This window comes from Euprymna scolopes, chromosome 24, assembly GCF_053919585.1.
Source record: "Euprymna scolopes isolate OS-2025 chromosome 24, ASM5391958v1, whole genome shotgun sequence".
NCBI classification, from domain to species: Eukaryota; Metazoa; Mollusca; class Cephalopoda; order Sepiida; family Sepiolidae; genus Euprymna; species Euprymna scolopes.
In genome coordinates, this window is record NC_136505.1 from 100825776 (window position 1) to 100888254 (window position 62479).

Genomic DNA, 62479 nt, shown 5'->3' on the forward strand with positions numbered 1-62479 from the left:
TTTACGTCGGTTTGTCAATAATACGTGCTAAACACCCTTTTTGTCAGTTTTAACTTACAAATAGCAGTTTTGTTGGTCTGTCAGTTTCACATAATAATTTCATTAATTTGTCTGGCTTATGTTTTAAAAATATATTTTCGTCCGTTAATAAATTGCAAATATTATTTTGTTTTTAAGATCATGTTTGAATTAATAGTTTCATTTATTTCTCACGTTGAAGCTCGAATTAGCGTTTTGGTAAGTCTATCAGTCTTGTGCTCAAAATATCGTTTTTGTGCGTTTTTTTTTTTTTGTTTACATTTGAAATAGTATTTTCGCTATCCTAAAAATTAATTCGTTTTACTCGGCCATTGTCTGCCGACTTACATCATAACTTAAACATTTAATTCGTTTTATGTTCATAATTTTTTAGATGAGGATTAATTATTCGTATTATTTTTCTCAATGTTCTGGGTGCTATTTTCATAACGTTACAGTCGATGTAAACACTCAGATCTTTTTTTATGTATATCCGTCGAGCTCGTGAATTTGCACAGAATTTTGAACAGAACCCTTGAGTTAATCCATGCATGTTCTTGTTTCGTCAGCCATGACTGGATAGGAGCCCTAAGTAATTCACAGTTGTATTTTAGTGTCCTCCGCACTGAGGATTGAGTCTTCAACCTCCATAAATGTGTATCTTACAAGTGAATTTACCAAGTACTTTATTAAAATCGAAGAAAAGCTTAACAAGTTCGATAAGAAGGTTAGGGGTTACATTGAGTGAAACCTTGTGAAAATTGTCCGAATAATCCAGATAATACGAATAATAACTACTTATTTGACGTTTCGGCCGACTATTGATCCGGCCTTCATCAGGTGGTTAACCACGACGGAATAGGAAAGCTGAATCTCTTAACCGTATTCTTATTAATTACTGCCTTCCATTGCTGTTGTTGTCTCACCACGTTTTGGCCAACTAATCCTCTGACTGACTTTGGGTAGAATTGAAATCGATATCTTCAGATAATGCTCATCTGGAACGGTAGAGATTCAACATCTCTATCCAATGCGGCACGTGCGCCGAAGAGCTATCAAGGTTGGATTTTTTTTTTTTTTGTCTTATTAAACCAAGCTTTTCGTTGTTTTCCTTTTATCTGGTCTTCCATCGTCGGGTCCGTAACGAATTATTTATTTTGATTTTTACATGGAAGTTACCACTTATCAAGGCCCGGAGGCCACTTGGGGATAAGGGTTATTGCGTGTACAGTAATCAATAGGACAATATCGTAGTAATCAGAATTATATATGTATAACTATTAAATGGCCGCAATTACTGAAGATAAAGTTAAGAGACTTAGCATTTCCATCTCGTCACGGTTAACTACCTGATGAAGGCCAGAGGAATAGTTGGCCGAAACATGGTAAAATAACAACAACAACAACAACAACAACAACAACAACAAAAACTATAAAGATGAAGATAACAGTCCGCAAATAAATAAATAACTATACAAATTATTCGTTTCAAAAGATTCCAATAATAAAATATCTACTTATATATAAAAGTCACTTTGTGTGTGTGTTTGAGCGTGTGAATACGTTCCCTATGGACTCCAAAACAGCCGAGACGAAATTACACACAAATACACTATATGTGCCTGGAATTATTCTTAGATAGGCTTCGTAACAAAATGGCACCGATAAATATCGAAAATCGCTAATAAAAAAAGTCCGATTAAAAAAGGAACACTCTGATTTTGACTAAGTGATGTAATGGAATAACCTAACATCCCTTCATATATGAAATGAACTATAGATATATTGACCCTCTCACGTGACTGAGAGAGAAGGTAAAAAGACAAGAAGAGAATAAGAGAAGAGGTCGAGTAACTCTTACTTCACGTGTATTCCCTTGTAAATAAACCCCTTGTGTCTCACGCATAACCCCTGTCTGTTACGGTCCTACTGAAAAAAAGAGAAATTGACATTTTACGAACATTGAAAAGCACAATTTTTTAAAGTTTCCCATTTCAAATTTCTTTTATTTCATAAGAAGAAAAAAATACGGCGAAAAAGAAGGCTTGCATGCTGTTGGTTCAGTGTCAATTTCGTGTGTGTTGCAAAAGCCTTGTCTAAAAAGAATGATTGTTTGTGGTTTAAAAAAACTATTCAGTGAATTTATTTAATGCTTTGTGCAGCTGCTGTTAACCTTTTGTTTTATTACTGTGTTGAAAAAATATTCTTCAACATGGAACAATTAGCTGAGTTTACAAAAACGATACAATTAGCACTGGCAACTCAACAAAGCCAGATTGAATTTTTACAAAACGAACAGTTAACACAAAATGAAGTATTAAAAACAATATTAATGAAACAAGAAGAAAAAAAGGATTGTCGGTTCACTCCGGTAGGAATTACAAATTGGCTGACAGAATTTGTATATGAACCAACTAATGGGTTAACGTTTCCAGCATATTATCGTAGATACGAAAATATTTTTTCCAAACGATGTCAGGCCTGGTCGGATGAAGAAAAAAATATTTTACTGTTGCAAAAACTGGGTTCCCATGAAAATACCAAGTATACCAATTTTATATTCCCAAGAAAAACCGAAGATATTTCTTTTAAAGAGACTATAGAAATTTTATCGAACATTTTAAGGGAACGGGATAGCTTATTTTATACTCGTTATAGGTGTTTTAATATTTTGGAACGAGATGATGAACACTTTATCGCCTATGCTGGGAGAGTAAATGTCCAATGCGAGTTATTTCAGTTGAAATACCTAAAAGAGGACATGTTTAAATGCTTGATATTTGTGCGAGGGTTTACATCCTCGAAGGATAAAGAGATGCGTTCTAGGATATTATCCATTATGAACCAAGACATAGAAATAACCTTGCAGAAAGTTACTGAGGAATGCCATAAACTGTTAAATTTAAAACATGATAATACTAGTATCGAAGAGAAAAATGTTGACAATATACAAAGGGTATACAAATACTGTAAGACGTGTGGAAGAAAGAACCACTTCACAAAAGAGTACTATTTCAAAAGCAAAATATGCTATAAGTGCGGGCGTAAAGGACACAAGTCAACAGTATGCAAAAATGAGAAATACTGTAAGCCTGAAATAAAGATAATTAATTCTAAAAAAAAAAGAGTCCATGTATGGTAAAAAAAGAAAAGAAATATATTGAAGTTAGATTGAATGGCCGGAAAGTAAATTGTCTTTTGGATACTGGAAGTGACATATCCTTAATTGATGAAACAACATGGAAGAAAATTGTTTTTCCAAAGCTGCAAAACACAAAGAAAATTGCCAGAGGAATGTCTGGAAATAGATTAAAATTCAAGGGTGAATTTTATACTAATGTGACCCTGAATGAAAAGACGTTAAAAACTAAAATGTATATCATACCTGGAAAAAATTCTAATCTATTCGGTATAGATTTGATGATATTTTTCAATTTATGAGAAAAACCAATAAACGCATTTAGCAAAAGAGTAAATGTGACAGGATTTGAAAGTCCCAAACCGCCAGGAAGATTTGTTGAGGATTTGATTTATTTTATTAGAAACAATCGAGAAAGAATTAAATAGACTCGAAGAAATCGGAGTAATAAAAAAGTGGACTAATCTAGATGGACATCACCCACAGTTTATGTGAAAAAGAAAAAAAATCAGGGTATGTGGAGATTTTTCGACGGGACTGAATGATTCCTTAAAGGATCATAACTATCCACTCCCTACCCCTTAGAAAATATTTTCTAAGTTAAATGGAGGAACAATTTTCTACAAAAATTGACTTGTCAGAAGCATATTTGCAGGTCAAAGTAAACGGAGATTGTTCTAAATACCTAACAATGAATACTCATAAAGGATTGTTTTCCCTAAAACGATTGCTGTTTGGGTTGAAAGTAGAACCAACTTTATTCCAACAAATTATGGATGCCATGCTAGAAGGCTTGGGTTTTGCGATGGCTTATTTTGATGAAATTTTGATAAGAAGCAAAAATGCTGAAGAACATAAAAACCATATTCGGAAGGTATTCGAGAAAATAGAAGACTACGGATTTAAAGCGACTCTCGAAAAATGTAATTTTGGTATGGACAAGAGTGAATATTTTGGACAAATAATTGACCCTAACCCTTACCCTAACCCAAATAGGACAGAAGCAATTAGAGACATGACTAGACGAGACAATGTTATGAAGTTACAGTCATTCTTGGGTGTAGCAAACTACTATAATTCTTATATCCCAAATATGCACGAACCAACAGCACCATTAAATGAATTATTGAAGAAAAAGAAAAAAATGGCTCTGGACAAAAGAATCTGAGGAAGCATTCCCAAAAATTAAAAGATGTTTGTTATCGGATCTAACGTTAGCACATTACGATCCGAAAAAGGATTAAATTGTACCGGCAGATGTGAGTGAATACGGTTTAGGAGCGGTGTTTCTACACAGAATGGAAGATGCATCTACTAAACCAATTTCTTACGCCCCGATGGTTTTATTACCCGCTGAAAGAAAGGACAGTCGGATCGAAAAAGAGGGTCTGGCGATTGTTCTGCTAATTCTTCTGTTGTATTTACAATTGCAGTCTTCAGGTTTAGCTCAGCCTCTTACTGATCTATGTTTGGATTTGTTATTGTAGGCTTATTTGAAGTTAATTCATAAAACAAACTTGAAAGATATAGTTTCACTTTCACTTTGATCCTAAGCTTAAAGAAGTGTATCCTGAATCTGCTTTATTATTATTGGCAGAAAGTAGAAGTAGAATCCAATTCTTAATAGATTTATTCATGGAAGATCTTTCATCTTGGAAACGGACCATAAACCATTACTTTTTGGTTCGAAAAAAGGGATTCTTACTCATACGGCAAATAGATTACAGAGATGGAATATTATTTTGCTCAATTACGATTTCAAAATGAAACACCTGGCATCTAGTAAAATTGCACACGCAGATGGTTTGTCGATATTGATTCCCAGTAAAACTGAATTTGAAGAAACTATTATAGCAGCACTAAAAGACGAAAATGAACTAACAGATATATTAATAAATACTGTTAGGAAACTTCCTATTACACTTGAGGAAATAAAGAAAGCAGCGAAAACAGATAAATATATTAATAAGATAAAAAAAACAAGTGGGACAAGACGAAAAGAATAGAAAAGGATTAAAAGTGTTTCCATTTTCTATGTGTGATGAAACTCTGATGTACACAGACAGAGTGGTAATACCGCAAGTATTACAAAAGAAAATCAAAAAGGAATTCCACAAGGGACATCCTAGAATCTTCAGAATGAAGGCCCTAATGAGAGAATTCCCATACTGGCGTGGAATAGATCATGACATTGAGAAAATGGTGAAATTATGTAAAGGTTGCCAACTAGCTGCAAGATCCCCCCCATACGGACGCAACCTTGACCTAAAACAGATGTACCCTGGACACGCATCCATATCGATTACGCGGGATCTTAGGTAGTATGTCAAAATGGCCAGAAATTTATAAATACAAACACCCTACAGCAGCAAACACAATAAAAGCGCTGGACGAGGTATTTAGTCGATTCGGAGTTCCAAAAATAATTGTTAGTGATTATGGCACTATGTTCACGGGTCAAGAATTCAAGCACTATTGTGAGGCACTGGCCATTGTGCACGTTACAACACCAACTTTTAACCCTCGATCAAGCCGACAAGCGGAAAGATTTGTTGATACTTTTAAACGAGCTTTAAAAAAGAACAATAACATCGACACGGAAGAAAAAAGCATTCAAAAATTCTTAGCAATATATAGTATAATACCAAATCCAAAAACAAATGCTAAATTATTCCCAGCTGAAATTATGTTTGCCAGGAAGGTACGTTCGGTGTTCGACCGGTTAATCCCAAGAGAAAAAGAAAGAAAAAAGTATCAAGGATAATGTAAGGTACAAGACTTACAATGACAGGGATAAAGTTTTCTTCAAAAATTATCGGGCAGGGAAGAGTTTTTGGGAAGAAGGCATAATCTCAAGAAGAATTGGGAGAATGGTTTACATTATAAAAGAGCAGACTTTTTTCCCCAAAAATATATTAACCAACTGAGACCCCGATACATAGAAACAGTCAGAAACCAAAGTGCGAATTTTTTGGACAAAGTCTAAAAAGGAAAAAATGGTAGAAGCAAAATTCTATGGAAGAATTTAGTTTGGGAGGAAGGTGATGTAATGGAATAACCTAACATCGCTTCATAGATGAAATGAACTATGGATATATTGACCCTCTCACATGACGGAGAGAGAAGGTAAAAAGACAGGAAGAGAATAAGAAAAGAGGTCGAGTAACTCTTATGTCACATGTATTCCCTTGTAAATAAACTCCTTTGTCTTTCACCCATGACTCCTTGTTTCTTATTTAAATTAAGGATATAACACTAAGATATCACAAGTGAATTTGACAAGTTTTATCTACGCACTAGCAACAAGCAAACAACGTATAAAATCAACAGTGCGTTCTTTGACAAAACAGGGGCACGTTTGAAATAAATGTTTCCATTTTAAAGCACAATTAAACCGTGATACTTGAATTTTGCATTTGAAACTTTAACTGAAGCCACCATAAAAATATTTTAAAAGGCAACAGTAGTTTCTCCACAGTACAATGTAGACTGAAATGTGGATTAAATAACCGCCGGGAGACATGCCGAACTTCTTCCCGGAGTACGCGATGGGTCCTCGACTAAAGCAGGCAGTCAATCAATTTGATTGGAAAATGTGTGATATCCCCGATTTTGATGACAATAAAAGTATTGGGATTTTGGAACATTCGTTGATCCTCATTCAATCCCGGGCAACACCGGGTCTCCTAGTTAGCTAGTTCTAATTCCTCATTGTCTGCTGACTTACATCATAACTATGCACTAATAGATATTACATAATACAATAAAGTTTATTAATTGTATTAATTAGCGTCGGAAATTATGATATGGTAGATTGGCAAGATTTGACAATAAATATTAACAAATATCTGTTTCGATCATATAAAACTGTCATTGGATTTTTTCGATTATCGATACTTATGGAAGACATTTCGATGCAAAATCTATATAAAAACACTGCCAAACACATAAAATATATTTGTGTTTATTTTTTAAAAAATCAGCCAAGTCGTTTTGGAGTTCATAGGAAACTCACTCACACACACACACACACTCACACAAATTTTCTTTTATGTAAAAGTAGAAATGCTAAAAAATCTGACGCGCTGGGTCACGAATTGAGTTTGGGGTAGATTGTATCTCGGGGTGTGCAAATGACCAATCCGTGGCACGAGGTAACGTCATAGCAGAAGAAGAGGAAGAAAAAACGAGATGGAAAAAAAGACCGTGTCGACTCGAGAGGAGAAAACGGCACGAGAGTAAAAAAAAAAAGACATGTGGCCGAGAAAAATCTTTTAAGCACGTATCGACAATGACAGAGTTTTTTCATCACGTGGCGGGAGGACGGGAGCTTTTTAACAAAAATCCAAACGTTTGATAAGTTTTTTCGGACGACTATAGGGTCGCTAGCTTTGAAAATACATGTAAGACGGCTTGGTGTGGAAACGACCGGAAATAAATGCTTTTACTTTCAATTAAAAAAACTTGTGTCGAATTTCTTTCCTTTGTTTCCTTGCAAGACTTACATGCACAAGGCTACATAATGGGTTACATCCATCTTTTACCTTATAGTTAATTATATTAACTTTGATAATAAACAGAAAACGAGGCAACATTTCGGTCTATCTGTATTATTTGGATTATTCGGACTACTGTTATCATCGTCAGTACTATTTTCACAACGTTTCTGTCGATCTAACCTTCGATCTTCTTTAGATGTATATCGTCGAACTCAGAAATCTTTCTATCGAACGACGGAATCTGCACGGTATTTCGAAGGGAATCCTTTATTTAATTCATGGGACCAGCATGCTCTTGTTTCATCAGCCATGATTGGATAGAAGTCCTAAGTAATTCGCTATTGGATTCTCCTTGACTGTGGCCTGCACTGCGGATTGAACCTAAAACTTTCGGAAGAGTCTAACTTACAACTGATTTTTAGCATGTAATTTTCCACTACGCCAAGGATACTCGTGAATCTTTTTGAAACTTCGCGCACATTCTCGAGTTCGATACGATCCACCTGAAAAAAGTCAGAGGTTACCTCAACCGAAATGCTGCGCGGTTAACGATTAAGATAAGAACAATCGTTCAGAATAATCAAAATGTTATGAATTAAGAATCCTCATCTAATAAATTCAATTTGCACCATTAGTGATGACTACACAACAACCTTACATTCATTAACCCTTATCCTCGAGTGGGCTTCGAGCCTTGATAAGTGGTGACTTCCAAGTAAAAAACAAAAAAAAACATAACGTTTCGGTTGATGAGTAATTTTTTTAGTCAATTCCTGTCGAACTTGAAAACCTTTATGTAAAATCTCCCTTTCTTTCCATCCCTCTCTCTCTCTCTCTCTCTCTCTCATATATATATATATATATATATATATATATATATATATATATACTAGCGTGGGGGGGCCGTCTTTGCCTGTGCATAAATTACGCTTAAATATGATATTTTAATTGGTCCAGATTTCGTATATATTATATATCGTGATTTCCAAAGTAAAAAGAAGTATTTGGTTGCCATCAGCTAGAATCGAAACCGAAACTGTAGCATTTAAAGCTGGTGACGTTGCTACTGTATCAACGTGACACGCATATGAACTTATCAAAAATAAAAAAAATAACTGGAGACACACGCACACACACACACACATATATATATATTTATTTATTTATTTAAATGTACAGAAGGTCAGAAAAAATTGGTACCGTCGGTAAGTAAATAAATATTAAGCTCTTATATCGAAAAAGGGGGTTTTCTTTGTAATCGAGCACTTTGTTGGAATTCTTTCCCAAAAAATGGTAAACAAATATATATATATATATATATATATATATATATATATATATATATACTAGATGGTCGAAGGATCAATTCTCGGACTTGGGATAGTTGCTAGTCTAGCCGCACTGAAAATATGTGCTGCAACGAAGCAGTCGTTCTGTGGATGACTATATCAGTCCCTCTTTTTTATATATATATTACTTTCGTTAAATTATATTGCCTGCTACTTAGCGTAAAGCGAAGCTCTTTGTTTGTAAATAAACACATGGGACACTTTTAAAGTGATGATCAAAGTCTATAAAATGACATGGAGATATGATTAACAAGCACCGATCCCGTGGCTTAAAACTTCCGAGTATCAACTAGATGGGTGTAGATTTGATACTTGTCTTGGGATGGGTGCTAGCTGAAGAGTTGTGATATAGCCAATAGTATGCCAAGAAAGAGGGTAGCAATTACAGTCATTTGCTTTTTAGAGTTCGGAGGAATCACTTCGCGATAAAGTCGCACCAGACATCCTAACCTTTTGTTTTTTCAGAGATGTACACTTTTACTGACACTAACCCAACCCTAACCTAACACTTTTACTAACCCTAACCCTAACCCTGACACTTTTACTAACCCCAACCCTAACCCTAACCCGAACTTTTATTTCCAGATTAAGGTTGCTCTAATGTAGGAATCGGCGTCTCATTTCTATATGAAAAAAGAATCTCATGGAAACAAACGTTGCTTAAGTCATGTATACTAATTAACAATTAATCTGTATATTAATACCGTAGTGCCTTTAACGTACGTACGTACGTACGTACGTGTGTCACGATTTCCAGATTTAAAATTATTTGATCGGGAGATCCTATTTATTAAAATGGAGGATAGAAGGTGATAACATTGTACAAACATTAAATTAATATATAGATACACTAATTTAATGTTCGTAGTATGTTATCAACTTCTACCCTTCTTTTTAATAAATAGGATCTCCCGATCACCGAAGACGAAACGTAAAAACAATAAATAAACAAATAAATAAATAGTGTCGTTTTCGTGCCGTACGTGTAAATAAATTATACCTGCTTGATCTAGGATCCAAGGGTAGTAACTGTTCTGTCTAAAGATGGTGTAATGATATCGTGGGGGTTCTGTTCGCACCGGGTGTCCATACAATGGAAACATGTCACAGACTCCTATGAATAGATTGGAGATAAACCATAATAACCAAATATATTCTGACACTACATTAACCAGATTACTTAGATAAATACTTTTATAGTTTTAACAAAAGGGCTACAATAATATCACGTGGTCTCCCTTCACACTAAACATCCATAGAATGTCCAGTAGCAATATATTGCACCTGAAAGATGCTGTTGTGGAATCTCCACGGGTCCAGACACTAATAGTGATCAAATCATGATATAATAATAGTTTGAGCTGAGATTAGCTTGGATCAGCTATTTCTATATTAAGACATGTTTTCTAACTCTGAGTCATCGGTTGACGTTGAACTCTCTCAGCCAATCAGATTTGCACATACAAATAAGCTTAACATTTTCCAACCGGTAACACGTTCTGTTGCTTCCTGCACATTTTAAAAATCAATTTTTTCTGATAATTGGTTGTGTGTGTTTGTTGATGCCAACGGTGACGTTCTTTTTTATTGTTTTTTTTTTCTTTTCTGTTGATTTTGTTGCTGATCTTCGGAATTTGACCTTTCTAATTAGTTGTCAGCATCGGACACGAATAACAATCAGCCCACAACCGCCCACAACATTCCAATTTCGATTTTCAATTTTGTAATTCGCACGAGACTTCCGCCATTATCTCCTTCCTCTTCCATATGTCAAGACACTCCCACCCAATCATATACGAAAAATTCTGTCTAATTTAAATAGTCGTACTATTTGAATTTTTAAAAAATGCTTCGTTCTGCTTGCTATCCCCCTCTTTCTACAAGTAAAATAATATTACTACATGTAGTGATATTCCCTTTTGTTTATAAAAAAACTATTACAATTCGTATTATTTAGTATCTTTGGACTATTGCTCACATCTTGGGTGTCATTTTCACAACGTTTCCGTCGATGTAACCTCCGAGGTGTATATTGTCGAATTTGGGAATTTTTCTATCGAACTTGGAAATTTAGACTTCTTTATTTAGCTCACGGGGGTTGCATGCTCTCGTTCCATCAGCGATGATTGGATCGAGGTTCTAAGTAATTCGCAATTGGATTTTTCAGACACTCACACTGAGAATTTACCCTTTAACCTTCAGGAAAATACCACTTTTACAATTGTTGTTTTTTCAAGTATTCTAACAACTGCGCCACGGGTTGTTTCAGACAAGTTCAGACAAGATACACCTAAAAAGGGTCGGAGGTTACATCGACTGAAACGTTGTGAAAGTTATACTTAAGATGAGAACGATAGTCCGAAGATATTAAATAATACGAACAACTAATCCTCATCTCAAAAATTCAGAAACATGATTTTAATATTGTATTATTATTTCGTTCTGTCCTTTTTTCAAGGTCGGGTTTTTAAATGTGGGGAAAACACATCTTCCCAAGCTGGTTTGGATTGGAACAAAAATAAAAGTTGTCTCAATCTAGGATTTCTCCTTCACTGAAGGAGGACAGAATATATTAAGTTGAACATCATAACATATACTACACTTTCTTCCAAGCAAAAAAAAAAAAAAGATTGAATTTTTGCTTTGCTTTCTCAAATATTTGTCGGGATTACTTAGCTTATGCGCATATGTTAGGGAGCTTCCGTACAAGCTTGGGAACAAAATTCCGACAGTAAACATGCGTTGTATAGCCGGGGTCATATTGAGAGACATATATCGAGTACATATATACGATGGTGATGAGGGAGAGAAACATTTAAACAGTTCTAGAGTGTTTCTTCTTAACACATACATTAGAGAGGAGAGAAGGTGATAAGTTCTTTTTACACAGGAGGGGGGAAAGTCATTACTTATGATAGAGAGGGGGACACATTACTTAGGATGGGTTATACAAAGTTCATTAAAGATGATTATACATTACCTTTGTTATAGAAAGGCGACACGAAGACGGCAGTTACAAAAATATGAGATGTTCTTTTATTCCATTTGACCGGTCGAAATGCTTCTTACGTCCAGGAATTCAAAGTCAACTACATGATTCAAGGTTCTCCCTTCGCTTTTAAATGGAACCTCTTCTGACTGCCTTTGCTGACTGCTCTCTCTGTCCGACTGCCTTTCTCTTCAACTGGACTAGCTCCTATATTGAGAATTCATTTCAGCCATCACGTCCTACTAAACTACTAAACATGCGTGGTTTGGCACATGTTTCCAAACAATTTCTACAGACAAAGAATTCTCACTAACCTATTTTTCGACCTAACTTATTTTTCAATATGGTTTTTAAATTGCTATTGTTCGTTCTTCTCTAGCTGACCTTATTTTAATTCAGTTTTCATAAAAAGAATTGAACAATTAAAATTCCTTTTTACATATCTAAACTATTTTATGTGAAATTGAACAATGCGAAATTCCATTTCTGAACCTTGCTTACAAAGTTCAAATCTCGGTCTATCCTAATCTCATTTTCACTTTTCTAATGTTTTTCTTACTTACAAGAAAAGAGAAACCTTTTCTTATAACACATGCCTTGTGCAGCAGATTTTGACGTACATGTGAATGGCAGACGTTGCAGGTGGTACGTTTGTAATCAAAAGAAGAGATAGACTTCAGATAACTGAAAATGTCTCTTCCTGGAGTCCGGCCACCCAAGAGATTATTTTCTTTGTTTAAAGTAAAAGCAGTATTCCATTGAATTGGAAATCCTGTTGGAACCGACCTTTTTGAGAATGTTTATGTCGAATATTATCTTCAGATAAGCTCCTTTGAATGAAGACTGTCTGAGTGTTATCTCCAGTAGATATCTCGAGTAGTCAACTTCTGGGTGGTCGAATGGTGACTACTAACAAAGGCCAGAGTATGTCAGAGGTGAAAAGATTCCAGGAGATTTAAAACAAAAAAAGAGGCATTCAGAACCAGCCTTACAGGGGATGAGGAGTTGCAAGTTGAAGGCGGGTTGTTTCTTTTTTTTATTAGGGCTTCCACGCATTTGGACCGATGTACGTCTCTAGACAGATTCAGTTGTTTGGGACTTTTAACTAAAAGACTTCCAAAAATAAAAACCCGTTATTTGTTTATAAAATGGACTCGTGCTTTTTAGTTCGTTGAGAATTATTGGTTGCAGCGCTGATTGGAAATAAAGACACATTTTAACCGGCACAACGAGTGGTCGATCATGGCCTATGCAGTAAACACACATGTGCATGTTTATACGACACTGTACTTAGTTTTTCAGCTTTTAGGAGCGACACACCAGTCTCAACCTTTATATGGTTAATCCACCTATTTGGTGATTATCTTATGGATCGCTTTTTTTTTCGATTATGTCTTCTACATAGCTGCAGTCTGGTATCCTGGAAACATGTTAAAACGTACAGCTTTCACTTTCTTTATTTTTGGTGTCTAGTCCTCGCATTCCATGAGTGATGTTCTTGACAAAGGACGAGAATTGCTGTTTTCTAGGTTGGAATATATCCATCTAACATTAATCGTTCGCTAGTTTTTGATTTTGAAGTAATATTTCCTCCTTTTTTGGTTTCATACATTATGTGGCTTCATGTCTGGTCTGGAGCGAGTTACATAAAAAATAACATCGAACTTCCTTATGCTAGACAACACCATGATGATTGTTAATGATGATGGCGATTGTGAAGAATTTGATTATTTAAGAAGGTAGCTCAACAGAAATTTGTTTAGATTGGATTTGAATACGATAATGTTGTCGTGAGCTGTCAGTTTAGTTCACACTACATTTAGAGCATCTGCTGTTAATTTTATAAAAGTATGTTAATTATGGCTTCGCTTAAACTTTAAAATGCAAAAGTCAAGTATAATTATTTTTTAATGCGCCCCCGTCTTATCAAAGGACCAACTATTGATTTTATTAAATTATCTTTCATATCACTTGAATTAAACGCATAAAAGTGAAATATCAGTGTTGAATTATGCTCCAAAAGGAAACATTCATTTCGAATGCGCACCTGTTCTATAAAAGAATCTACGGTTTATTGTATGGTTTGTTCCTTTCTCCTTGTACGGTGATAAAATGCACTTGTGGTGTTAAGTTGTATAAAAGTGTTAACTTCGGTAAAAATTGGACTTTCTTTAATCGAATTTTTCGATTATCGATTTTCGATACTTATCAGATGCATTCCGATATATAACCTACGTCAGAGCACTTTCAGACGCATCGTGTGAAATTTCCAAATAAATGGCCCGGCCATTTCCGGGTGCATAGGAAACGAACACACACACATATAAACAAAGTTCCTTCTATATAATAGTAGATATGGAGAAGTGGAAAATGAAATAAACCAAATTGTGTTCATCAACATTTCGTCTTTATTTCAAGACTTCTTCTGGATGATTAACTGGAAAATAAAATAGCAGTACAATATTTAAAAATATACTTGTATATTTTTAAATTTTTAATATGTAATTATTTATTGTACCGGCATTTTAGTGTATTCAAATTAATCATCCCGAAGAAGTCTTGAAATAAAAATGAAATGTTGATAAACCTATAATTTGGTTTGTTTCCGTTTTCATCTCTCCATCATGTGGGAATATTATTTCTATAATTTGTATGATATCTAGGGGAAGCTCCATGTTTTGATAAGCTTCTGGGCTTAACCTTTACTCCTGACCTGAAATGGAATACGTACATCAAGTCAGCTGCCAAGGTCGCTGGAAAGATGGTGGGATCCTTCTACCGCTCCAGAAGACATCTCACTGCTGATGGAATTCTCTATATATATAAAAGCCAAGTACGTCCAAGGATGGAGTACTGCTGCCACATCTGGGCAGGAGCTGCTAAAAAAATCCTATCCTGCCTTGACAGAGTACAAAATAGACTTCGTGGCTTAGTGGGGGATGCCCTTTTCTCTTCCTTGCAACCTCTCTCCCACAGGAGAGACGTTGCGATCCTGTCTTTGTTTTATCGTTATTTCCATGGCAAGTACTCGTCTGAACTCCAATAATAAACACCCATCAGCTGAAACCACTGTTAAAAATTTTCCCCACATTTTAGCTGTGCCAAACCTTAAACGTAGATTCGATGAACAAAGCTCCTTTCTTAGAAGTGCACGCCCGTGGAACTCTCTTCCGTTTGCCTGTTTCCCACCTGACTAAAACCTGGATGTCTTCAAGTCCAACATAAACAAATTCCTGGTGAATCACACCCTTAAGTAAGACACTTTATAAAATCTCCAATACTAACGATTACTACGATACTATCCCATTGATTACTGTACACTCAATAACCCTTATCCCTGAGTAACTTTCAGGCCTTGATAAGTGGTTACTGCCTTGTAATATATATATAATTTAGAGAAAATACATAAAAAAAACAAAAAATAAATAAATCATAATTATTGATGACTGATCCTGTTTTGGGACGGTGAAATATAACTGACCATTATATATATATATATATATATATATATATATATATATATATATATATATATAATTTATTAACCAATGGCAGTGTTGTACTTATATCAATAAGAATTTAAGCCATGCAAATTGACTCCAATATTAAGCAACTACCTAACTATTATTCCTGGTGAACAAAGTGCAAAAGGGATCCAGACAATTGCACTTAAGGGAACAACGAGGATACTAAAAAGATCCCTCGGTTGGTTTCAGTAAAAAGCAGGGCAATGTTGGCAGCTGGTTTGGCTGTACCATACCCAACATTACAATCTTCAAAGGAAGAAAATTAAAAAAAAAAAAAAAAAAACATCCTTAATTTGTACGAATGAATCTGCAGATCCGTGTGTAGAATTTTTCTGGCTGTTCAATCAGACAATCTCAAGGCCAAAGCATGTGTGAGAGCTGACCGTGTAGGAGACTGATTAACAGAAAGTCTCACAGCTCGAATACTGTTTGCTGTTCGAGCGCTTCGAAACCTTCCGGGATAGCTTTCTTTTAAGTGCCGAACTTGTAGCTCTGAAATTTGCAACCCATAGCCTATATTGATTTTCAACCTGGAACAGGATCATGCCGTCCTAACTTGTAATGAACTCGGAAGGCTCTCTGTGTTGCAGTTACAGATTCACCATTCTTAAAAATACATTAACACAGTAAAAAACGATGTGAACCAGTCCAAACCGTATTGCTAGATGAGGGACCTGAGATAAAATGGCAAGCTATTAACTAAATGAAAACTTTATCATCTATATACTATTAATAAAATTGTAAATATTTATTTATTTATGTGTGTATACCAATAAAACTTTCGAACCGATGCACTGAATTGAAAAATTATTTTTTCTCTGAAACGTGTGAGTCCCTAAATTGTCCTTATCTATATATGGTTCGTAACGAACAACGCCGAGTCACACAAAAAGCCCGAAATAAGCGGGTTTGGACCGTTTCGTTTTTTGTCGAAAAAGTTACCTTCCCATGGCAATGGAATTAAACACTGTCTGTATACAGTCGCGCTAACATCTTTTGATATGCGGGCAGGACTTGTGGCGCAATGGATAACGCGTCTGACTACGGATCAGAAGATTCCAGGTTCGAATCCTGGCAAGTTCGTAATAACTTTTACCATCATTTTATCCAACGTTTACTCATTATCCTTACCCTTAAGGTATTTTTGTTTTTTTCAGTGATTTTGTTTTGCGCATATGGGAATTTCTCATACTCTGTGTTCACACGGTAAGCGTTAATGGTAAGACGATGTTGAGTGTCCTTGATGTTGAGTGTACTCGATTTTGTGTTTGGCTCTGCGTTGTGTGTGCCGACGCGACGCAGCTGCTAGTTACTAATATAAATTTGAAAGTTTAAAATGCGGGAGACATTTTTGTTGCAACGTGTATAAGTTTGTACAGAGTAATTTTTTTTAAATGTTGATATTAGTATATTTTTTTATATTGACCCCTATTATTATTATTATTATTATTATTATTATTATTATTATTATTATTATTATTGAACCGACTACACAAGTTTGACGTAGTTTTCATTAGATATGATCCAACTATTTAAATTGATTTCGCATCTAGAATCGAGCCAGTAGATAGCTCACTGCTGATACAATTCTCTACCTATATAAGAGCCAGGTGCGTCTAAGGATGGAGTACAGTATCAACATCTGGACAGGAGCTGCTAGAAAACCTTATTCTGCCTTGACAAAGTTCAAAATGGACTAGTAGTTTCTCTTACCTACAACCTCTTTCTCACAGAAGAGACGTTGCGAGCCTGTCTCTGTTTTATCCTTATTTGCATGGCAAGTACTTGTCTGAGCTCCAATCTATGGTCCCCCCTCGCCAAACTTTCGCTAGAGGCACTCGTCTAACTGAAACCATTATCAGTAATTACCCTCACTCTTTATCTGTGCCTAGACCTAAACATAGATTCCATGAACAACGCTTCTTTCTTAGAACTGCACACCTGTGGAACTCTCTTCCGTTTACCTGCTTTTCAGCTGACTCCAATATGGTCGTCTTCAAGTCCAACGTAAACAAGTTCTTGATGAGCCGTTTCCCTTAAGTAATTCAATTTACTAAATTTTCACTACTAACGACTATTACGATATTGTCTCATTAACTACTGCACACTCTTTACCCCTTGTCCTCGAATGCTCTCTGGGCCTTGATAAGGGGTGACTCCTATGTAAAAAAAAAATAAAACTACAAAAAATAATTCGTAATATTTGGATTCTTCGGATTGTTGTTCTCAAATTTTCACAACGTTTCGTTCGATTTAACTTCCGACCTTCTTTAATTATATTTTGTCAGACTCGAGAATCTTTCTGTCGAACTCAGGAATCGACACATCATTTCGTTCGCATCATTCATTTTAATCTACAGGGATAAAATGCTCTTATCCTGTCAACCATTGTTGGTAGACGTCCTAAATAATTCGCAGTTGCCATTTTGAGTGTCGCACGCATTAAAGAATGAACTTTCAACCTCCAGAAACATGTAAACAAATACTTTATTTACTACGTCACCTAAAATTAGTTCTCTATAATTGTGTTTTTTTTAAACAAATGTTTTGATCAGTTTTTAGCTTAAAACACGTGAAAGTCAAATTTTAGTACATCTGAACAAATAATATGGAAACAATTGTATGTAAGTTCTCTAAATAATAAAGTAAAGTAAGTATGATTCTTGAATTTTAATCATACAAAATCATTATTTTTTCGGATTCCCCAATTTCTTTTATAAATCATTGGTCCATGTTCTTAAGAAGAAAATGTATTTTTGCATTTTATGCAGGTTACGTCACCAGCCGTGAGATGGCGAAGCAATTACAGCTGTCGGATGATGACAATTTCCAATGAAACCGTGAAATTACTTCAACCAAGAAAATATTTTAAATCGAAAATGATTTTTAACACCGCCAAATCCGTTCCTTTCCTCATCATAAAAATGGCTTTGTTAATACGAGGAAGAAGGTGCTGCGTTTCGAATTCATCGTCTGACAGTCTTGTTTTTGCTTTTTCCATAATCTGCTGGAAGATACCGACGCGAAGTTGTAAAAAATTTGGTCATAAACTGGATAAGTACTAGAAATACCAGCGCACAGATGATAGTAAATTCTGATCCCAACACAAAAATGCCTGAGCAGCCTCATCGGCGTTCCCTTGCGATAAACGACCCCTTCTCAGAAAGAGATGGTAAAACCTAAGAGAATCCACTTTCTAAGACTGCACAGAATAAGGCCAGGGTCACAAAGAGCAAGGGCCGGTTCCCCAGCGGAACACTATATTGAATAGATTGTCAAAGACGTATCGTCGAATGGTACGAAGTGACAAAAAATTGGGGGGGGGCATAATTTCCTCATGCAATCCTGAACAACGTCGGCTCTTCCTTCTAGTGCTAATATAGACGTAGAGGAAGTACAAGAAATCGAATTTGATAAAAGTGAAGATTCTCTTTTTTTACACAGTGATCACCACTTATCAAGGCCCGGAAGCCACTCACGGATAAGGGTTATTGCAAGTACATTACGTTAGTGTGAAGATTTGATGAAGTGTTTAATTAAGGGGGCGGTTCATTAGGAATTTGTTAACATTGGACTTGAAGACATCCAAGTTGTAGTCCGGAGGGAAGCAGGCAGACGGAACAGAGTTCCACAGGCGTGCATTTCTAAGAAAGAAGCTTTGTTCATGGAATCCGCGTTTTGATTTAGGTACAGATAGAGAGTGGCGGAAATTTTTCACAGTGGATTCAGCTAGACGGGTGTTTTTCGTGAAAGATTGGCGAGGGGGGACCAGAGATTGGAGTCCAGACGAGTACTTGCCAAGTAAATAACGATAAAACAAAGACAGGATCGCAACGTCTCTCCTGTGGGAGAGAGGTCGCAAGGAAGAGAAAAGGGTATCCCACCACTAAGCCACGAAGTCTATTTTGTACTCTGTCAAGGCAGGATAGGCTGTTTTTAGCAGCTCCTGCCCAGATATGGCAACAGTATTCCATCCTTAGACGTACTTGGCTTTTATATAGATAGAGAATTGCATCAGTAGTGAGATATCTTCTGGAGCGGTAGAAGGATCCCACCATCTTTCCAGCGACCTTGGCAACAGACTTGATGTACGTGTTCTACGGAGATAAAATCATTCGGAGAAAATTTGAAGAAAAATATCGAAAAGTTTTATTTTTTTTACTTGGGAGTCACCATGTATCAAGGCCCGAAGGTTGCTCGAGGATAAGGGATAATGAATGTAAGGTGGTAGTGTAGTAATCGTTAATGGTGTAATTTGGGTAGAATTTGATTATTTATGAGGACGGCTTAACAAGAATTTGTTTACATTGGACTTTAAGGCTGCTATGTTATATTCAACCGGGAAGTAGGCCAGCGGAATAGCGTTCTACAGGTGGACAGTTCTAGGAAATAAACTTTTTCATCGAATCTACGTAAAGATTTAGGTGCTGGCAGACAGTGGTGAAAATAGTATATAGTGGTTGTAGCTAATCGGTGGGATTTTTTTGTGAAATTTTGTGCAAAGGGAGAACCATAGATTGGAATTCAGTCGAGCACTTGCCATGAAAATAACGATAAAGTAAAGGCAGGCTCGCAACATTTCTTCTGTGAGAAAAGGTCATCATCTACTGGGTTTCAAAGCGGGTTTTGAAGTCTGTCGAAGCTGGATAGGACGCGGCGAGCAGCTCCTACCCAGGTATGGCAACAGTACTCCATTTTAGGGCGTACCTGACTCTTATAAAGATAGAGGATTGCATCGGCAGCGAGATACCTGCTGGAGTCATAAAATGATAAAATCATTTTTTTCAGCGATCTTGGCAACAGATTTGAAATTTCTTTTAATTTAAATTTTAATATGGATTTTTCTTTTGAGTTTTACTTTCCTGTATTATAATTCCGGAACGTTTTATTTTGTGCGGGACTGTGATGATATCGCCAAAAGTTATATCAATAAACATAAAAGTGGGCATTTGCAATTCTTCAAAAACGAAACCACGGAATAATTGTTTTTTTTTCCGCCCTGAACTAGACGTGACATCATTACAGGTAAATCAAATGCATTTTTAAGATCGTTTTCTCATCCAAATAAAACGTATTTTTTACGTATATTTGGTAGTTAGTTCATGAGCATTTCCTCTTCTTTAAATGTTTGTAAAAATAACTCGTAAAATGATAAGACGGTGCTAGTGCAGAGAGTGGTCCGCGCTATTTTTTAAATCGTATTTCTAAGTTTAATTAAAGTTTTCTGATGTGTTTTTTTTTATTCAATTGTAAGGTTGAAGCATAGAATAGGTACAAAACACCCTTCCCTCCTCATGTTAAGAATGGCTTTTTTAAATGATAACGGTAACTTCTCTACATAAGCACATTATTTTTTCATATTCAAACTTCCGTACTAGTGCAGAGAGTAATCCGGACGTAAATAATAACGTTATTATTTAAAAAGCCATTCTTAACATGGGGAGGGGAGGGTGTTTTGTACATATTCTATACTTCAACCTTACAATGGAATAAAAAAACATATAAAACTTTAAACTTGAAAATACGATTTAAAAAAATAGCGCAGATCACTCTCTGCAGTAGCACCGAAACTTCATATTGATATAGTTACTGCAAGGTACTATTTTTGTTAAATAACATTGACATTTTTATACTCTTGCTCCGATAAATAGTGAGTTTAAAGGGAAAAAACATAACTGTTTGGTACTTGTTCACTTTTGATACCGTGCTGAAATAATCATTTAGAAAGCCATTCTTAACATAGAGAGGGGAAGGTGTTTTGTAACTATTCTGTGATTATAATTTAATAAAAAAAAAAAAAAAGGTGGTAGTGCACTTATTGGCCCGCGCTATTTTTTAAAATAAAATTTTCAACTTTAATTAAAGTTCTATTATATGTTTATCAAATTGTAAAATTACAAAATACCCTCCCTTCCCCATGTTAAAATTAAGTTTTAAATAATAACGTTCTTATTTCAGCACGGATCAATAAGTGCACTAGTACCAAAAAAAAAAAAAAAAAAAAAAAGATATCATGAAACTTTAATTTAAACGAAAAAAAATATATATATAAAAATAGCGCGGTATCAAAAGTGCATAATCTCCAATGTTATTATCATTAAATGCGGAACCATTTCGACTTAAAAGTTACTTAGTACTAGCAAAACGCTTGGCGTTTCTCGGTCGTAAAATACGCTTAAGTATGTTATTTTAATTTTTTCAGATTTCACATCTATCATAGACCCAATTCTCTATTTATTATTATATTGTACCAATAATATAGTAGCGATTTCAAAGGTAAATAAAAACAAAAACTTAGTTATTATCAGCTAGAATCGAAACCAAAACACTTCCGTTCCGGCCTTAATCGTTACCGTTTGAGCTATCTTCAGTTAGATATAAAATAGCTAAAACCGAACTAATGTTAATGTATAAATGTGTGTGTATGTATGCATCTGTGTGTATATATATGTATGTCAGGTCATGTCATATGCTACTGGTACCATGTAACCCAGTACTACCTGCCTCATGGTCGGGTCACCGGCGACTAAACTGGTTCCACCACCAGACTTGTTTGGTGAGGAGGGCGGCTAGTCTCCCTGAAGGATTAAAACAAGACCTTCTAAAGGGCAAATGAACTCTTTTTCTGGGTCAACGGCCAACTAGCACCGTGTATATTTGTGTGTGTGTCTATGTGTATTCGGGTAGAGAGGGCTCCCGTAAGCTGTGGTGAAGGCAACCTTTCTAGGAGAAGCAAATCTCTGATTCAAGAAACCATAAAGCGGAAGACCAGTACCCGCATTAAGCTGGTCTGCAGTTTAATTTGTTGCTGGCTATCTTGCTCTTGCTTGTTGCTGGATCTCAACATTTTGAACCGAGAGAGAGACTTAGCTATCGTACAAAGCTAAGACTCTGTAACATCATTTTTGTATAGATACTCCCTCAGGCATTTGGGCTCATGGATTTTAAATGTCTGAGGGAGTGGCACTCGTCTGACAAGACGTCGCAATTATCATCATATATATGTATATACGCAAACGTACAAGAGGATTTAAGTCAATTTACGTCTGAAGTTCGTTTTTTTTTCTTCTTTTTTGTTTACCCTAAGAAGTTATTTTTACCGGCTAAAGACGTACTAAAGAAATGTCCTGAAAATGTCCTCTGTGCATTTACACTTTTTATTAGTTTTTTTTTTTTTTTTTTACTCTTTCTTTTTTATTATTCATTGAAAAGTTTTTTTCGGTCTAATTTTAATAGAGAACTATTGGAATTAGTTTTTTTTAAATAATTATTGAAAACACTTTGTGCGCACTTTAAAAAAAAAAAAAATATTGAAAACATTTCCAAAACATTTTTGAACTATTTTGGGAATATTATGTATTAGATACGTTTTTATAATGCTTAAAATTTTATTTTCATTTCAATAATTTTATTTTGATACTTTAATAAAGATATTTATATAAATTCAAATATCTGTCTATACATCTATCTATATATTACGGTTATATTGAAGCGGTTAGCTCCCAAAATGGCTGCCAAATGTCGGCGACTAGTTTTGTCTGATTTTCAAAACGATGACGGAGGAATTAATCCACAGTAATCATTTGTCTGCTTTGTACAATAAACATTGAGTTTAAACTTGTAAACTGCTTCGACTATTTCCGGAACTGAGTTTGAATTATCCGTCGAAGTATTGATATTCTCTGGATACCCATTCATTGTAAGTCTTGATCTGAAATGGAACACGTACACCAAATCCGTTGCCAAGTTCGCTGAAAACAATTATGGGATCCTTCTACCGTTCCAGTAGATATCTCACTGCCGATGTAATTCTTTACTTGTATAAGAGACAAGTACGTCCTACGATGATGTACTGTTGCCACATCTGGACAGGAGCTGCTAGAAGCACCTTATCCTGCCTTGACAGAGTTCAAAATAGACTTTGTAGCCTTATAGGGAATGCTCTTTTCTCTTTCCTCCAACATCTTCCCCACAGACCAGACGTTGCGAGCCTGTCTTTGCTTTATTGTTATTTTGATGGCAAGTGCTCGTCTGAGCTCTAATCTATGCCCCCTTAACAAACATTCTGGGAAACACTCGTCTAACTCGAACCATTATCAATAATTTCCCCAAATTTTTATCTGTGCCTAAACCTAAACGTGGATTCCATGAACAAAGCTTATTTCTTAGAACTGCACGCTTGTAGAACTCTGTTCTGTTTGTCTGCTTTCCAGCTAACTGCGATAGTTGTCTACTCATGCACTCATTGATCCGTGCTAAAATAATAACGTTATTTAAAAAGCCATTCTTAACATGGGGAGGAGAGGGTGCTTTGTACATATTCTGTACTTTAACCTTACAATTGAATAAAAAAAACACATAAAACTTTAATTAAACTTAGAAATACGATTTAAAAAATAGCGCGCATCAGTAAGTGCATTAGCACCTAAATAAGTTCTTGATAAGCTGTCCTTTTAAGTGATCCAATTCACCAAATTTCAACTACTAACAATTTTTTTTTACATGAAGGTCACCACTTATCAAGGCCCAGGAGCCACTCGGGGATAAGGGTTATTTTGTGTAGAGTAATCAATGGGATAGTGTTGCAGCATTCATAAGAATTGGAGATTTGATAAAGTGTCATTACTTAAGGGGGCGGTTCATCAGGAATTTGTTTATGTTGGACTTGAAGACATCCATGTTGAATTCAGGATAGAAACAGGAAAGCGGTAGAGTGTTCCACAGGTGTGCAGTTCTAAGAAAGAAACTTTGTTCATGGAATCTACGTTTTGATTTAGGCAGAGATAAAGAGTGGGAAAAATTTCTTACAGGGGCTTCAGCTAGACGGATGTTTATTGTGAAAAATTGGCGAGGGGGGTCCAGAGATTGAAGCTCAGACGAGGATCTACCATCGAAATAACGATAAAACAAATATAGGCTCGCAACGTCTCTTCTGTGGGAGAGAGGTCGCAGGGAAGAGAAAAGGCCACCCCCCACTAAACCACGAAGTCTATTTTGTACTCTGTCAAGGGAGGATAGGCTGTTTTTAGCAGCTCCTGTCCAAATGTAGTCACAGAATTCCATGCTTGGACGTACTTGACTTTTCTAGAGAATTGCATCAGTAGTGGATATCTTCTGGAGCGGTAGAAGGATTTCACCATTTTTCCGGCGACCTTGGCAACAGATATAAATCGTTGTGTGCGTGTGTTTCTCTCTATATATATATGAATCGTTGTGTGTGTGCGTGTCTCTCTCTCTCTCTCTATATATATATATATATATGAATCGTTTTGTGCGTGTGTCTCTCTCTATATGAATCGTTTTGTGCGTGTGTCTCTCTCTATATGAATCGTTTTGTGCGTGTGTCTCTCTCTATATGAATCGTTTTGTGCGTGTATCTCTCTCTATATGAATCGCTGTGTGCGTGTGTCTCTGTGTATGACTCGATGCGGGCGTGTGTGTGTGTCTCTCTCTCTCTCTGTATGACTCGCTGTGTGCATGTGCGTGTGTCTCTCTCTGTATGATTTGTTATGTGTGTATATCTTTCTTTCTTCCTCTTCGTGTGTTTTTCTGTCTTTTTGTGTGTCTCTCTTGACCCGTTTGTTTACCCTCTTACTCTCTCTGTTTGTCTATGTCGTTGGTGGCCGTCTGTTAGTGTGTGTCTTTGTTGTGTGCGCTGTCTGTCTATTTGTCTGTGTGTCTTTGTTGTGTGCCCCGCCTGTCTATTTGTGAGTGTCTTATAAAGGTACAGGATACTTTCGGGCGTTAGTAGCTTTCTAGCACGGTAAAGAGAGCCTGCCTTCCTCGCAGCGGTCCTGGCAATGTTCTCAATGTAATTGTTCCAACTCATGTTTCCTGTGGACGTTAGGCCGAGGATTTTAAAAGAAGTACTTTCAGATAATGAATCTTTGGCCATTGCTATTGGTAGTAGAGAAGGTTTTTTGTGATTATTGAAGGAAACAAGTTTATTCTTGGCGGCATTGAATGTGACCATCCATTTTTGTCCCCATTCCACTACATATTGGAGGTCATCATCTATTGTTTCTGCCATTTCCTCAGATATATATTCATTTGTTTTCTTGTCGTGCCTGTTATAGAGCGTGGTGCCATCAGCATATATACCCATCTCAGAGGCAGTTGTCTCGGGGAGATCATTTCTGAATATTAGGAATAATAAATGTCCAAGGATAGACCCCTGATGCACTCCCGCATTTATATCATGTTGATTAGATGTACGACCGTCGAGGACAACCGTTAATTTTTCTCTTACCTAAGAAGGATTTAATTATGTTAAGTATTCGTCCAGTGATACAGTATGATCTGATTTTCCTGAGAAGAACTTCATGCCATACCCTATCAAAAGCCTTAGATATATCTAGCGCCACCGCTCTACCCTCCCCTGCTTTGCCCAGTGAATGGTATATACGTTCAGAGATTAGTTAGGATATCTGCTGTGGATCGGGCTTGTCTAAATCCGTATTTTTGGTCGGTCAGAAGTTTTGCATCTGTAAGGTGATGGACTAGAGCTTGATTAATTATGGACTCAAATATTTTTGCGAAAAGTGGGAGGAGGCTAATGGAGCGATAATTTAATGGGTTAGTTCTTTCGCTAGAATTCTTGGAAACTGACACCACAGAAGCAGTTTTACAGCAGGCAGGAAAGCCAGATTCATTAAGGCATTTGTTGTAAAGTTTGGAGAGAACTGGAGCTACTTCGGCGGAGCAGTTTTTTAATAGCACAGACGGGATGAGATGACCCACATGCTTTTGAAGTGTCACGTTTTTATGATAGCATGCACCTGAGAACAGATGATTTTCAGGTCATCTAACGTGGCGTCTGTCCGCAAAGGAAAGTCAGGGAGGGGGTGGTTAGCAGGTTTGAGTATGGAATTGGAGGCAAAACGTCTGGCGATCATGGTAGCCTTCTCGGTTGCTGAGCAAGCAAAATAATGTAATATTTTTTAATGTATTCATCTAAAATTGTAAAAAAAAATTGTCATTAAACCGCAGAAAAACGCTAAAAATAAGTTTTTAATTTTAGTTGATGAGACGTTCGAATTCGATAACTGTTTATTTCTTCTGTGTCTTTTGTGTACAGTTTTGATTTTCTATGTCTTTTGTGTACAGATTTGATTTTTTTTTACATGGGAATCACCACTTATCAAAGCCCGGAAGCCACTCGGGGATAAGGGTTATTGTGTGTAATCAATGGGATAATATCGGAGTAATAGTTGGTATTGGAGATTTGATCAAGTTTCTTACTTAAGGGGGGCGATTAATCAGGTATTTGTTTATGTTGGACTTGAAGATATTCGAAGTTGGAGTCAAGTGGGAAACAGGCAAATGGAAGAGAATTCCACAAGTGTGCACTTCTCAGAAAGAAGCTTTGTTCATGGAATCTACGTTTTGATTTAGGTACAGATAAAGAGTGGGGGAAATTACTGACAGGGGTGACCAGAGATTGGAGCTCGGGCGAGCACTTACCATGGAAATAACGATAAAAAACAAAGTCAGGCTCGCAACGTGACCTCTGTGGGAGAGAGGTTGCATGGAAGAGAAAAGGGCATCCCCTACTAAGCCACGAAGTCTATTTTGTACTTTGTCAAGGCAGGATAGGATGTGGCAGCAGTACTCCATCTTTCGATGTACTTGGCTTTTATACAGATACAGAATTACATCAGTAATAAGATATCTTCTGGAGCGGTAGAAGGATCCTACCATTTTCCCAGCGGCCCGGGCAACAGACTTGATATACATGTTCCATTTCAGATAAGGAGTAAAGGTCAAACCCAGGAGCTTGTCAAAACATGAAGCCTCCCCAAGATTTTCTATTTTTTGTGTACAGTTTTGATTTTTCCATACAAATTCTTTTTTTCTTCTATTTCTTTTGCATAATGTTTTTCTTTGTTGCCTAAATATTTGTTTTTTTTCTGGTGATTTTTCTCTTAAATTTTTAAACTCTTTCTTTTGCATAATGTTTTTCTTTGTTGCCTAAATGTTTGTTTTTCTGGTGATTTTCCTCCTAAATTTTTAAACTCTTTCTTTTTCCTAATGTTTTTCTTTTTTGTTACCTAAATGTTTGTTTTTTCTGATTTTTATTGCCTAAAAGTCTTTTCTTCTTTTTTTATTGCTTGAAGGTTTGTTTGTTTTTTCTTATTACTTTTACTTTTTTCTTTTGTCTAAAGCTTTGTTTTTCTGTCTTTGTCTTTATTTTTCCTACAGTTGTTTTTTCTTGTCTTTATTTTTCCTACAGTTGTTTTTTCTTGTCTTTATTTTTCCTACAGTTGTTTATTCTTGTCTTTATTTTTCCTACAGTTGTTTTTTCTTGTCTTTATTTTTCCTACAGTTGTTTTTTCTTGTCTTTATTTTTCCTACAGTTTTTTTTCTTGTCTTTATTTTTCCTACAGTTTTTTTTCTTGTCTTTATTTTTCCTACAGTTGTTTTTTCTTGTCTTTATTTTTCCTACAGTTTTTTTTCTTGTCTTTATTTTTCCTACAGTTTTTTTTCTTGTCTTTATTTTTCCTACAGTTTTTTTTCTTGTCTTTATTTTTCCTACAGTTGTTTTTTCTTGTCTTTATTTTTCCTACAGTTGTTTTTTCTTGTCTTTATTTTTCCTACAGTTGTTTTTTCTGGTCTTTATTTTTCCTACAGTTGTTTTTTCTTGTCTTTATTTTTCCTACAGTTGTTTTTTCTCGTCTTTATTTTTCCTACAGTTGTTTTTTCTCGTCTTTATTTTTCCTACAGTTGTTTTTTCTCGTCTTTATTTTTCCTACAGTTGTTTTTTCTGGTCTTTATTTTTCCTACAGTTGTTTTTTCTTGTCTTTATTTTTCCTACAGTTGTTTTTTCTCGTCTTTATTTTTCCTACAGTTGTTTTTTCTCGTCTTTATTTTTCCTACAGTTGTTTTTTCTCGTCTTTATTTTTCCTACAGTTGTTTTTTCTTGTCTTTATTTTTCCTACAGTTTTTTTTTCTTGTCTTTATTTTTCCTACAGTTTTTTTTTCTTGTCTTTATTTTTTCTACAGTTTTTTTTCTTGTCTTTATTTTTCCTACAGTTGTTTTTTCTCGTCTTTATTTTTCCTACAGTTGTTTTTTCTTGTCTTTATTTTTCCTACAGTTTTTTTTCTTGTCTTTATTTTTCCTACAGTTTTTTTTCTTGTCTTTATTTTTCCTACAGTTGTTTTTTCTTGTCTTTATTTTTCCTACAGTTGTTTTTTCTTGTCTTTATTTTTTCTACAGTTGTTTTTTCTTGTCTTTATTTTTTCTACAGTTGTTTTTTCTTGTCTTTATTTTTTCTACAGTTGTTTTTTCTTGTCTTTATTTTTCCTACAGTTGTTTTTTCTTGTCTTTATTTTTCCTACAGTTTTTTTTTCTTGTCTTTTTTTCCTACGTTTTTTTTCTTGTCTTTATTTTTCCTACAGTTTTTTTTCTTGTCTTTATTTTTCCTACAGTTTTTTTTCTTGTCTTTATTTTTCCTACAGTTGTTTTTTCTTGTCTTTATTTTTTCTACAGTTGTTTTTTCTTGTCTTTATTTTTCCTACAGTTTTTTTTCTTGTCTTTATTTTTCCTACAGTTTTTTTCTTGTCTTTTTTTCCTACGTTTTTTTTCTTGTCTTTTTTTCCTACGTTTTTTTTTCTTGTCTTTATTTTTCCTACAGTTTTATTTTCTTGTCTTTATTTTTCCTATGTTTTTTTTTCCATTCTTTCCCTTTTGTCTAAAAATTTGTATTTCTTCTCTTCTCTTCTGTCACTTTCGATTTATTTTCATATCCTCGTTTGTTTCACGCTTTGTTCTACACTATCTTTCGCGCATACTTTATCTTCCCGTTCATTTCTCTTTATCCTCTTCCGTTTTTATTTTTATTTTCTCCCCTTTCTCGGCCTTCGACCTTCTATTCTCTAAATAAAATCAGCTGATAATTCATAATATTTTAATAAGTTTTCGTCTTTATTTCAAAGCAAATACCTTCATATTTATATCTTCATCTTTTTTTTCTTCTTCCAGAATCCGCGATGTCTCTTTGGAACGTGTCCCGATACATTGCTGAATTAATCGAATTAAAGCAAGAAACAGAAATAATTAACATCCTCATGCGTTATCCCCTCGAACAGAGACGTTTTATCATCGCCATTAAGCACCAAAAATCGTCGCTACTTTTCTGTGCAGTCGAAAATCAACTACATTCGGTGGTCAAGTACTTATTGAAAGACTGCAAAGCAGATCCAAACAGCTTCGGTTTCGTTCGTGGAGAAAATCTAACTTCTCTCGCCGTTGCTACGCTTAGGGAATCTGAGGTTCTTGTCAAAACCCTTTTGGCGTACGGTGCCGATACTGAAATTGTTTTTAAATCGAGCGAAATAACTGCGCTTTATTATGCGTGCCATATGAACAGATTTAAAATTGTGAAAATTTTACTCAGGAATGGGGCGATGGTGAATCATCAGACTTCCACGGGTCAGACGTGCTTAATGGTTTCAATACGACGTTTTAGGTTCGTTAAGCTCCTAGTCTCGGCAGGTGCAGATGTCAATTTGGCAGACCACTTTGGCGAAACCTGCTTGATTCTTGCCCTTAAGAATGAGATAAAAAAAGTGGTCGACTTTTTGCTTGGCCTCGAGGCTACGGATATCCGATTAAAGACGCATGTGGGCATCGATGCCTTGTATTTTTCACTACAATATACCGACAATACGTTAACGCAGAGGATGATCGAGAATAGCTGTTACACGCACGATGAGGTCGCCACGACTTGTGAAATGAAAAGCTGTCGTTTTCAAGTGACTGGTGCTTTAGATAGAGCAGAGAGATTTTGGCAGGAAGCGTCACAATTGCGTCTGCAACCATTCCGAGTTCCAATGTTTGGAATGTCACGTCCGGCGGGAAAATTAAACGGAGTCATTCATCTTTTTAACGCAAACGATATTCCGCCATTATTGTTTTTAGAATCCATGTTCGGGTTCTCTTTGCATACCGCGTTTATCTACACCCTGGCCACCCAGAACGTCAGGCGTGCTGAGGACTATATTCGTTTATGCAGGTTCTTCATTAAAGAAGTTTCACTTTTCGAAGATAGGGACTTTTTCCAATTTCTGGTTCACAGTGGACTATTATTACATTTCTTCCAAGAAGGTTTTGTTAAAAAGTCATATGGATTGGAAATGTTCGATCTTTTCGTAGATTTTGCTGAAGAGACTTACACCCGCTTAAAGCGGATGACTGTCCAGGAACGAAGAACTCACGGTTTTAACGTAGACCGATTAATGAAAACATTGATAGAGTGTTTACATAATATAGACCTGAGATTTCCAGAAAAAATATCTTGGCTTTTTTACTCTATGAAGCGTATTATAAGGTTGGATCTTCGTGGTTTCAGCCAGAAAAGTCTTCTCCATACGTGCGCAATTGGTTGGGAACATCTGGTCGAACGTTTCTTTCTTGAATGCAGGGCCGACGTTAATAACTCTGATAAATTAGGGCGTACTGTGCTGCATGATTTGGTCGAAAGTGCAAGCGTGTCGCCGAATCTATTCCGTTTAATAATCGATTACGGCTTCGATTTTCGCGCGGTTAAATATGACGAATACTGTCTCCATTGTAGATTAGAAGAAAGGGGTCTCTTGTTAAACCCTATGAAGGACATATCGCTGCAGTGTCTAGCTGCTAAGGCCTTTTGTAAAAGCGAAATGACTTCATTTAGCGAAGTTCCGCGTCATTTAATGTCGATCGTAAAGTCGCATCTCATTAATTATAACAAGATCTCAGCTCTTCCGTCCAGCTTAGTAGATTTACTCAGTAATTGAGATCCAGTATTTCTTTTTCTGCAAACTTTTCTATTTTGGTGCGTTTGGTAGAAAACAATGGATAAAATTTACAAATAACGCGCCGTATATGAAATCCTTTCTGGCCCCTTTACGGCTCCAGAAGAGAATGGGGATCGCATCTGAGTATATTGACGAAGTAACCCAGCAGTTAAAACATTATTTGAATTACAAAATAGATAAGGGTTTATCAGGTGTTAAAATCAAGTACGTTATCTGATAACTATTTTTATTGGACGCGATCGCTGGCGAGTCACGTGAACACACAATATTATTTATTTTTACGTACATCTTTTATTATTTAATTTTTTTTTAATTATCACATTTTTAGATTAATTTTTTTTTTCTATTCCAAATCTCCGATTTCATAGAAATATTTAAAAGTCTAAGTGTATTTTTATATATACATGGTGTTTGGAAAAACTATGGTATAACTTCAAGTAGATACACGGAAAAATCATATTGACACACTGGTTCTCGTCAGATCGCCGAAGTTAGGCAACGATGAGGTTGACCAGTACCAGATGGGTGACCATTTGGGAAGACCAGGTGTTGTATGTACCGCGACTAGTCCTAGATATTTCCAGGTTTGTACCTGGGGGGCGCGTTTAACTCGCCGGGGGATATGCACCCCTGAATCAAGACGAAAAGAAACGGGGAGAACTACTGTCATTACTTGTCTTACCTAGACTACCATGGCTTTACTATTTGGACTCTGCTAAAATAGCAGGGTAGCTGATAAGGTAGACTTTGTAAAGAAAGATTCTTTGTGTTGTGGATACGTTTTGTAAGAGCACTCGATTACTACTCGTATTTCCATTTGTGGTGAATTTCTTCCCGTGCTTTATTCTTTTTTAGAGTTGATCATATTTATCTATATCATATTTCTTAGGCTTCTTGTAGTATAGTTGGATGGATATGTGTGATCATATAACCGTGTATGCTGTATCTTACATGGCATATATATATATATATATATATATGAGACAATAGGAGTGGAAAATGAATTCACAAATACAGGGCGACCCCCCCCCAAAACAAAAGCTTAACAGAGGCCATCTAGAACATATGCTGTAGAACGGAGAAAAAAAGGCCAAAGACCCTAGTGTTTTGATGTGATGTTTTGAATAAAATAAACTAGTTATGACCAAAGTTTCATTTCATTCAGACAAAACACTAAGAAACGGGGCCTAATTAGATTGTGGGGGCCGTTTTGGGGGGTCACCTTGTACTATATATTGAAAATATAGAATGAGTCCTTCATTTAATAAGGACATACATACATTTAGTTGAGGTATGAAGGGGGATCTTCACACAAAGGTAATTCTCCAAATTCTTATTAAATAAATGACTCCTTCTATATTTTCCAATATATAATATTTGTGAATTCATTTTCTACTCCTATATAAGCTCCATTGAAATTTGTTGAGCTTTATATTATCCTATTAAGTCTCCTCTTCTAGAATTGAATTTGCTCTATATTCTACTTACCCTCGTTATATATATATATATATATATATATATATATATATATATATATAAGTGTGTGTGTGTGTGTGTTTTATTTTTTTATTACGGTATCTTTCTGTTAAGTTACATTATTGTTTCGGCTACTCGGCCGTTTTTTTTTTGTTTTTTTTTTGCCGTCTGTAGCGTCCTTAGACTTTTACAGAAATGTTCGCTATTTTGGGATGAAAGAGTGAATGAGGTCAGGGGGGTTGCGAGGAGGGCGGAAGAGGAAGTTCCACCCCAAAATAGCGAACATTTCTGTAAAAGTCTGAGGACGCTACAGACGGCAAAAAAACGGCCGAGTAGCCGAAACAATAATGTAACTTAACAGAAAGTTACAGTAATAAAAAATAAAACGCATATTTGCTCTACAACAGTATTGAGCACTTTCTTCAGTTTTTATAAATTACCATCTCCACTAAACTATATATATATATACATATATATATATCTTATGTGTGTTGTTTTGCTTTGGTTTTAGTGATGTTTTGAATGAATTCAATTATTTACGAACGTGCATTTTTACCTAAATGCGAGTTGGGAATAATTTCCCTTTAACCAATTTGCAGTGTAACCCAGATATGAGACTTCTTCTCAGGACCCTAAAACTCTCTTATATCTGGGGTTCTTACATCCGTTTTACACTGTACATAATCACAGGTTCTAATTTGGGACTAGAGAAAAACTCTTATATTCGGGTCTCTTATATCCGGTTACACTAATATATATATATATATATATATACACTAGCAAAAGTACCCGTCGTTGACTGGGTTCAAACACAGCCTACAGAAAATGGACTCTGATTTATGAAACTATGATAGGTTATGAAAAGGAAGAGTTGTAAAGAGATAGCTTCGAATTTGAGGTTATCAAGATGAAAGTAAAAATAAAATAGATAAACCCCATAATTTATTATACCATACCTGTTCACACTGAAACACTTATCACAATATTCTGTGGATCTATATTAAAAAACCTTGTTAAACTTTGTGACATATTTCCATTCTATGGAGGTCAGGCGCGAACGAACACCCCATAATTTTATTATACCATATTTCTTCAAACTGAAGCATAATTATCAAAATCTACTTACGCAGATAGATATGAAAAGTCTTTATTAAAGTTTGTGCCTATTTCAATTCTATGGAGGCCAGGTGCGAATACCATCATTATTTAAGTTAAGAATACTTTGATATGTATGTTTTATGTACATCTATATCAAAAACACTTGTAAACGTTTTTTTTTTATTTTTTATTTCCATACTTTGTGGACCAGGCGCGAACGAAGACCCCACAATTTTAATGAACCACCGTTCTGCCAGATCAAACATACCCATTCCTGTGTCTCGATACATCTATCATTATATGTAATCAGTTTTTTAAAATAGTCAACCATATAGGAGCCCATTCGTGACCAGACACACACACACACAGACATTCAGCTTTATATATATATATATAATTAAAACATGTGCATGTCTGTATAACTGTCGCTTATTTCTATATATTATTGTGTGTTATTGTGTCCTTATATGTGCACCGCGATGGGTTCCCAGCTAATCAATCAATCGATCTGATTGAAAAATGGGCGGTTTCGTCAATTTCAGTAACAATAAAAATACGGGGGTGTGAAACATTCGTTAATCATCATTCAATCTCGGGCAACGTTGGGTATCGCTGCTAGTTTCTTTATATACTATTTTGAGTGGTGGTGTCCTTGCATGTATGTATCAACAAAAGCGTCTATCGTGGTAAATGTGTGTCGGGAGCGTCTATCTTGTGCCGTGTGGGTGTGCAACACATAATAAAACAGTCCATTAACATGAGTCTGTGTAGCATACAGGCAAAAAATATCTCTCTCCGTTGTGTCGTCTTCTCTTCCCATTATCCAAGCTCCTCTCCTTCCGAAGAAAACAAACAACAGTAGGGTTTTGGCTTTGATCAAAGTGTAGTATCTGTTATTATACTGCACTTCGCCTTTTCTGACCTCGATCAGTGGAGGAGAAATCCTTCTAGATTGAGGACATTATTTTTGTTCCTATCCAGAGTGTCCCTTTTTCTTTTTTTTTAAGAGAAGCTGGATTCCCCCCCCCCACATTAAAAACCGACATAGTGTAACTCTGCCCTCGTGGGGAGGCAAGTAAATAGGAACAATAGTAGGTTATATATTTGATATAACTTTATTTACGTTTAGAAGTTAGCAGCGGCTTCTTTTGATGTTTACATTATGTTATGGTCGTGATTCTTCCAGCTTCCAAACGCGGAGACGATATCTTCCGTACTAATTTGTCAAGTTCGCCCATTCTGACTCCAAACTCTAACTAAACTACATGTCTCAAAATCTGTCTCCCTTTCATTATGTTATTAATAAACGTAGCATTAAGATCATCTGATGGTTTTACAATATCTATAATGTTATCTAGAAATCCCTAAATTCTATAACATTCCAAAGTTATTGTAATTAAAACTTCATTCATTTTGTCTGACATTTCATTTAAACTTAGGAAACGAAATAATGATAATAATAGACTAGTTTACTCTTCGGCGTTACAACATAACATATAGGATGCATGTATATGTGTTACGGCAGTATCGTTTAGCGGTGTATATATATATATATATATATATATATATATATATTTAAATAAGGGAGTATATATGTTCATATAAATGCTGTAATGTTTATATTTGACGTAGTGAGTGCATAGACAAGCATATATGTATAATATTGTGCGGTGTTGTCATTTCGTGTGTGTGTGTGTTTGTTAAACACATTTCACATATCCTTGTCTGTGTGACGAACAGACAAAATCAGACATTCATTGTTTTGTCGTCCCTTTTTCTCTGGTAGTTTCTTGAAGTTCTGGAAAAGGGTGATTTTTTTTTTGCTGCACGCGAAGGAACTGTAACTTTATTTCCATGATGTTTAACGTCTCTTTGTCGGACTGTTGCAACGTCTCTCTACATTTCTACATCTTTACTAAATACGTCTTTTAAAGCTCCCGGAACGCAAGAGACAATTTCCTCCGAGCTAACATGCTGGTAACTCGAACTCTGTTTTCTCTAGATATAATATAGCAATTGCTTGACTGACTCCGGTCTATGGTCCCCCATTGCTAAATTTTCACAATAAACACTCGATTCGCTACAAACAGTATAAACTATTTTCCCAACTGTCTGTGGCTAAATCTAAACGTAGATTCCATAAACAAAGCTTCTCTCCCAGAACTGCCTGTCCGTGGAACACTGTTCCGCTGTCCTGCTTCCCGATTGAATTCAATATAGTAGCCTTCAAATTCAATGTAAACAAGTTCTTGTTTAGCTGTCCCCATAAATAATCAAATTCTACCCAATTTACACCACAATAACGATTACTACACTACCACCTTACATTCATTTACTCTTATCCTCGAGTGGCTTTTGTGTCTTGACAAGTAGTGACGTTCACGTAATATATATATATATATATATATATATATATGTCGGTTTTATTTACATCACCTTTATGTAAAAAGGGCAATCCTTTGTCATCGTTATTTTGTACAAAGATAAAATTTGTTTAATGTAAATATTCTGACATGTTTTGCTCAAATTAAATTCCGAAGTCCTTTATTATTGTAATTATTTTAACCATCGTGCATTTAACCTGATATTTTTATTCAATGACATTCGTTTTGCTGACAAAATATTTGCTATTATTCATCGTTCTACCCTTTCTTGGAAATTAAGAGGTGCCTTCAATATGTATCCAGACTTTTTGTACAAGCATTTAAAAATTGTCGTAGACTCTCGAAAATTTATTATGTTATTGCTATACATTTTATGAGAAAACTGAACATTTTAATGATTTCAGATTCAAAGGAATTAGAATACACCCTACTAATGCCTGTCACAGCTGGTAAATTTCAAAAATGCAATCTGAAGAAAGGACATTTTAGAAGAACAATCTTTATATTAGCGAAAATGTGTGTGTGTGTTTGTATTTCTCGCAAAAACATTTGACAGAGACGACGGATTTTCGCCAGATCGGTATCATTTTCAAGCTCGGACCTTCCGACGACAAATATCGAAAAATTGGTTAAAAACATTCATTCCTTCACCTTCAACCAGACCCTTTTCTACAAGGAGGGGTGGAAAAATCGTTCTGGATAAAGTGACAGCGTCGTTATCTCAACTCTGAACCTGCAATCTTATCAGATATTTTTCTTCGATTTTTAAACTTTTAATATTGAAACTTTTTTTTTTTTTAACTTTTAATATTGAAACTTTTTTTTTCGCTGTTTTGGGTTTTTTTTTCCGAACACGTTCATTTTTTTTTTCCTTTTTGTTTGTTTTGGTTTTTCCGATATTTAAGAAGTTTAAATAGTATTATCACTTCGCTTATTATTTACCCCCCCCCCCTCAACACACACATCTCCAAACACCCAAGCAACGCCGGGTACCCCCGCTAGTATATATATATATAAAAGGCAAAACGTTTTTGTATGTCCACGAAAGGATTTTTTAGCCGGGCTTTTCGACAAGTTACTATTATGGAGAACTTTCCTTATACTTCCTAGATTATAATATCTCTGATTTGCAAATGGGCGTCATTTCTATCTTTATTTGAATTGAATTTTAAAAAAAAACAAAAAAAAACCCTGGTTCCCCGAGTTTGTTTCTATTTCTAAATAAAACGAAACTGATTGAAGCAAATCAACTGCCTGTCCTTCCGGCCGGGACGTCCAGAAAAGCAATCCGCTTTCAAATCAGACAATTACATTTTCATTCGGACACTGCCAGAGCTCTCCCCTTTTTGTGGGGAGCTGGTCATCCCTCAACATCATTGCGAAACAAATAAAACTGCAGAAAGATAGACGTTCATTCTGCGCCTGCGTGAACTCGTTTACTTCTGCAAGTAATCTTTTTGATTGACAACGCTAAGATTGAATGCTGTTCACTTCTTTTTGGCGTCATAGCGTAGCGGTAAGATGTCAGCTTTTCTTTCACTTTCCTTTCCGCTTTCGCGGCAGTCACGGGTTCGAGCCTGCCTGCCTACTAACACACTTTTTGCGCTCAACATACACCTTCAAATACCTGAACAACGCCGGGAACCCCCGCTAGTATGCAATAAAATTATGTTTTAAACTTGAAAAAAAAAATGCCACAAACTATGAAATGCTTCAGACTGCTTTTGGACCATCTTGCCTGAATCGGGCATCAGTTTCTGAGTGGCATAAGGGATTCAAGGAAAGCAAGGAGTCTGTAAGAAGAGTAAGAAAGTCAAAACACCAGAGTTGATTGGCCAAATAAAGAATTTCATCGATAAGGAATTTTGCGCATCTATAAAGGCAATAAGTGCACAGTTTGATGTCACTAGAAGGAAGAGTCGACGTTGGCCGGGATTGCATGAGAAAAAAAACTTACCAAAATTCTTTTCGCACTTAATATCACTCGACGATACGACTTCGATAATCTGTCGAACATGGTGTTCTGTTCGTCTGCCTTGCTTTATGTGACTCGGGTATTGTTTTTCTGCAGTCCTAGAAAGTAGATTCTCCTAGTCTTTGCCGGTCCTGGATATGACCTTAAACTATATCCGATGGTGAGGCCCAGTGGGCGTTGGGAACGTGGAGCCACCCTTAATTGCTATGGCTCCCAGGTCCACTCTGGCCCGAAGTGGTAGTACCTATGAGGGTCTCAACTATGGATTAAATAGAAACAGATTTGAAGAAAAAATATTCTATTAAAAAAACTTTTTCTTGAAAATCGCAGGATTCGGCATTACATAACCTGAAAACGGTTGATATGCCGTAAAACAACCAACCAACCAACCTAGTCTTTGCCATCTCCCTTTGAGAAGGGTTTGTTTGTTGCAAGAGAACGCTAATGTGACTGCTCTGATAGTTATCCAGTTTATGACCCGATTTCTGTTACAATCTTCGTACAGGTTACGCAAGCAGAGGGAAAGTGCCGAAGCGAATATTGCCACTGCCAGACGATTAATTCAAAATGTTGCGCCCCTTTCCCTATGTTACGAGTTGATTTTTTTTTATTAGAAAGCCATTCTTGATATGAAGTGGCTTCATGACTTTAAGCAATTTCCATAAAGAACTTCTGCAGATGCCTTAATTGGTAGGGTTTTTTTTTAACTTAAACATTTCTATTAAATAAATTATTGGTTAAAAAAATTATAGAACGGTTACTAAAAGATGTATTCAATAAGTTTCCAGATTTTTTTTTTTTTAATGTAGACACTTTTATTGATAGTACACACATGAAACTTTAGATCCCTTCGAAGTAATCTTCTCCGGTTGCAATGCACTTGTACCATTCTAACAACTTCTGGAAGGCCCCATGGAACTCCTCTTGTGTGAGCGTATCAATATCTCTTTCGTCTCAACTGTCTGATAACGACAGCCTCTAAGGTTTTCTTTGAGCTTAGGGTATAACCAAAAGTCACAGGGAGCAAGATCTGGACTATGGAAAGGATGAGGAGCAGTCTTGATGCCCATCTTGGTCAAATAATTTGTGACAAAGATGGAGGTGTGGACTGCACTCTTGAGACAAACTTCGCGCTAATTTTCTGCATCTGCAGTTCTTTGCGAATAATTGTGTGCATCAAACTGCACTTCTTGTCTCTATAGATACACGACAGTCCTTATCCGTGAAAGTCTTTATTTGGCCAATTAATTCTGGTGTTCTGACTTCCTTACTTTCCCCACACCTCATTATCCCTCACAGACTCCCTACCTTCCTTGAATCTCTTATGCCACTCAAAAACTGATACTGAATTCATAGAAGATAGTCCAAATACAGCCTGAAGCGTTCCATATGTTTCTGTGGCATTTTCTTAGAATTTTATTGCATATCGTTCCTCTAAAGTGTCCTCCCGTCCAGATTGCGATTTTGAAATTCACCAGCTGTGACAATCAGGCTTTAGTAGGATGTATTCCAATTCTTGCTTTAGCTGTCTATTTGAAACTGAAATCATAACTTGGTCATTCATCTCACAAGATGTATAAAAACATACTGAATTTTCAAGAGACTACGACAATTTTAAATGCCTGTACAAGAAAAGTCTGGAAACTTATTGAAAAACACCTAGTAAATACAGAATTTAGTGCGATGGCGATTTTTATTCAGCAAATTATATCCTCTACATTTATCATGTGTTGTCTTGTCTGGTACAAGCATTGACGACTATGGCTCTCCGTCTTTTTTAAAGGGTGGCTCCACACTCCCCAAAGCCTGCAAGCTGGGGCCTCACAACTGGATATAGTTTAAGATCATATCCAGGACCCCCATTGAGGGACTTTTACCCTCTGCAGGGGAGCAGACGGTGTATTCTAATGCCCCACCGACAGGGCCTCCACTGTAGGTAGTAATTATAAAATAAATATTCGATTAAAACTTACAGTAGAAGAAAAAAACCTCTACAGATTACCATCTCCCACAAGTGTTTTTCCGTTTGAGAAATCATACGCGCATTTAAGATGTTTTTATAGTTAAATATTCAGAGATTTAGAAAAGAGTAGGATTGCATGGAATCGAGAAAAATATTGGAATGGTCAGTAACTAATATATACAACCATGTTCTGTTGTAAAATACGCTTGAATATCATGCAGATTTCATATATAATATTATGTCAATTCTCTATCGATTATTATACATTAAGCGCTTTGCCCGGGTGTAAAATACGTTTAAATATATTTTAATTTGTCCAGATTTCGTATATATTATTATAGAGTCGGGATTTCAAAAGTAAAAAAAATTAAAATCTGGGTGCCATCAGTTGGAATCGAAATCGAAACATCTAGCAAATTCAAAATGAGGTTACTACTGTACCAACGTGACACGCATATGAATTGATTAAAAATAAACTAAGATGAATGTACAAAATGTATAACGATTTTTTTTTCAGTTTTTACCCATTTTTGACCCCTTAAAAACTATTTTAACCGGCTTAGCCATAAAAGAACAGTCCGTAAAACATCCAATCATTTGAGGCCTGTAGCGCTGCTCTGCGACTTTTAGTTTCGGTGGAGATAGAGTTTGAAAAATATGGAGACAGGCTTATAGTTTTTTATATATTAGATTTCAAACGTAAAAACTATATAACTTTTGTGCCGTCAACTAGACTCAATACTCGACACCAAAACTTATGATTTCTTGGTAAAATTTATGACAAGATTCAAGCTCGATCGACAGTTTTATAATTATTACAAGATATACATATTAGCCTTAGTGCCCAGCGTTGCCCGGGTGTTTGGAGGTATGTGTTGAACAATAATTTTTTTTTTTAAGTGGTAGTAGGCAGGCAGGCTCGAACCTGTGACGCGAAGGCAAGTGAAAGAAAACCTAACGTCTTGCCCCTACACCATGACGCGACCGGAAGTTCGGAATGCTAAAATTAGGCAAAGTCAGTCCAACCGATACTATGACTTGCAAAAATGCCTTGCAAAAAAATCGACCCCTCCTTGTAGAAAACTACCCAGTTGAGGGTGAAGGAATTACTGTTTTCGGCCAATTTGTCGATATTTGTCGTCTGAGATGTCGGGCTTCAAAACGATACCGATCTCATGAAAATCCGTTGCCTCTGTCGAAAGTTTTAGGCAGACATACAAACCTGCATGTATACATTTAAATAGACAGGTGAGATTTATATTGTCCGGGTGTTGGAGGAGTGTTGATTAGACGAAAAAATAATGGTAGTAAGTAGGCAGGCTCGAACCCGTACCGCGAAGGGGGGGGAGAATAAAACATGACATCTTTGCTGTTGCGCCCATCGCCAAACCGGAAGTGACGAATGTTTAAAGTAAGGCTATTCAATCGAAAAAGGAGATGACTTTCGAAAATATCGGTGAAAAAAGCGACCACTCCCTGTAGAAAGGTGCCTAGTTTAGGGTGAAGGAATTAATGTTTTTAGCCAATTTTTCGATATTTGTCGTCAAAATGATCGAGCTTAAAAACGATATCGATCTCGTGAAAATCTGTTGCCTTTGTTGAAAGTTTTAGGCATACATACATTTAAACAGACAGGTGAGATTCATGACTTTAAACCATTAACAACAAGCAAGATTTAGGCCGTTAAATAAAAACGAATAATTCCTGTTAAATTGATGGTTGAATTTGTACTCATTTTTGCATTAAATACTCGGCTTATGAATACCTTTTAATCAATAACTCTACATAGAACACACACTATAATACTTGGTTCGCTGCACCTTATAATCAAAGTCCATATAAATTTCTGCCAGATAGGCCCAGTAGTTTCGAAAAAAGTGAAAAAGACAAAAAAAAAGTTTGTGTGTGTGTTTACAGAAAGTTTAGATGATATATGTCATAAGTACCGTCGGTTTCTAACCCGATAATTAGGGATAGTTTTAGATGCCCATATCAAGCTCTCTTCAGATGACTATTAGCTGAAGAGAGCTTGATATGGGTATCTCAAACGGTCCCTAGTTATAAGATTTGAAATCGACGATACTGATGTCTTTCCTCATGTAAACCTTCTTTAAACAAAACATAATACGCTCTTATTTCCGGATTTTTCCTTATAATAGAGCACTCTGCTGGAATCCTTATAAATACTAGCAAGGAGACGATGTTTCTCGGGATTGAATGATGATCAACGTATGTTTTACACGCCTATATTTTTTTATTGTAATCGAAATTGGTGAAATCGCCCATTTTTTTTTTTTCAATCAAATCGATTGATTGCCTGCTTTGGTTGGGGACCCATCGCGGTACACTTGGGGAGGATTCACATGCCTCCTCGCAGTTACGTAATCCACAATATATTGCATGACAGGGAACGGACTGGTGATTTTATAAAAATAAATTATATATAATTGCTTGTAGCATAAAATGCAAAAGTGAAGTAAACATTAATTTCGAACGTGCTCCTGTCATATCAAAGAATCTGTTGATTTTATATTTGGGGCATTTCGGTTTGTGCGGTAATAAAACCTTCGCAAATGCACTTGTAATGTTAGGATGTGTAAGGTGTTAGTTTTAATCAAAATCGCCGGTTCCTTTTTTTCTTCATCGGATTATTTCTATCATCGATATTTATCGAAGAGATTCCGGTACAAAACTTATTTAAGCACATTGCCAGGTAAATAAACTATCTTCGTGTAAAATTTTATAAAAATCGACAGTCGTTTTCGAGTTCATAGCGAACAAACTCTTACAGTTTTTTTTAATATAAAAACTATAAAATGTTTCTATTAGATAAACGGGTGTAAATAGAAAATATTTTTAAGTCTAAAAATGTAATTAAAAACAAAAACCATTTATGATCTTCGTTGTAAGAAAGGCTGCAAATTTATAAATTTGATCGGTCGTATTCTAAGTAAATCACGATGGAGTGCATCCGCGGGAAAATACTTTTAAGTAATTTAGGCTTTTTACGCGAGATGAGCATTTTGAAAGCTGGTTTAAATCATAGAGGTGCGACTTTACAATCGGCATTAAATGACGCGGGACTTCGTTAAATGACGTCATTCGATTTTCACAAAAGGCCTTAACAGCCAGACACTGCAGCGATATGTATTTCATAGGGGTTGGCAAACGATGCATTTGTTTCAATCTGCAAGGGAGACAATATTCGTTATATTTAACCGCGCGGAAATCGAAACCATGATGGATCATTAAAGCAATGAAAGACGACGGTATGTTTATAGATTCTGCTATTTCATGGAGTACAGCTCTCCCCAGTCGGTCGGAACTATTGACGTTAGCGTTGCACAAGAGGAAGAAACGCTCGATCAGGCACGGACCCATGAGTGCACACTTCTGGAGAAGACTTTTCTGGGTTACACCACGAAGATCCAACTTTATTAGATGCTTTAGAGAGTTGAAAAGCCAATTTATATTTTCCGGAAACTTCGAATTTATTGCATGTAAACATCTAATGAGTAAAAGCATTACGTTGTCTATAGCAAAGCCATGGATGCTTCGTTCCTGTGGAGTCATCCGCCGTAGCCGGGTGTATATCTCTTTGGTATAGTTTACGAGCAGATTAAACACTTCCAGTGCATGCGATTTTCTTATATTGTTATACAATCTGTAGAAACGCTCCACAAACCAGACACTGTGAAACAGAAATTGAAAAAAATGTCCATCTTTAACAGATTGCATTTCCTTGAAGAAAAACTTGCATACACTGATGTAACTCTCAACGTCTTCGACATTATAGGTTGCCAGGATGCATATAAACATCGTATCCAAAGAGAATCCTGTCGTCGCTTCTATAAAGCGCAATGCTGGAATGTCGTCTGCCTTAAAAAGGTAAATAACTTCCTGTAATTTCCCTTCATTATGTGGAGTTTCAAATATCGGAGTTCCTTCTGGCTTCCCACGGAGTTCTAACGCTTTCTGCCAAAGTTCACGCGCTCGTTCTCGAAAACCAGTAACTTGATAGTGACAGCATGTAAAGTCATAAATCCTAGCGACCTCTTCGCTCGTATAAGAGCCCTTTGTTATTAATTGTTGAACAACAAGATCAGAGGAAAGCTGTATTGCATAATATACGATATCGTTGAAAGAATGCGAGCCTATTCTGATCTGCATAGATTCGTGGTCAAGCAAAAAGGTGAGCACTTCATTCCGTTCAAGTTTAAGGGCCCAAAGCAAGCACGTCATTCCGTCCTTGTCTGCCAGATTTACATTTGCGCCTGCCGATACGAGGAACTTGATCAAATTCAAGTCATGCATCGAAGCCATTAAGCAGGTCTTCCCCGTTAAGTCCTGATGATTCGGCTTCGCCCCCTGTTCGATTAAAAGTTTGGCGATTTCAACCTTCTCAATCCTGCATGCATAAGAGAGGACTGTTTCTTCGTCCGATGAGAAGACAATTTCGGTATCGGCGTGATATTTCAAGAGAGTGTTGACAAGACTCCAAGAATTGATGAGCGTCGCAGCGGCGAGACAAGTCATTTTTTCGCCGTGAATGAAACCAAAACTATTTGGATCAGCCCCGCAGTTTTCTAAAAGGTATACGACCACCGAAGACTTTCGACTTATGACCGCACGGAAAAGTAGCGACGAACCTCCGTGCTTGATGGCGACGATAAAGCGTCTATGCTCGAGGGAATGTTGCGCGAGGATTTTAAGGATTTCGACATCGTGTTTCGAGTCTAGTAACTGAGCAATGTTTCTAGCAATGTTCCAGAGGCTCATCATGGATCCTGAAAAAAATTTTAAAAAAATGAGAGTATATGTTTTGAAAGTTGATTTATGAAAAGGAAAAAAAAAATATTAAAATATGGTGAATTAACGCCGCGTATTTAAATTACGGTTGAAAACTATGGAGAAAGGTTTTCAGAAAAGAAAATAGTAAAACGAGCAGGAAATGAAGAAACGGCGAGTGAGACGTGACGAGGAGAAACGGTGGTAGAGAAAGTTCGTTCTCTACAGACTCTAAAACGGCTGGATCGATTTTTATTAAATATCATACGAAGGTACTTTATATGCCTGGCAGTGTTCTTGGAAATCAACATTCAACAAAATGGCTATTTAGAAGAAAATATTTATTTTGTAGAATACAAATGTTTGATCGTCAAACTAATTTTACTGACTGACTTAAATTTATAATATATATATATATACACACTTATATAAAAGGAACCTTGTGCGTGTGAGTTCGGTCCCTATGGCCTCCAAAACAGCCGTGTCGATTTCTATGAATTTTCACACGAAAGTACTTTATGTCACTGGCAGTGTTTTTAGATAGGTATTGTATAGGAATGTCTTCGATAAATATAGATAATCGAAATAATCAGATGTACGAAGTAACAGGTAATCGTTACCGAAGTTAACATTATACAGCCTACTATCACAAGTGCATTTGAGAAGTTTTATCACCACAAGTCGAAAGACCCGATATATAAAGTCAATTGTAGGTTCTTTGATATGGCAGGGGCACCTTCGAAGTGAAGGTTCCTTTTTAAAGTACAATTGCATCATGATACTCGACTTTTGTATTTCAAACTTTAATTGAAGCCATTATCACAAGCAGAAAGACCCAGTAGATTATTTGCTATGACGGGGGCGCGTTAGAAATGAATGCTTCTGGTCAGAGCACAAATGAAGCAGGATACTTGACTTTTATATTTTGAACTTTAATGCAGGCTATTATATATAAAAGATAAGAACAACTCTAGAACGGTGTTGACTGCAATACATTGTGAACAACGTCACTGCGAGAGGCATGTGAAGCTTAACCCAGACGCACCGCGATGGGTCTCCAATTAGATAAGGCAATCAATCGATTTCATTGAAAAATCGACGATTTCACCGATTTAGATTATAATATTGGACTGAAACATTCATTAATCATTTCATCCCGGACAACGTCGGGTTATTCTGCTAGTTTTCTTATAGGAGGTTGCTTTTGTTTTTCAAGAAAAACAGTTGTGTTAGGGTTTATTTTACCGGAATGTTTTCGTTGTCCGCTGCTTGACCTGGCTTAATCCATCTAGCATAATATAATCTATATAATTATAAAACTCAAATGACCTTGTAACGATGTATGTAACCCACTTTCCGGTTTACGACATCCGGTTGCGCATGACCTGCGCACTGAAATATTAACGTTATTATTTCGAAATTATTAACATGGGTACAGTGGGGGTTTAAAATAACTTAAATGGAATACAGAAATGAACGATGTAAAAATCAAAATTTGAATTTAACTATAAGTATGGCCAACCACTTATAATTCAGTAACTATTTTTTTTTTCAAAAATAATTATAATAAACAGAATGACTCAGAAATCTATATTTTCTTTTCATTTTAATATACTTTCATAGAAATGTTTGTTATTTCAAAAAATAATTTTTTTTTTAACTATTTTCTTTACGTCACAAGTGCCACGCTCATACATCCATAGCTAATATAACATACTGACCAAACGGGTCACGGGTAGTCGAGTATAAGTCTAAATAGTACGGATGCATCAAATGCCATTTTTTTAATCGTTGGTACAACTTTGAGGACGGAACTTTGGTTTTTTGGACCATTGGAGAACGCTAATATAAAACAAATTTTAAGACCAACTGGTTTAGGAATGCGTTGTATATAGAGCAGAGACAAGCTCACAGCGTCTCTTCTGTGGCAGAATTAAATAACATTAGAGAAATTCATTACGCGGTGAAAGTAATGAAAAAAAGTGTCTTACACAAACGGGTGTGTCTCTTTTCTGCCGGGTGACGGAGTAAGGAAAAGAAAAGAGATCTTCCTTTGTAGAAGTAATACACATGTATTAATTTGCATAAGGAGGACAGAAAGTTATGAAAAAGACTAGTGTAAAGCATGACTAGCAGCCAGTTTTTAGACATTTAAAAAAAAAAAAAAAAAAAAAAAGTATACCAAGTTGATTTTTTTCGTTTGAAAATTGAATTATTTCGTTTAATAATTTTTTTTTTAAATAAAATTGTTGAATGGTATTCTTTCGATTTGGGGGGGGGTAGGGGGGCATATGCAATTAAAAAAGTTCAAACGGAACGAAATTTAAATTTCCGTTCCATTTTTAAAAGAACCGTAAAACAGAGCGTTCTCCGCAAGTTTTACCCAACTTTTTCTTTTTTAAAGTAAGTTTTCATTTGGTTCTCTATGCCACAATGACTGTACTTTTCTACCTAACTGGATAAGGTTTTAACGTTTTTATTTAATGCAAAATTGTTCATTCGGTTCGAAAAAAAAATATTGAATGCGTTGGAGACTAAAAGAAAATGGCCGCTAATATCTCTTTATATCTTTGAAGTCTCGATAATCACTTCAAATTAAGAAACAAATAAAATGGTAGCAACTCATCGAATAAATGTCACGGTAACATTTGTTGGAGGAGTTTATACCACTATTTTATTTCTTACTTTGAAGTTATTGTCGAGTTTTCAAAGACATCGTGGCCATTTTTCCTTGTTCTTCGGTAGCGCTTAATATTACTTGTTTTTCGGTAGCGCTTAATATTACTTGTTTTTCGATTAAATATTTTAAATTAAAATCGCTAAACTCAAGTAAAAAAAAAAAAGTAACGTATCTTACCTTTGATAACATTTGTTAAATATTTGATTGCTTTTTTTTTCGTTTTTTTATGACATTTTGTTTTTGTACCTGTGTAGATTGTAATACAAACCCAGTCATTCTAAACATGGAATGGGGAGGGTGTTTTTTTTTTAACTACTGTAATTCACTAAATTAAAAGAGATTGTAAAACTTCAATCTAACTTTGTTATATTCCTAAATACTTAGGAAATAAAGACAAACGTGAGTTACACCGAGTGGTATGTGTAATGGGGTTTATTTATAATACAGAAACGTAAGGCTGCTCGCCTAAGGTAAATAGAAGTACATAGTAACAAGTATGGGGAAGAAAGTCTGATAATCAACACGTAAGACTATCCGTCTTACTGCGACTGCTTGTCTGCCGCTGTCTGCCAAACAGTCCAATATATATATACAGTTTGTAACCGGTGTATAGCCAGTTATGTTCCTTCACAACAAACTTGAAAATACTATTTTAAAAATAACACCGAACATAAGTGCATAACCACACACACAAAATTAATAAAAAAATAAAAAAGAATTCGTGTTGATTTTTCTTCGTAGTGGGTCGGCCATTTTGTTCGTGCTCTTGAACTTTTTGAAAGCCTTAACTGAATTTCACCTTTTATTATCAACAAAATATTTCATTAATACCATGCTAGTTGTCAAAAATAAAAATAAAATGTTAAAAAATGGTGCTTACGCACTTTTGTTATCACGCTATTTTTTTTTTTAAATAGTATTTAAGTTGAATTCAAGTTTTACGATATCTTTTTTTTATTATTATTAAAGTGAAAGTAAAACTTAGAAAAACCTCCTCCATATGTTAAGAATGGCTTTCTAAATAACGTTATTTCAGCACTGTAACAAAAGTGCGTAAGCACCAGAAAATATTTTGTTGGAAATGGTTTAACAACTGAAGTTATTTTAAGAAACATTTAAATCGAAAGTTTGGTTTTATCTAACTCTCCACGGTTATAGGCGACGTGATTAATATTTTGTTGGCCGAAATAAAGTTTCATATAATTGGAGTTTTAACGATGATTTAACATGACAAAAAAAATCTTTCAATTAAGAATTCATTTTCAATTGTACAACGTAGGTCAAACTAAATCCAATGTTTAATTAATTATAAAAATGATTGAAAAAGTTTAACTTGATTTACCAGAGATGACATCCCTTCTTGAAACGCACAAGCAAAAAACGTGTTCTCTCCTGTTTCTGGTTTATTAACGAACTGTCAATAGCCATTTTTATGACGAACTGTACAACCTTTTATTATCTAATTACAGTCCCGCACAAAATAAAACATTCCAAAATTATGATACCAAAAAGTCTAAATTAAAATGTTTTCATTTTGTTTTTGTTTTTCAATAGAGCGGTTTCTGTGGACATTTAATATTCACTATTGTCAAATTCATTTTGGTGCTTTTGCATTTATTAACCCGCAATGTCCATGAAGTTATTCGGGTGTGCCCGGCATACATCGGGAAGAACCGGAAACGATCGACAGGTAGTTTTCTGAATATTAAGACATTTTTTCAATGTATTACTAAATGAATTTCAGTGGTCGTCGCCATTCTTAACATGAGGAGAGAAGGGTTGTAACAATTTGTGTTGTTTTTTTTTTTTTAAATAAGTCCCACCCGGCCGTTTCCGGTTATTCCGTCATCTGCCGGGCATACCCGAATAACTTCGTGAAAATCGCGGGTCGGCAAGTGCAGAAACTTACATTTTTCATTATTTCCTTTTCGTATATGTTAATATTAAAAGAAAAGTTCGATGTTGCCCGGGATTGAATGAGAAACACCATTTCCCTTTCTATCAAGCTTGTGCCATGCCTCCGTTCAGTTTCAAGAGACAATGGACACTCCTGTAAGGATAGGTGCTCGTGTAATTGGGAGGCAAGAGTTGCGCAATACCAAACCACATCTCTCTTGAATTTGAACTGCTTGGGTTCAGTGGCCAGAAGAGGCCCAAGACTGACTGGAAACAAGGCCGATGTAGGCGAAAAGCACATACGCCACCTGGAATTCCCAAATGGTCACCCACTTTAATACTGACCAGGCTCAAGGGTTGCTTAACTTCGGTGATTTGACAGAAACCGGGTTGTCAACGTGATTATGCCGCATATCCAGCTCATAATACCATATGACTATTTTTATTATTTTAGTACTTTTACAGTATTTGAAACTAGCCTACCTGTGTCTCGGAATCACCCGGGAATTCATAGTAAGTGACGAAATTTGAACAGAATTGTTTCTTAACCCTAACACTAATCTAACCGTTACCTAACCTAAACTAGCTCCCCACAACTCTTAAATTAAGTTTAGGTTTATTTTGTCGAAATCCAGTTCACTTAGATTTAAATTCAATAGAATCACGCTTTTTGTTTACACTGAAGGAATCGGTATTGAGGATGAGACGGGGAAATTGATTTGGTGTTAATATTGTCTTGACTTTAACAACATATTACAATTCTGCCTAAATGTAAATACTATTCTCTTATTTTTGAAGAATCTACGGCCCTTTTCTCTTTTTTTATAAAAAGTCAATTTAAATATAAAATTTAAATTATCGAATCAATGTATTAAAATTAAATAACTTTTAGTTGATTATCAAGAAAGGAAAGATAACTCACATAAAAAAAGCTTTAAAATAATTGATTGAAATTTGAGTACTGTTTGAAGGTATTTAAATTGTCGAATAAAAAATCGATTAAATCGGCTCCTAATCTTTAGCAAATCATCATGTATAAAAAGTTTAAACATTTTAGATGGTATTCGCATCGAATCTATATATAAAGTTGTGTTATTTATATGTCCAATAATATAAGACCAATAAGTCTCCTGTGCGTCATGAGGCAGTTACTGGAATCTGCGTTAAATAAAGAAGTAGTCAATTACCTCAGTAAAAATTACCTTCTGGGTGACACACAATGGGGTTTCCGTTCAGATAGATCTACAGCAGATCTACTTACGATTATATCTCATAAGATTAACGAATCTCTGGACGGAGGCTTCCTTTCTAGGGCAATTGCTCTTAACATATCAAAGGCCTTTCATAGAGTATGGCATAAAGGTCTACTTCACAAGATCTCCAGCTATGGTATAGCTAGAAATGTCTTTTCAATTATTAAATCATTTCTCTCTGGTAAGTTCATAAGAGTAGTGGTTGATTGGAAGAAATCAGAAGCTCATCGTATTAATGCTGGAGTTCCTCAGGGGGTCCATCCTGGGTTCAACTCTCTTCCTGATCTACATCAATGATCTTCCAAGTCACATCCTTACATCATTCGTACACATTTATGCTGATAACACTACCATCTATGGTAGCACATCAAAGGCCGTAAACGATCAAGTTCTCTCCGATTCTTTCTCCTCTGATCTTGAGCATGTGGTACAATTGGGAAAGGAGTGGCTGATTACTTTTAATGCATCTAAAACCAAGTTTCTATCTTTACATCATCAACACTCAGCTCCACAACTGGCATCAATTGAAATGAATGGCTCTCGTCTTGGAGAGGGTTCATGTTTTGACAAACTTATGGACTTGACCTTTACTCCGGATCTGAAATTGAACACATACATCAACCAGATCGAGGGGTTCGAACTCTATGCGGATGGAAACCAGTTTTTTATGTCCGCGATATCATAAAAAAACAGACACCTGCAAGGTGTGTAGGTCTGATCTCATCCCTACTATACTAATTAAGAAATGTTCAGCTGAGCTAGCCCCCGTAACTTCCAAACTCTACAACAAATGTCTTGCTGAATCTTTTTTCTATAATAGCTGGAACACGGCCTCTGTGGCACCAGTATAAAAGAATTCTGACGAAAGTACCGACCCTCTCAATTATCGTCCTATCAATCTCCTCCTCATCTTCACTTAAATGTTTGAGACGCTAATCATTCAAGCACTAGTCCACTACCTTTCAAAAGTTAATCTTTCTGACAAAAAATTACGGATTTAGGCAATGTCGTTCTACTGTAGATATGTTAACATTCATCTCTGAATACCATTGGATAAAGCGAGTGAAGCCAGGGCTGTACCCCTTGATATATTCAAGGCCTTTGACAAAGTCTAGAATGAAGAGCTGCTAATGAAAATTAAATCAGACTTAAACTGGTAGGAGTTTGGTAAGCAAGAGCTTTAAAACAAAAAATATATACGTATACATAAATATATATAAACTTATTACGCAAATATTACGCACGATTTACTTTTTCCTTTTGACATTAATGACTGTTCATGAACCAATAGCTATTACGTTATGCATACATATTTGTAATGCTCTCGTTCGAACTTCATCTGGAAAAGTCCATTTTTTATCATTTTTTATACTTTTGCATCGATTTATCCTGACTAAACCCCAAATATAAAGTTTTGCACGAGTCCAAATACCCAATATATTAAGTTTCATGTCTGTAGACCAAAAACTGACAAGAGTTTCATATGCAATATGTTTTTTAAATAAATATATATACTTATACATATACATAATATATATATATATATAGGAAGAGGTTTGTATTTACTATAAGCTTTTTACGCAAATATTACACAAGTATAACTTATGTAGAATATCTGCATTTACATAATTACTCGTAATAGTTAACTAAAGATGATCATCCTATTAGAAAACCTAAAAAACTAATAGGGAATTAATTAAAATCAATGTTTAAAAGAATATGCAAATTAGCTAGATCTTTTGCAGATGAATGCAATTCCACGACCCATATATAACAAAGTTGTATTTTTTCTTTTGAAATAAATAGAAAAAACGGGTTGTAATATGAATATCAATACACACAAAAATACACTAAATTTATAGGCTCATTGAAGATTTTAATAGCGGGGGTTCCCGGCGTAGCCCGGATGTTTGTAGGTGTGTGTTTGGGAAAAAAAGGTGTTAGTAGGCAGGCAGGCTCGAACTCGTGACGCGAAAGCGGAAAAGAAAGTGAAAAATGCAGATAGTTTATCGCTGCGCCATGACACGACGGGAAGTAAAAAGCGTTCGAATTTAGCGACATCAATAAAAAAGTTGACTTGCAGAGATAGATAATTAACTGAATTAGTTGACGCAGGCGCAGAAATAAACGTCTGCCTGGAGGCCAGTTTATTTATTTAAGGTTTCCCCACGATGTTATGGAAAACCAGCCCCCCCCAATAAGGGGTAACTCTGACAGTGTCTTAATGAATAGCAATTGTCTGATACGAAGGGTTTGATCCAAGCTGATTGCCTTCAAGACGTCCCGACGGCCAGGCTAACGCATTTGCTTTGATCAGTTTTGCTTTTTATACGAAAAAGACAAACACCGGGAACCAAGGATTTTATCTAAAAGTTGATCAAAATAAAAATAGAGACGATGTCCGTTTTCGAATCTGAGATATTATAATCTAAGAAGTAGAAGTGTTGTATAGCAGGGGGTTCATATTTGGATCATATATCAAGAGATGACGGGGACATGTAACGGGTACATGGAATACAAGGTTCGAGTCTCGGCTTATCCTAATCTCATTTTCCACTTACCTAATGTTCTTATTTACAAGAATAGGGGACAGCCCTTTTTCCTGTAACATTCCCATCTTTCACATTTTTAAATTCTAGTGCATATCTTCTCTATATCTATGCAACCACTTGGCTAAAAAAGATCAGATCCAAAAAAAAAAAATTTTAAAAACTCCTTTAGTCAACCCATTTTCCAACTGACTTCATAATTATATTTTTTTAGATAAGAATCTCTGATCTTCCTGTCATTTACTTTTTGGGTGTAGGGTACACCTCCTATGATTCACATCAGTTGCTTCATCCAGCCACCCTTATGCCGTAAACCCGAGGTCTAATTTTACCTCTCTCGAAATCGACTTCTTTCGTCCAAAAGTGTCCTGACCCTTTCTTTCGCCTGGGTGTTCTACTAATTAGAGCTTTGTTCCATTTTTTTAAAGCTATCTTATTTATTTTAGGACATACTCAAAGCTCATTTACTTCAAGCTTTGTGGTTGGCTTCTAATTATGAACATATGCCTTTTCATCACACTGGGATTTCCTTGCTTGTACTCTTGGAACATCGATAAAGACTTAGAAAACATCACCCTTAACTAGATAACCCCCATCCCTCGCGCCAAAATTCCTATTTTCGCACTAAATTCTAACTATGGCCCAGCTTTGTGATTTTTCTCTTTTTTCATTCCAGTAGAGATATCCCGCGTTCATACCTCTCTAAAAAATATAAGATTATATCTTTACTTTCTACGTACTTACGGTATATTCTACTTTTTTTCTCCCTTGTTCGTGCTATATGTGATTTGCCTGTGGTACTGACTCTTATAATCCTTGGTACTCTAAGGAATTCTCGTTCCCTTCAACGCCTGTCGTTTTAATTTATTGAGCCGAGACTTACAATTCTGCTCGGTGTCGTTACTTGCAGTATGCTTTATAAGCACCCAATTCCGCAGGATCCCAAATATTTTTCCCTAACAGAGGCATCTCTAATGCTGTTTCCTGACAAGCTACACTTTTTTTGCGTAAAATGTTATGGGCATAAAAAACAAAAAGCAAAAATTCTCTCTTTTGGATTATCACATCCGAAAAACTTATTTACGTAATTTTCTATTGTCCCCTCTCTCTTATTTCTAGGCCAACCATTTGCCTCATTTAACGTCTCATTTTTATTTTCCTGTGACTTGTTTCTTTCCATTTTAATTTATCTACCTAAATATGACTGAATTCCTGACATTAAAACACAATCACATTATACATACATTTAAGACGCTTTACAATATTTGTTCAACATGATAAAACATTTTCAAAAAATACATTAATACATTTAATTAAGATTTACACAAAATTATGATCAACGGTTATAACTTTTCAACGAAATTTTATTTTCTGTAATAACTTTTCAACAAAGTCTGTCAAAAACAATTGTCCTTTTTTTTCAAAAATACATGGAAAGCTGAAAAGATCAACTATGAATACAAAATGCCTTTTCATAAAAGTGCATTCGTACAGACGATAGGAGTTTGTAAAATGATATTTATACATGCTGTTTAAAAGTGCAAAACATGTGAAAATTTCTTGTTTGATTGACAGATAATTCAACAATGTCAGCTTTGCCACAAATTTCATAACAATAATGATCTTAATTTTACAACAATAATAATGACCCCAATTTCTCTACATGTTTGTATGTGTGTATTTTTAAAACAAAACAATTCATTTATCAATTCATTTTACACCAAAGGTTCGAGTCTCGGCTTATCCTAATCTTATTTTCCTGTATCTCAACTTGGCCTTTTGGTCAAGATCAAAGTGTAGTATCTGTTCCGACAGTTACTGCAAGCAAAGACCCTATGTGGGGGCGACCCCACAGATAAGACCTTGGTCAATGTAGGGGCAACCCTTCATACCAATTGTCACTATCCAGCTCCCCTACTCCCCGGGGAGTTGGTCCCCATTTCCCCTTCACTCCTCACTTTAAAAATCGGCCTTGTGCCTAATTTGCTCGGTGGGGGAGCAAATAAATACCATCTGTTCTTCAGATGCGGCACTTCCATTTCTTGTTCTCTTTCAATGGAGGAGAAATCCTTCACGACCGAGACAATTTTTATTTTTGTACCTTTTTCTTCACGTTAAAAACGACCCTGGTGTCTAACTGTCCCGTGGGGAGGCATTGTAAATAGGTACAGGAAAAGGGGGGCAGTCCTTTTTCCCGTAACATAAGGAAAAGTTCTCCAAAATGGTAATCTTGTCGAGAACCCCCACCAAAAATGCATTTCTTGGACATACAAACGCGCGCGCCCATTTGGCCTTTTATATTATAGACTAGCAGGGGTACCCGGCGTTGCCCGGGTGTTTAGAGATGTGTGTTGGGGAGGGGTAAATGAAAATACAAGAATAAGCGAAGTAATAACCCTGTTTAAATATCATTAAAAAAAAGTTACTTCTTAAAAAATCAGAAAAAAAAAATAACCAAAAAACAAAACGAACGCGATGCAAACGAACGATGTTTAAATTTCTTAAAAACGGAAAAACAAAAACAAAACAAAAAACGCAAATGTGATGAAAAAAATAAATAAAACGAACGATGTTAAAACTTCTTTAAAAATCTGAAAAATAAAAATCTGCAGAAAAAAAACGCGAAAATTGAAAAATGGCATAAATAATTCAATATTAAAACTTTAAAAATCGAAAAAAAAAATCATCTCGCATCACGATTCAAAATTACAACCTTTTGATAACAACGTCGCGCTTTAATCAACAGAGCTAAGAGAGCGTCGATAAAATTGGGTCGGTTTTTTTTTTTTTAAATATTTAAACTAATTCAAGTTCCGACGTCATTTGGGCATGCCTAAATGACGTCGGAACTTGAATTAGTTTAAATATTTAAGCTATCTCGTTGAATTAGTTAAATATTTAAGCTATCTCGTCATGAAGGAACGATTTTTGCTACCCTCCCTGTACAAAAATGACCAGTTTAGGGTGAAGGAATTAATGTTTTTGACTAATTTTCGATATTTGTTGTCCAAGATGTCAAGCTTCAAAATGATACTAGCTATTCTCGTGAAAATCCGTCGCCTCTGTCGAAAGTTTTTGCGAGACATACAAGCACACACATTTTGCCTTTTGTATATATTAGACTAAAAAGGGTACCCGGGTGTTTGGAGGTGTATGTTTAGTAAATAAAAAAAAATAAGAATAATAAGCAGGCTTGAACCCCTAACGCGCAGGAGGAAAAGTGGAAAAACAAACTGTCTTACCGATGTGTCTGTGGTTTTGACATCATGGTGATCGAAATAACGCGACATAGTGGGCGCTAGGAGTGAATTACTTGCAAAAAATGTCAGCTAAAAAAAAACAGAAAAAAAAACGACCTTCCCTGTAGAAAAGTGATCAGTTGAGGGTGAAGGAATTCAAGTTTTTGGCCAATTTTCCGATATTTGACGTTCGAAGGGTGGAGCTTCAAAATGATATCAATCTCGTAAAAATCCGTCGCCTCTGTCGGAAGTTTTTACAAAACATACATACATACATTTAAACAGACAGGTGAGATTTATATTATAGAAGATTACAACGATCAAATAACTTTCAAATCAATTTCGTAATTTTTTTCTCTTAGTGAAATATTTCATAACACTAAAGAATCGCCATCTTTTGCTTCAGCCACCTCTTCCACGAGTAATTTGATGTCGTACGAGAGTCATTATTAAATAGTAGGTAGATTTCGAAACTTTGTTTTGAATGCCATATGCAAGATGACTGGAAAGGGACTCTATGTTTAACTTAATTTGTTACTGAAAAGTTCTGGACTTATTCTGAACATTAGCAAAACCCATGACGAAAATAACATTAAATAAATATAAAAAACTCTGAGACTGAAGATCAGAGCGACGTGATCGGCAAGACATCCTTTACTCGTCAACAAGGTCCATCTGATCGGCATCCTGGAAAGCCTTCCCACTTCAGCCAACAGAACACAACAGGCAAAATGAGGGTAAATAAATATAATTGGCGCAACTAAAGATTAAACAGGGGAATAAATAGATTTAAAAAAATAGACTAATAATACGATTAGATTACAAAAAACAAAAAAAACAATCTTTTCGCACTTATACACTCGTAGATAATAATCGCATAGAAAAGGAATAAGCGAAACTGTTTTTCTTTGGATTATAACAAAGTACTAGCGAGGTGGAGGTTTTTCCCGGTTGTAAAATACGTTTAAATATATTTTAATGTGTCCAGATTTCGTATATTATAGAGTTAGGTTGGTTGCGTTTTTTTTTTGTTTTGTTTTTTTTTATTTACAGCATATCAACTCTTTTCAGGTTATTTAATGCCGAATTCAGTGATTTTGAAGCAAATTTAATAGAATTTTTTTTTTCAAGTCGGTTTCAATTTAACTCATAGTTGGGACCCTAACAAGTATTACTCCGGGTCAGAGTGGACCTGGGAGCAATGGCAATTAAATAGTGGCTCCACACTTCCCGAAGCCCGCAAGCTGGGGCCTCACTATCGGATATAGTTTAAGGTTATATGCAGGAGCTATAGAGTTATTATTTCAACAGTTAAAAGTATCTAGGTGCCATAAGCTAGAATCGAAACCGAATCTGTAGCATTCAAAGCTGGTGATATTAGCACTGTACCAACGTGACACATATAAACCGAATAAAAATTAAACCGAAATTAAGATGAATGTACAAAATGTTTAACGATATTTTTTTTCAATTTTGACCTCCGTAAAAACAATTTTGACCGGCTAAAAACCCATAAAAGAATGGGGGAGTAAGGGAACCATAGCTACTTATGAGAGTGGTAAAAATATACCAAATAATAATAGGGTAATTATAATAGTACGGAAGATAATAATAATGACAATTATAATAATAGTAGTAATAATAAAGTTGGACATAAATTAGATGTAAAATTTAATATAGAAAATAGACATCCCATAAACTGTTAAAATGAATCACCACACAGCAGCAATACACCCCTATTCAACCATAATACATATACTCCTTAATCTAAATACTATTTTAAAGACAATTTATATTCTTATATATCATACTATATATAATAAGCTTCTCCTTATTTATTTAGAATTCAATAAAGCTTCCTCCAACACTATAATTCGTCTTAATCTTTTTCATCCCTAACGAACCTTACGCTAAACGCCGCATCCCCATCATGCTACCTAGCACCTTCTGTTCTGATGAGAAGCGTTAGGCTTCGAAATGCCCTAGCATAAAGAGTTCCTTCTATCCCCCAAATTTTGCCTGTATTCCATTATTCAATAAATGATCCATTCTATATCTACCCATATATAGTTTTGTGTTTTCATTTCATTCTCTTGTTGTCCTATTATATATATATATATATATATATATATATATATATATATATATATACAGGGTGACCAAAAAAAAACGGGCCCCAACTATAATTAGGCCTCGTTTCTTAGTGTTTTGTCCAAACAAAATTTAACACAGTGTATTTTTTGTCCCAGCTCCCACTGGGGTCTTGGTATACTCACGGTCGTTGATTCTGCTATGTCCTGTAAAATAAGGGCAATCGGTGAATAAATAATGGAGATATCCCTTTTTTGGGGGGGGGTCACCCTGTATAACCAAATCTCAAACAGACCACAGGAAAATGTTTGTTTCGTCTGGGAGTCACCATGTATTAAGGCCCGAAGCTTACTCGAGGATAAAGTTTAATGAATGTAAGGTGGTAGTGTAGTAATCATTAATGGTGTAGATTGGGTAGAATTTGATTATTTATGGAAATGGCCCAACAAGAAGTTGTTTATATTGGACTTGAAGGCTACTTGGCAGTATTCAGAGAAACAGGTCAGCGGTTCAGTGTTTCATAGGCGGGCAGTTCTGAAAAAGAATCTCTCTTTATGGAACATGCGTTTGGTTTTGGCACATAAATTTCCTAAACCTCAAACACAGCACAAGAAAATGTTTACCGAAATAAACAAAAAAATAAATACTGACTCTTTAGACTACGTTACTGGACTTATTAAATGAAAGGAAATGTTTGGAACCAGTTTTAATTATAGATGTTCGATTTTACGATCATTCTATGAAATGATCCAATACAAAATAAAAATGTGAAAATACTAAAAATTAAAATACTATACAATCTCGTATGTTCAATAGATTTTTTTATTGAAACGACAGTTAAAAAAAAAAAAAAAAAAACGTCCCGATTTATCTGGCAATCTAAATACGTATCAATAATACTTTTTTTGAGGGGGCGGTATTTTTGTCCAAGAACTCCGTCTGCCGACGATCCATTTCAAAACCCATGTCCTGCCTCAAAGTTACAAATTGTGATAACGACAATACCTCCCTCCCCTCACACGCAAAGTCTTCGGATCTCGAGACACATATAGAACATAATCCTGAAGTTATACCATCGATATTTCAAACATCTTGTAGATGGGTTTCACGTTTAAAAATATTTCCATTAAATAAAAGATTTTGAATAAAAAAAAAAAAATTTAAGCTGAAAACTTGTTACTATTAGACGGTATAAAATATATGTACTATATAGATATGTGCGCTGATATGTGAAATATGTCTCGGTTGTTTTGTTTCATCGATAGAAAATGCACCAACAATAAGTATATGATCAGCTAAATGTCAAGTAATTTCATAAAAAAACGGAAAAGTTTTTAGCAGCTCAGTTAAATATATGACGATTAAATAAACAATTCCGAATAAAAAGTTGAAACAAAATGAGTTAGGTATTTGGACAATTTAAAACATTGTTAATTTACTGCCTGCATAGCAGCAGCCGAATAGCGCAACAGTTAGAAGTTCCGGCCGTCGTTTGGGTGGTCAGGTTTTGATCTTGGCTTGAGGTAGTTGCTTGTCTAGCCGCACTGATGAGCTGTGAAACAGTACTGTATGCGGATGACACACACACACATTTATTGTATAAACAATATTGGTTACACATGTGCATATATGTTTCAGTGGAATCCCAATTCAAGGTGGCCCTGTCGGTGGGGCATTAGAATACGCCGACTGCCCCCTGCAGAGAGTAAAAGTCCCTCAATGGGGGTCCTGGATATGACCTTAAACTATATCCGATGGTGAGCCCCCAGCTTGTGGGCTTTGGGGAGTGTGGAGCCACCCTTTAATTACCATTGCTCCCAGGTCCAATCTGACCCGGAGTGGTAGTACCTGTAAGGGTCCCAACTATGGGTTAAATAGAAACTGACTTGCAAAAAAAAAAAAAAAAAAAAAAAAAAAAAAAAAAATTCTATTAAAAAAGTTTTCAAAATCGCCGGATTCGGCATTAAATAACCTGAAAAGAGTTGATATGCCGTAAAACAACCAACCAACCAAGCCAATTCAAGGATAACACCTCAGACAAAAAAAAGAATCGATGGTCTGATGAGGTTTTATACTTGAATTGGGATTCTACTGAACCATGTATGCACATATGTAACCAACAATGTATACTAAACAAACTATATACCAGTTCTGTCCTGCATTGAGCACTCTAAAAAATCACGAGTTTCATTGGATTTACATCTAGGAAACCAATCGATACAACCATTATAGGTCAAGTTTATTTTTTATAAGCGATACTGTGGTGTTTTTTTTTTTCACTCCCTGTGTGCTTTAAAGGGAGAGGTTATCTGCCCTTTGTTTATATTCTAATCACCCCCCTCCACATTTTTGGGACGTATTATTTGTAACTAATTTATTATTTTAACATTTATTTATTTAAATATTTTCTATGTGCATAAAATTAAGTTATCTATAAACATGACATGTTTCGAAGTTTCACTTCGTCAGTATAGCTAAACTTAATGAGACTCGAACTCACCACCGCTCGATACGTAGCCTGATGTCTTAACATCGGACCACGAGATCAACAATTCTATGTACAGTAATGTGATTGATAATTTAAAATTCAAATTAAAAATCTGTTTCATAAGAAGGAACACAACAAAGTCAATAATTTGTACGATCGTTTCGCAAACGATGTTTTTATTGTGATAAACATGGGCAATAATTTTGATAGTTTTTTTAACAAAGTCATCAGCAAAAGTATTGGGTGGGTTTATTTATATGTAAAAGACACCATAAATGAACCTAGCATTTTTTAAGTAAGGCATCTTTTAATTGTTCGCCTTTTGAAAACCGTAATTATCGTCAAAGCATTCATTTGGATGTTGATTGTAGCTTATAAATGCACGAAATGAGTATATATATACTCATTTCTCTTAGTGGCCTTTTTTTTTCCAGAAAAAAAACAATTAAAAATTTTTCAGTATATCTGAGTTCCCTGTATACCAAATTTCAAGTCTTTAGATAAAAAAATGCGTTGAGTATATAGGTTTAGAATTTTCTTTGTTATATGTGCGTGATGATGTATGAAAACCATATATATATATATATATATATATATATATCATGTAAAATATTTCTTTGTTGTTTTCTGGGTATACCGCTACAAAAGGTTGTATGACCAGCTAAATCTCAAGCAATTTTATTTAAACGATAGACTACAAACGAACCTCAATAAGTGATATCTCAATAAGTGATATGATTTGCTAAAAAGCAGATCAACTCATGGTTCTACAAATGTTTTCTTCCTCCAGGAATCTAAAATGATGCCAATGCGAAAGTATTTTTTATAGAGTTATACAGATTTGTTGCCTCGTTTTCGCCATTTAAACTCGGGGATTTAAACCGTTGAGTTCTTCACAATTCAACAGCAAGCAACAAAAGAGAAAAGGAAAGAGAAAACTAATTTGATAATTGTTTGGCAATGAGATCAATTAACAAAAAAGAACTGCAGTTAACAGAGTATGAAAAGGTATAGGAGTTTTGATAGAAGACTAAATAAGCAGACGCAAGATTTAATTAAAGAACTTAAATATACAAACAGTACCTATATACAAATATACAAACAGTACCTATATACAAATATACAAACAGTACCTATATAGAAATATACAAACAGTACCTATATAGAAATATACAAACAGTACCTATATACAAATATACAAACAGTACCTCCTGACCCTTACTTCTGGATACGCTTTATATACATATATATGTGTATGGTGTCTAAATGCGATGAAAAGG

At 35.5% G+C, this 62479-nt stretch overlaps 2 protein-coding genes and 1 non-coding gene across 3 annotated transcripts; 2 read left to right on the forward strand and 1 right to left on the reverse strand.

The window, feature by feature from the left end:
- The first annotated feature begins 16531 nt into the window (after nt 1-16531).
- On the forward strand, nt 16532-16604 carry Trnar-acg (transfer RNA arginine (anticodon ACG)). Its single transcript has one exon. It is a non-coding gene; the product is annotated as a tRNA-Arg (tRNA).
- Nucleotides 16605-20435: 3831 nt separating this feature from the next.
- On the forward strand, nt 20436-31875 carry LOC145246473 (uncharacterized). The gene is made up of 2 exons (XM_080108091.1): nt 20436-20546; nt 29503-31875. The coding sequence occupies exon 2, from the start codon at nt 29511-29513 to the stop codon at nt 31296-31298; it is 1788 nt and encodes a 595-aa protein (XP_079964217.1). The 5' UTR covers nt 20436-20546; nt 29503-29510; the 3' UTR covers nt 31299-31875.
- A 9785-nt stretch (nt 31876-41660) lies between these two features.
- Nucleotides 41661-49241, reverse strand: LOC145246875 (uncharacterized). Its single transcript, XM_080108738.1, has 2 exons — nt 49026-49241; nt 41661-45002 (listed from the first exon to the last, which is right to left on the reverse strand). The coding sequence occupies exon 2, from the start codon at nt 44995-44997 to the stop codon at nt 43171-43173; it is 1827 nt and encodes a 608-aa protein (XP_079964864.1). The 5' UTR covers nt 44998-45002; nt 49026-49241; the 3' UTR covers nt 41661-43170.
- Nucleotides 49242-62479: the final 13238 nt, after the last annotated feature.

Coding starts and splice junctions, on each gene's coding strand:
- LOC145246875 (XM_080108738.1), bottom strand. CDS start 44,997: ATGATGAGCCTCTGGAACATTGCTAGAAACATTGCTCAGTTACTAGAC.
- LOC145246473 (XM_080108091.1), top strand. CDS start 29,511: ATGTCTCTTTGGAACGTGTCCCGATACATTGCTGAATTAATCGAATTA.